The following is a 56336-nucleotide window of genomic DNA, read 5'->3' as shown; positions in this document are numbered from 1 at the left end:
CCTCTTCCTTCTTCCAAGCAGCCTGACCAAGAGCCAGGGGCACTGGAGGAAAAGAAATCCTGTAACACTCAGAACTGGTTGTCCCTGGGCTCCATCCCACCACTCCCCACCCCCAACCCCTGAGTCAAAATTTTGGTTTTGAGAGTTCCGGAGGACGGGAATGAAGATGGCGGCCTCCCGGTGTCCGGCCCGGAGGAGCCGAGAGCCCGGGGCCCCACTCCTCAGTGCGCCCTCAGAGAACAGTGTCCAATGACTCCCGTCACCCTGGCCTCCGGCCGCGCTCCGAGCTGACCGAGCCTGCGACCGGTTCAAGGCAACCCCGAGCTGAGAGTCACTCCTTGGCTCTGTCTCTGTAGCCGGCTTCCCCGCTCCAATACCGGTAATGAATTTGGGCATCCTGAATGGTTGGACTTCCCAAGGAAAGGAAATAATGAGAGTTATCGTTATGCCAGAAGGCAGTTTCATTTAACCGACGATGACCTCCTTCGCTATAAGTTCCTAAATAACTTTGACAGGGATATGAATAAATTGGAAGAAAGATGTGGTTGGCTTTCAGCTCCACAGGCCTATGTGAGTGAAAAGCATGAAGCCAATAAGATCATTCCTTTTGAGAGAGCAGGTCTTCTTTTTATTTTCAACTTTCATCCAAGCAAGAGCTACACTGATTACCGAGTTGGAACAACGCTACCAGGAAAATTCAAAATTGTGCTGGATACAGATGCAGCCGAATATGGAGGACATCAGAGATTGGACCACAATACTGATTTTTTTTCTGAAGATTTTAAACATAATGAGCGTCCCTGTTCTCTTTTGGTGTACATTCCAAGCCGAGTGGGCCTCGTCCTTCAGAATGTGGATATGCCCAACTGAGGAGACGGAGTTTCAGCTTCACCAGAAGCCAAGTGTGCTTTGTTTCCTTTTGCCTTGTCACAAGCTTGTAATGTGTAAACTGGCGAAACACCGCTCGCTGTCTAGACGAAACATCAGACGTCTGAAATGTAATATTGGTTTATGCAAATGAACGTCAGACTTTGGCTAGAGGGGGGTATGTTTTTGAAATTTCAAGGATCCTAGACTCTCTTTTTCCAGGCATCGGAGCAGCTAGGATTCTCAGATGAAGTATTCTGTGTGATGCCTTTAAACAGCTTTTCTTTCTAGGCCAATATTTGATCCTTAAAGTTCACATATGAATCATGTGTCATGTATGATTATTTCTGTTGAATGTATACAGTATTTTTTTAAGAAGAATATTGGGGTACTTTATTTGTTCTAAGTATATCTTGGTATAATATATAAAGCACCAAGGTTGTTACTATGTTTTTTTTAATTGTGTTTAGAAATACTGTAATAAGTATGTAGTAATGTAGTAATGATAAAAAATTAAGAGTTGGATCAGAGATAATATAAAACCATTATAAACTTGTCCATGCTTCATTTTGCCTAAGTTTTATCTTGTGATCTCTGCTTCATTTAGTGTCTTGGTGGATGCTGATATCTCCGTCTTTCTGAAGACTTGAATTGGGAATTGTAACATTTCAGAAAACTCTTTTATTGTTGATCAATAAAAAATTTAAAAAAAATGTAAAAACTGCAAAAAAAAAATTTTGGTTTTCTCTTGGAGAAGTTGTTTGCCTGAACACTTTATTTAAAATTCGGATTCTGGGGGCGCCTGGGTGGCTCAGTGGGTTAAGCCTCTGCCTTCGGCTCAGGTCATGATCTCAGGGTCCTGGGATCGAGTCCCACATCGGGCTCTCTGCTCGGCAAGAAGCCTGCTTCCCTCTCTCTCTCTCTCTCTGCCTTCCTCTCCGTCTACTTGTGATCTCTCTCTGTCAAATAAATAAATAAAATCTTTAAAAAAAAAAAATTCGGATTCTGGGAGTGCCTGGGTGGCTCAGTGGGTTAAGTGACCTACTTGTGATTTCAGCTCAGGTCCTGATCTTACGGTGGTGAGATCGGTGGTGAGATCGAGCCCCACATCAGGCTCTGCGCTCAGCTGGGAGTCCATCTGAGGCTCTTTCCCTCTGCCCTTCCCCCACCACCCCACCCTACCCCACCCTACCCCACCCACCCACTAGTGCCAGCTCTAGGTCTCTTAAATAAATACTTAAAAAAAAAAAAAAAAACGGATTCTGAAGCCTTCCTGATGGCTGGCTCTTCAGGATTCATTCCATTCCTAAATTAATTGAAGCTTTTAGAGCTCTCTTCCGAATTACTCTTAATATTTTCTGCAAAGGCAACAGAGAACCTGCTGAGGAGTGAGAGTGTTGATGCTGACTGTGGTTCCTCCTTAGGACATTGGCAAAATACCCTATTTCCCTGGGACTCAGTTTCTATAGTGGGGGGGGGGGGTGTATCGCCCGCATTATTTCATGTTACTCCTCTTTCTCCAAGTCACACCCTTTAAGACACTTTGGGGATTTTAAAGAGTGGGGAGAAAAGGAAGCTCCGTTAAGCGCAAGTCTTTTTTTGTTTGTTTGTTTAAGATTTTATTCATTTATTCATGAGAGACACAGAGAGAGGGAGGCAGAGGAAGAGGGAGAAGCAGGCTCCCCACAGAGGAGGAAGCCCCACGGAAGGGGGGGGTTCGATCCCAGAACCCTGGGATCCTAACCGAAGCCAAAGGCAGATGCTTAACGGACCCGGCAACCAGGCGCCCCTAAGCGCAAGTCTTAAACATGGTAAAGAAATAGACTGGAATTGGTGTCTGTCCCTCTGAATCCTTGGAGAAAACCCTAGTGGGGAGCAGGGCAGCTCACAGGAGGCAGGGTCTCCCTAAATTTGGCCATTAATAGGAAGAAACTAGAACACTGGACAGTGTCAAATCCAGAGTCCCAGAAGGTGGCCCCTCATGGGCACCATAAAAGGAGGTTAAACAAAGGGGGGTGGGTTATGATCAGCAGGACCTCAACTGCAAACCAGGCGATGCCAGTTACTCAGCCTGCGATCGCTCTGGCTCGCTCTTCCCCTTCCGTAACGTGTGTATGGTAATAAAGTCTGCTCTATCGCCCTCCAAAGATTTCACCATGAGGTGCCCATATAACAAGGGATGTGAATTTTCCCTATTTTATCACCAGCTGGCTAATGACTTTGTTTTGGTGTTTATGCAGCCCTCAGGCCTCTTGCCCTTTGCCCATCACTATTTTATCCTCAATTTTAAAAAAAAGAAAAAGCACCATCAATTCTAAGACATTTCACTTTATTTAAAAGAAGCCAATATACAGGATATAAAGGGCATGATATTTACAACAGTACAGTAAACAGGTTGGTTTCCGGTAGGATCAGTAGTCTTTCAATGAGTATAAACCCCCCCTTTCCCCTTGACACTAGACCCAACTGGCAGACAAACAGCAACAGTGGGGTGGGATGGGACTGCAGGATATAAAGTTTCCCTGGATGGAGCTAAAAATCAGGTAGATGCTAAAACGTCCACGAAGGGGTCTTGCTGGGGGTGGGGATGATGCCTTGCCTCATTTCTCTTGAGGGCCCGGCAGCGGCAATGGTGAGGGATTTGCCCAAGACTAACACACAGCCCAGGCCCAGTCCCGAACCTGGAAATCCTCCAGTCAAGGAAAATTCCCTTTCTGAGAGAATCAGCCTTTACCCATACCCACTCAGCTGCCTCCAGACTCCCCATATCAAGAGGATGCTCGGGGTCTCAAGATGGTGGAACCCAGGTCTGAGGAAGTCCCAGCACCCCGGTTCCTGCCCCAGACCCTGGAGGAACACATCAAGGACTGCAGCCCAGGCATCGGCTTGGAGTGGGCACAGCTGGGGCTGGGTGGTGGGCATCTCCCAGCCCTTCCATTCTTGCTCCAGTTCCCTGACCACCCGGGACCCACTAGGGTCCAGGACCCAAGGAAACCGAGCGCCACCTGAACCAACAGTCCCATAGTCACCCACGGTCCGCTGCTTCTCAACCTCTCCCAAATACAGCTGACCTGGCAATGGACCTTGGCACACCAGACCCATGTCACCGAACAGAGGCCACCCTCTGAGGCAGAGCTTGTCCCCTACCCGGTGCGCCCTCTCCCCTCCTCCCCACCCACCTCCATTCTGAATTCCCCGCTGCCCACCCACTCCCACAGGTGCCCCCCCACCCCAAGACTTTCAAGGACTGAGGACCTGGAGGGTGTGTCAAGGAACAGGGAAATGGGGTGAGGTGGGACATACATAGGCTCTGCTAAAGCTGCTCACAGGTGCAGGGGTGGAGGGTGGGGAGGCCGGGGAGACGGGAGGGGCACTGATCAAATTCAGACCAGCAGTGACATGCGTCTTGTTCAGGGGAGAACACCGGGCTACCAGAACTGCCTACCCTAGATTTAAAAACCCTTTCCTTTCATAAAAATAGATGAGAATCTCTTACTTTATAAATAGATTACATTTAGCTTAAGTTACACCTTATATTGCCCCCTCCCCCACACCCTCTCCCCCCTTCCAAGCCCAAGTGGTTTGCTTCTCTGAAGGTCAGAACTAAGTCCACGATGGACTGGCCCTTCAGAGACCTCAAGATATATTGCTACAAGAAAACAAAATGTGTTTACTTGCCAATGTTTTGTGGTTTTTTTCCCCCGTTTGGAGTCTCAGAGGAGTGTGTGTGTGTGTATGTGCGTGCGTGCGTGCGCGTGTGTCTTCCACAACCAGGGAGCCAAAAAGAAGCTACTCTCCCTGCCCCTCCCCAATCCTCTCTTTTTATAAAACCCCCAAAAATAGGAGAGTGACAGAGGGCAGCACAGGAGAGCCCATCTGAGGACAACCTTAAGATACCAATGTCAATATGACACTGGGCTTAGAAATAGAAATTTGTGTATTTACAGCTTTACAAAGGACGGAGCAGTTCGTCCCAACCGGACCGGGGGCTGCTCCAGCGAGCGTTGGGGTCTTTCTTGGCAAGCTGTGGGCTCATGGCAGGGGCACAAGCTAGGGCCCACTGGCAACAAACTCAAAAAAGAACTTGGTGGGGAGAGAGGCAGCCGGGCTGGTCAGCCACACCCTTGCCACCCCCAACACCCCGCATCCACCTGCCCCAGATCCTAGCTCCCCAGGGCAGAGCAGCTCTGGAAAACCAGCAGGAAAAAGCTGCACGGCCAGCATCCATGTCTGGCTGTCGCCATTTCCATACTCCCTGGCACCCTAGTCCCAGAGGCAAACGTCCTATATACATGAGCATAAATAACACCACTGGACACCGACAGCCATGGTCCCCTTAGGCACCCCCGAATACTTACACTCCTGCCTTATGTCTTAACACAACAGATAGCTCTGTCACCCTCCCCACCACCTTGAGGAGCAACCCAAGCCTGGCCTCCGCTCTGCTTCCCAAACCAGGTCATTCCATGACCCCTCTCAGCCCCAGACAGAGGAGGCCCGGGGATGCGGTGGAGGGGGCGGTGTCCTCCCAGAAACGGAAAATCTTTCCAGCAGCTGAGGTCCACGCCTGACTTTGGTTAAAATAAAACTAAAACTAAAACAACAACACTAATTACAATAATAATCAGGTATGTTTGAACCCTGTAACCTTTAGAACAAGGGTCAGTGAGGAGGAGGGACAGGGGCTGTCTCTCCTCTGAAACCACTGTCCCTCCACGTACCTACCCAGGGGCTATCTGGCTGGGAACGGAAGCTTCTGGGCCAGACTGCCACAGGGGACCAGCAGGCTCCCTCAACAACCACAAAAGAAAAAGAAAAAGAAAAGAAAAGAGAGAAAAACTCATAATAAAGGCCACCAAGTTCTGATAAATAAAAATTACATACGGTCACTAACACACATGCTCTCTCTCTCATATATATATATATAATATGAATATTATGTACAATGGTTTTAAGACCGCAAAACAGGTGGGGAAACGGAAGAGAGAGAAGGCCCTTACAGTCGCTGGTACCCTGAGGAAGAAAGACAGGGGGCTGCCACCCGATTTACAGCCAGAGGCCCTCCTCCGCCTCCACAGGAGAGAGGTAGGTGGGGAGTTCTGGGCCTCGGGCGCATTTTGCTTCTTGGACCTCCAGGGGGAGCTCCTGGGCCAAAAAAAAAAAAATTTGTTTTAATTTAAAAGAAACCAGAAACACAAAAATCAGCAATCACGTCCCCAGGAGTGTATACAAAAAGAATTTTTTTTTTTTTTTAAAGCAAAATCTGCTCAGCTGGCTCCACAGTGAGATTTGGCGGGTGGCCTCCACACGGGGCCTTCTGACCCAAGCATTGGGGAGATACTGGCTCAGGTTAACTCCCCACTGGTCAGTCGATCAAGTGAAGTATGGAAACAGGCTTGCATATGTCCATGAGCAGAACAAAGGATGGTTCTCACACTCCAGCTTCACTCCTGCCTCCTCCGATCTGCCAGCAGCCCTTGTTGCCTCTCTCCCCCTCCCTTTCCGGTGCCTGCCAGTAGCCGAACAGCCTGCGACTAGGGGACGGTAGAGAACCAAGCAAAATGGCGGCAGGCGGTGCCAACCCAGCCCCACTGCGGAGGGCTGGATACCAGGCCTCGCCCCCTCCAGGCTTTCTCACAGAGAAATTACAGATCTGTAGCCCCTTATCATTGGCTGGGAAGGGAGAGAAAAACATCAAGTCATCAGGGCAATAAAAGACCCCTCCCACCCCACAAAGGTCCCAAGAAAGCAAGCAGTCAGGTGGGCCGATGGCCTTGCAGCCTTCCTCCCCACCGGCCTCACAACCGACCTTGACAGAACCCCTACTCCCAAGTCAGTGCTCACCCTCAGAGGCTGCGAGAGAGATTGCCCTAGCCTCCGCCTCCCTGCCAGCTCCAGGGGAAAACCAGGAGTCTGGGCCATGGCCTACCTTCCACAATGATATAAGGCAAGCTGCTTTTTTTTTGTTTTGTTTTGTTTTGTTTTTGCATAGTAGTTTAAACACAGTGAGACTCCACTTTCCCGCACAGTGCCTTGTCCCTCCGCTGCGCCATTCGATCCAGAAAGAAAATAAAATTTTGTCTGCCCTCCCTCCTCCCATCTTTTCTCTCTTGTCAGTAAGTAAAAACACTGGGGAGACACCCCCCCCCCAGGCCTGGAAAGGTTGCAGAGGCAAACAGCTCCTTCCTAGGGATGGGGAAGTGGACCTCCCCTAGGCCAACTCAGGTCAGCACTGGGGCGGGAGGGGGGGCAGAGGAAGGGAGGGCAGAGCTCAGGGCCAATCAGAGAAGCAGGTGGGAGGGGAGAAATCCACATTATACCAGGCCAGCCCCCCCCCGCCCCGCCCCCGTCCCCACCTTAGAGTTTTGTATAAAAACACCTGCTAGGAAGAATTCTTTGGAGCTCAAAGTGGCTCAGCTTAAGGGAAAAGGCACAGTTAACACTGCATCGTCCGGACAGAAGTCTGCATTTGTAACGTGGAGAACAATAGAAATTGACAGCACCATTCCTTGGGTGGGTGGATGGAGGTGGGGCACTGGTTGGTGGTGGGGTAGAAGGAAGGAAGCAGCGGTCCCTCGGGGCCTCCAGAGAAGGGAGGGCAGAGGAAGTCTGTGTGGTGAGGACTGGAGCCCCACTCCAAGAAGCCTTCCTGGCCCCATGGGGAGAGGGGCAGAGGCGCCATCACCAAGACCAGCAGGCACAGGGGGCCTCCGTCATCAGCTGACCATGGGTTCCACATCCGCCTCCCGCTCAAACTCATCCTGGATCTCGTCTGTACTTCCTGAGTCACTGCTGGCCACGGAGCTGGGAGATGGTGAATTCCTGGAAGGCATAAGAGAACAGGGGTCATGCAGAGGGCAGTCTGGGGACCCCTGAAGCGATCCAAGGGGCAGGGAAAGATTGAGCCGCCCCTTGCATAAAATCTAATCATTGATGATTCCGCCCTAAGACCCCACCTTCACTCTGCTCTCCTTAGAATCTTCTAAGCTCACGGACTTGATTGTGGCCCTCAAGACCTCTCGGGTCCCCCTGCACGGCCTCTAAGTGCTCTGCGTGTGGATAGCTCCCTGGGAGCAGGAACCACGGATCGAGCTCTGGTCCTACTCTCCAACCACCTAACACAGGTCCAGGCACACAGTAGGTGCTCAGTAAACCCTAATTAACTCAGAGCTCAGCAGGAGGCCACACAGGGCAGCGGCTAGTAAGTAGTACTGGGTCCGGATCCTGGCCCTATCCTGGATGAGCAGGGGGCCAGGAGCAAGATGTTTAACCGGTTCCTCCATCTGAACACGGAGGTGACGACAGTGGATTCCAGGGACGACAATGAGCTAAAGGTATGACATCCTAAGCCCAGCCCCTTCCCCACTGAGCTGCCCCTCCCTCTTTTATAACCTGAACGACAGTCATAATAATAAGAATGAGTACAATGAACACATCTGTGCTTCCTGCCCAGCATTTCTCATGTACCATCTCATGTTATTACTGGCATATCTGTCTCCCCTAAAAGGCTGTGTGTTCCTTGAAGGCAAGAGCTCTGTCTTTGTTTTGGCATTCCCTGGCAAACACAAGGGGCCTGAGGCATGTCAGTGTCCTGGGAACAGACCCAGTGGCCCTTGGTGGGAGGACAGGAAAGGAAGGGAAATTGCTTCCCACGGACACCAGGAGCCCCATCAGCAGTGATGCTGGGGAGGGCCCTGCGTCCCTCCTCTACCCGGCGACTGGGCAGAAAGTGGGGCATGAGCCCCAAGAGGGCGGGGGATGCCGCTGTTCTGTTCATCACTGTCCCCGCGGCCTGGCACAGAGCAGGCCTTGGAAATGACAAGCTGCTGAGTCAGTGGGGGCAGGGCTGCTGTGGGAGGTGCCTGGGATCAGACGCCCAAGTCCTCCCTCACACAGCAGGTGGCTAATACTGGAAGCGAGAATGGATGGACGGATGGGCTGGGCAGACAAAATGGACCAGGCGATAAGACGCAGCCCCACAAGCCCCGCCAAGGATGCCGCCGCTGCACCCGCAGGGAGGAGGGGCCAGGCACCTGTCTGCAGAGCCCTTGATGAGCCGGCGGCAGGTCTCCATCTGCACGTCCAGCCCGCGCTTCATGCTGCACATCTCCATGTACTCGTGCAAGTGCCGGTTCATGTCGCTCTTGGCCGTGGCCAGCTCCAGCTGAAAGGCCACAAAGCAGCAGAAAGGTGAGGCCAAGTCCCCCCGCACTCAGGAACCCTCAGCCACTTCCTCCGCACATTCTCGGTGGTGACAGCTCCGAGGCCACCCCGGGACACCACGCCCTGCACTCTCCGCAGGCTGGACCCCAGCCTCAGAACTGCTTGCAGGGAACAGGAACAGCTCCCTAGTGACTCGAGGGGCAGCCTGCATGGGGTCCCCCAACTCCACTCCGCCCAGCCTCCTGCCCTGCTTTATACAGACTTGCTTAGGACAGTTCTCAGGTCTCCGTTATGTTTCTGACCCTTCTCCTCTACCAATGACAGAGCCCCCAGGGAAGGCTCGGCCTTCTCCCTCTCCAGCAGTCACTCTCACTGAAAGATGTGGTCAAGCACGGGCTCTACGGTGCAGATAGCTGGCCTACAGGGTGCTTCCCGGCAGGAGACCCTGGGCCAGCCAGGGTCTCGGTCAGTCTCCTCTCTTCTGCTGCTCTGTGTAACAGGGTACAGTACCCACTGGGCAGGCCGGAGACGCCCAACCACCCCTAGGCACGTACAGGGGCCTGTGAGTACTAGCGAGGCTTCCTGAGGGCCTAGAGTCCCTCAATGTCACTCAAACGTCTTCTCTCATTGTTTGGGATCACCCTCTCTGTTGCATAACATAAAAAACTCTCTGGGACAGACACGGATCACCACCCCCATGGGATCTATCTTATACCTGGGAAAACTGAGGCCCTAGGAGGAGTAGGAGCCACAGGGAAACGCAGGCCTCCAACTTGTGAACTTGTGCCCACGACCCCACCAGCCCCGCCCCCTGTCCCCCTCGACTGCAGTCAAGACCTCACGTCCCAGGAGCCTCACCAGGGGCTGAGAGCCCGAGCCCTCACCTCGATCTGGCCAATCGTTTCCTGGTACTCCTTGTCTCTCGTCTTGAAGAAGGATTCTGTCTCGTGGATCAAGTTGCCCAAATTTTCCTCTTGCTGGGGACACAGAACAAAGGGGACCAATGAGTTGGGTGGCGCAGGCTGCTGGAACGAGTGGGGACGGGGCGGGCTGGCCGGCGTCTGAGTAGCCGGGCTGGGGGCTCACCTCGCCTTGCAGGTCGATGCTTGGGTTGCAGTTGGTGAAGTCTTCCCAGAGCAGCAGTGTGTCTTCATTCTCCTCCCACGTCAGGCTGTCACAGTCATCGTCAAAGTCAAAGGTCTCCCGCCTGTGGGATCACAGCAGAGGGCACAGCTGACCAGGAGCCTGGCTGCAGAGGCCAGGACTGGGAAAGAAAGGGAGCCGCCCCGATGGGTATGCTCGTGCCGGGGGGCCGTCCCACACAGATAGGGGTGCCAGCCAAAGGGGACACGTGCCCTATCCAGGAGGGGTTGAGGGTGGGGGGGGGCTGGTGAGCTCTTTTAAAACACAAAAAAGCATTGCTATATTACTTATACCATTTAAAATGTCTCTTTGTAAAGATGCCAGTCTTTAATCAGCGAAGACTAAAGATATTCTCCCCCCAAATCCAATCTGGTGACAGTTTTCATTCGCATAACAGCTCATTTCTGGAGCTCCTACTTTCTAAGAGGCGATTTCTACAGTCTTCTCCACAACTCAGGTTGATAATAGGCCCATTTTACAGATGAGGAAATTGCAGCTCAGAAGAATAACCCACTCGTCCAATGTCACACTGCTAGCCTGTCACAGAAACTGGGGTGGAAAACCAGACATCTCCTACAGCCTTTTCTCCCCTGAGTAGCACACACCAAGCACCCATTATGTGCTGGGTGAGGGACCGGCCACCAAGCATATGTTACACTGCACTTTGTTCCCTCCTCCCAACATGCCTATGAGACAAGCATGATTCTTGGACCCATTTTACAGATGAGGAAACTGAAGGGTGCAGGGATTAGGTGGACTTCTGGACCAATACATGATGGAAACCGGGCCCAGATTCAAAGCCTGAGTAACTTCGGGGCTTCCCGATTCACTGGAACAGGAAGCAGGGTAACGGACCATACGGGCTTGCCTGGAATGGAGGGTTTTCTGCCCTTGTTCCCCCAGCTGAAGGGAAAACTTGATCGGATGGTATGGCTGATGTCTGTAGGGCTTACTTAAATCATTTGACCGATCGAATCAGCCACAGAGGAGAATGGGGGTCCCAGGGCTCTCTGCCGATGTCCCCCCACCCCAATGCTCCAGGCCACTGCTCCCTTCCTTCCCATGAAGGATCAGGCTTGGGGGCCACGGGGCAGGGCCCAAGAAGAATTTCTGGTTAAAAGCTGCCTAGAGGGGCGCCTGGGTGACTCAGTGGGTTAAGCCTCTGCCTTAGGCTTGAGTCATGATCTCAGGGTCCTGGGATCAAACCCCATACCGGGCGCTCTGCTCAGAGGGGAGCCTGCCTCCCCCCCCTCCCCTGCCTGCCTCTGCCTACTTGTGATCTCTCTCTCTATCTTTTAAAAAATAAAATAATAAAATAAAATAAAATAAAAGCTGCCTAGAGCACCTCCTGGATGCTGGTCCCCCACTGAAAAGCAGTTTCTGCCCGAGCCTGTAGGTGGCTCCGTGAGCCCGGGGACCAGAGCCGGGCCAGGGCTGCTGAGGAAGGCGCTGCTGGCCTGGATTCCCTCCAGATTAGCCCCTGGGGTCCACCGTCTCCGCAACACATACTCGACCGCTGACTTCACTTCCTTTCTAGCGTCTGGGATCTGAAGGAAACCCCAGCTGAGGAATGGGGAGCCAGAAAGGACAGGAAGACAGGCCAGAGAAAGGGGTTGCAAGATGGGGAGGGCGGGGCTGAGGAGCTGACCATGGTGCAGGGAGAGTAGTGAATTCCTCCCCTTCTCCTTGGTCTGAAGCCGAAGCAACAGATTTTGATCAAAACAAAACAGCCCTGACACGGGGCACTTATTCAAAGACTTCAGTGGAACTGGCCGGGGGCAGCCTCTGGCTTGGGTCTCAGCCTGGCCAGTAGCCGGTGGAGATGCTGGGGGTGGGGCCAGCACCCTGAGAGGAGGGGGGGCAGGGGTCAGCATGGCCTTGGCCAGCCCTTCAGGAGCTGAGGGGCAATCAGAGGATATATATAATATATATATTTATTATTATTATTATATTTTTTTAACCCAGGCCATGTCACAACCCAATAAATCCAATTGGATACTGAACCTAATTCAGGCCAGTCAACCCCAGGCACCCCGACTTTGCATCAGACCTCCTTTGTACAGCAGTAGCACAGCTGGTGGAGGCCCCAGACCCAGCTCTTGCGACTGTCCCTTTCAGCCCATCCCATTCCCAGGCAGCCTAACTATCCCTTGGGGATTTTCTGCAAATGGGGACCATTTCTTCAGTGAAGCCCTTTAATTCACCCGAATGAACCCATCCTGGGTGTGTGGGCTGGACAATCCTGCCTCAGGCTCAGGAATGCCCAATGCCCAGTACCACGTTTAAAAAACCTGGATCCCACCAAGGGCTCCCTTCCAAAGGCCCTGTCATCACCAAAAGATTGAGAATATGACATTTGGAGGGGATGTCAGAAGACAGAATCAGGAGTCCGGGAGTCTCTATCACACTCTAACAGCAAGCCCCCAAGACACAGTGTCAACTCAGTTCTGTTCCCAGGGAATGACAAGTACCAGGAAGTGTCATACAAACCCATCCCAGCCCGGGTCAGACTCCTGCCTCCCTAAGTCACCTGGCTCAGCGGCAAAGAGACCAGGCCAGGGAGGATGGTTGCCGATAGGGCCGAGGGGGATTCTCTTCTGAGCGCAAAGACAGCTAGCTGGGGACAGAGGACTCCACCGTGGGTCAGGGGCCCAGCTCTATTCCAACTCCTGGCATGCCCCTCTGAGCCTGACTTTCCCCATCAGAATGGGAAGGGGCTGGGCTGAGTGGCCTTTGGACTCTGTCATGCTAAGCCAGCCCCAGGGCTCTGCAGGAAGCCGAAGGGAGACCCAAGACCTGGCTTCTGAACCAAGCATGAGGCCAGAGGCAACTGCCTAAAAGACAGGAGCTCCTAGGGAGGGGTTCTGTGGGGTTTTGTGACGGCTCCTTAGAGCCCAGGGCTCAATCGTAGCTCTGCTGTTGGAAACCCAGAGTCCTTGGGCGGGGAAAGTATGAGTTCTCAGGGCCCAGGGGCCCAACCGCAAGGGGCTGTAGACAGGGAACAGGCAAGAGCAGTTGGAGGGGCAGGAGGAAATAAATGTAGGCCCCAGAGACCCTGTCCCAGCCCAACCCACCAAGTCCAGGCCCTCAGACAAGTCCACTAATGCCCGCAGGTGCACCCTCCTCTTCTCTCCCCCACCCCAAGTCAGGGGACCTTGTGGATTAGCGTCAAAGTGGGTCTGGATGGAAAATACAGACTAGACAGACCAAGGACGCTCAGTGCATGTCAGGAGCCAGCCTCAGTCCGCACGGTGGGCACTGGTGCGGGGATCAACTCAGCGATCCCACCTCGGGGACAACCAGTGGGAGTGTAAGGCTTGAGCCGACAGGACCCAGCACTACCATTAAGCCTCTTCTGAAAACGTGAAATCCCCCAATTATGACCGTTGAGGATAAATCCAAATTCTTTCGGAACCCCATGCTGGCCAGTCAAAGCACTGTCAGAGCAGGCCACCAGTTGGCACCCCTGCCCCCAGCAAGCTGGTGGAGTGGAGTGGAGCCCCGGGGGGCCAGGGCCTCAGAGATACTCACAGCTGGTTAAACATGCGTTTCATCTCATCTGTGATATTCATGGAGCCGACCTCGTCATCCGAGAACCGGTTCACCTCCCCGTCCTGCTCGGAGATATCGTCGTCCGAAGCCACCTTACGCTCTTTCTTTTTGGGGACCACCTGATGGGGGAAGGAAGAGATGGAGGTAAGTGGGAGGCTCTGCCGGGAGGGAGGGGAGGCTGGGAAGGGAGTCAGCGTCCCACAGGGATGGATGGAGTGTGGCTGGGGCAGCCACTGCTGGGAAAGATGTGGAGCTCCTCTAAGAAGCAGGTGGCGTTGGCAGGAAGCGTGAGGCGGGACACATGCAGGAGGAAGGACAGACAGCCTGGACCCTTCCCTCCCCCGGTGGGTGGGCTGGCTCAGCTCGGCCCTTCACCAGAGCGGCAGCCCCAGGATCTGGGGAGAGGAGTGGGCCTGACCGGGGCGCAGAGTCCCCAGGGGACGTCTCAGCGCCAGCCAGAGAGACAGGGAACCCCTCACAGAGGCCAGGAGGGCTCCACGCTTTCAGAGCCCTCCTGCTCACATGCAAAGGCAAAGGGCAGGCAGCCCGAGGGTCCCCAAGCTTCCTCCATTCCAAGCAGACAAGACACAAGCAAACCGAACAAAGCCTGGAATGGTCACCCCTGCTTCCCAGCAGAGGGGCGGCAAGAAGGCACAGAGGTGGACGAGCCCAGATCGCTCACGCTACACCCAAAGTCACACACTTAAAGCGACAACACGCTGGATTGCCCTGGGTTCAAGCAAAAGCCAAACCACAACCCAGAATTCAAGAAGCAGCTTTTGGAGAATGACACGTGCCCTTCGGGCTGCTGGACTAGCCCCCGGGCCCTCCCCAGAGGACAGCCCACCAGGACTACCTGCCCCACCGCCCTCTCTCAGGACACAGCCTTGCTCCTTGAGGGTTGGGGGTGCCCCGAGGGACTCTTCGGCGGGAACGCAAACCAGAGGCCACCAGATCCTCTTGGAAATTCTGAGTCTCATCTGCCCAGTGCTCCCACAGCCTAACCAGGGCTCTCGACCTTGGCGACAGCGCCCCGCGGGCCTGTGGACCAAGCCCTAGTGGGTCAGGAGACCTGAGTGCCAGCCCCAGCTGGGCCTGTCCCTTCCTGAGCCCATCACATCACAGGCTCCTCAGCCACAGGATGAAGCATTGAGCCTGACGAGCCTACTGAGTCGCCACATCCCTGACTCTGTGTCATCCTGGGAGGCCAGAGCGGGGGGTCAACGCTAGCTCTGGGGGCAGGGGAGTGGACGGAACTGGAGGGGAAGAGGGCCTGGCCATGCAGGGTGGAGGCCAGGCACTCTGGGAGGGGGCGGTGGCGGGGGTGCGGGGGGAGTGGCGGCCGGTGAGCAGGGTGACCCTATTCACCTGGAAGATCTTGGACACGTCTTCCGAGTTCCGCTGCTGTGCAACATCGCACAGCTTGGCCGTGATATCGATCCGGCGACAGATGTCCATGTCCACCTTCATGGCCTTTTCTTGGATCTTTGTGTCCAGGTCTGTCATGGGCTGCAGGGAGGACAGCAGGGGGGTTATGTGAGCGAGGGCTGGAGCGAGCATAGGGGAGGGCATGGGGCAGGGGCGTCGCTCCCAGGCTCCTGCTGGGCAGAGGGGTGCACAGCCCCGAGTCTGAGGGGGGACCTGGAGCTTCTTGGGGCAGGGAGGGCGGGGCCAGCGCTGCTCAGGTTGGGGGAGGGGGTGGAGAGGTCACAGGAGCTAAAGGCTTTGACTCCAAGTAGACAATGTGAGACCATGTTTGCCGGCCTCCCTAAGCGCTGGAAGGCGTTCTCTCAACAGACACAGTGCTAGTGTTTATTTTGTCAGAGCAAGGAAAAAAGAAAGACACCTCCCACTCTTGAAAGACTTCCCTTCTCTCCCACCCTGTGTGCCCTGCCTGTCCCCCCACACAGAGGGGGGCCACGGTGCCAAGGTGGCACGCTCTCCCCAGGATTCCTCCCATGGCTGACCGCGGGGCCTCACCGAAGACGAGGGGCTCCCTTAGGACCCCGGCGAGGGGAAGCCAGGTGGGCTCCCCCTGCAGCAACCCCCTGCCCCCCCCGCCAGAGGCTTCTGCCAGCCACTCCCAGCTCCACAGCCCCCAGGACCAGAAGCCACACCAGGCTGAGTCACCCATCATCGGGTTCCTTCTCCTTTCTGGCGGCCCTCCCTACATGCTGCCACTGCTTGAAGGTGGCCGGAAGCCCGGGTCCCCAGCAGGAAGGAGGCTTTGCCAACAGCCCTCCGCACCTACAGTCACTCAGAGAGGTTCCAGTCTTCAAAAGGATGCAGATGCTAGGGTTCCCCAACTTTACAAAGCAGCCCTACTGCAGACCGCAGGCCGGGGGAGCCCCTGCGGCTGACACAGACCAGACCCAGGGGCTTCCTTCAACCTGCCACTGGGCCCTCCATGGTGCCCAGACATCGAGGCCCAGGGCCACCACCTGCCCTCAGCGTGGCAAGCCGGGACCAGTTGGAGCAAACACACAGACCGTCAGAGGAGCCCGGGGGAGGGCGGGATGGGTTAAGCAGCAGATTGATTAATGCATCTCTACTCAGACCAAGGGAAGCGGAAGTGGGGGGGGTGCTGGTCTCCGATGCATCCGTCATCCTCACAGGGCAAACGCAGCCAGCCAGGACTCTAACTAGAAGCCGAGCTCTGGAGCCTCGGAGTGAATGAAGCATTTTGCATGATGGGTGTTGGGGGGAGGGGGTGTCATGACACCTGGGGCGGCGGCCGGTGGCACTTACGTCACTCATGAGCCCCTTAAACACCACTAGCTCGGCCTTGAGCCGCTCAATCTTCTCGTTCATCTCCTCCTGGATGGCTTCAGCCTCCTGTGCCGCCTAGGGAGGACAGAGATGGGGAAGGGTGGTTTAGGGGACCGGGCACCCTGAGGGCTGGGAAGGGCTGGACACCTGCCGTCCAAACAGGCCAGGCACACGCATGCCAGCAAAGGGGTGCTGAGGACCTTCCCCCAGCCCAGCTTCCTGCTGAGCCCAGTTCACTGGCAGGGTACCACTCAGCGTGAAACACTTCTCCAAGGAATATTTACCCTATGGAAAAATCCCCAGCAGATATTAAGGGAAAAAAAGAACCGGTTAATATAACAAGTGATTCCAGTAGGTTAAAATGTGAGGTGGGTCCATGTGAAATTGCCAATATTTGACCATCTCCCATCCCCAAAATGGCAACGCCGTGTGTGCCCACCTAACCAAAGACACGTGGAATACACGTGTGTTTGTACAGAAAAGACACGTCACCCGGCAATCTGTCAACTGGGTATGTGGGGAGGGGGGTAGAACTGGAAGGGAGTTTTATTCTTTTCTCTACATTTCTGAGTTTTCCAAATATTTGACCGTGAACATGTCATGTTTGTAAACAGAAAGACTTCTGTTACAAACAAAGGGAGGGCAGACATTCATCCTTTTCTGTCTGTGTATTGACATTACTTGATTCCATCTCTTAGAAGATCCGTGCCTTAAATATCGGAAAGCAATGGTTAGAAACGTTTTAAAGAACTTTTCTTGTCTCCTCATGGGGTCACTATTCAGAGGCCGAGAAAGTAAAGTTTGGGGCCCAGTGCACCCAGCATGTGGGTGTGAAGCAGAGCCCAGACCCAGAGCTCCCAAGCCAGAACCACAAGAGAATATTCGCACCGGGAGCCCACCCACTCCAAGGCATAAGGCCCCCAGTCAGTTTTTGCAAGCTGGGATCGGGCAGCTCAAGAGACCGTCCAGTCCTAAACTCAGGTGGGGAGGGGAGGGTGGGAAAGGGTCACAGGACCATCGCCCAACAAGCAGGGGTCAGTGCTGGGACTTAGACCCAGGCTTCCCTACTCCCGTCCCCGAGCTTTTCTACAACACTATGCCAGGCCCTTCCTAGGTCCGAAGCAGGGGACAAGGAAGAGGCCTTGTGGCCCCATTTAGGAGTGACTGAGAGAGCAGGGGCAGCACAGTGCAGGGGCTCAGCAGGGACTGGCCTCCGACTTCGCCCCTTGGAGACTGTGCCCCTGGGCCACATGGTTCCCACAAGCCTCTCGTGGCCAGGACCTCTGGGGGCTCTCACCTCCTGCAGCGTGTCCACCATGGTCTGCAAGTTCATGCGTTTGGCGAGCTCCTCCTCCCACCTGCAAGAGCCAAGAAGGACAGGTGGTCAGACGGTGGCCTCCCCGTGCCGGCCCAGCCCTCAGACACCATGCCCGCAGCCACCACGGGCCTGTCTTCAGGCTGGGCAAGCAAGGTGCTGCCATGAATCCCTCCCTGCCTGCCCTCCGGGAGCTCCCGGTCAACAGGAAGGGGACAGCCAGGTCAACACATAACCATAATTTCAGGCAGGGGTGACAACCACCAGGTTCCCAGCATGAGCACCGCACCCCGGGGAGACGAAGGCGGGAGGGACCACCATCTCCCCTTCACACAAACTATAAAGTGCCCTGCAAATGCCATTGCTCCTGCCATTGCTAAAGGATCCCGTACGGCAGTGGGCGCTCAGGAGCCGGGCTGTAGCCAGCGCCGCAACAAAGAAGCTTCTATTGTGCCAATGATCATCACGGTCCGCAGAAGTCTTTCTGTCCGGCAGCCATCCTCACCAGCAAAGAAATCCCCTACCCAGCTAAATATCCCTGTCTCACAGAGAAGGAAACTGAGGCTCAGAGAGGTTACGTGTCTTACCCAAAGACACTCAGCTGGCTAGCGCATGCGGCTGGAATCCAAACCTGGGTCTGTTTTATTACATTAAAACAAAAACAATAAATATAGCTCGCACTTAGTCAGCGCCCCTACCAGGCCCCGTTCCAGGGCTTTCTGTATATTGTCTCATTCCAGCACACGCTGGTTAAAGCCGGACAGGAAAGAATAAAGGGCAGGAGGCACACAGGGGCTCACAGGGGGACCCCCAACATGAACTGGAGGTAGAATGGGATGTTAATAATCATAATCACTGGGGGCGGTTGGGTGGCTCAGTCAGTTAAGTGTCTGAGTCTTGATTTCAGCTCAGGTCATGGTCTCAGGGTCATGAGATCGAGGCCCACATCGGGCTGTGTTCAGCCAGGAGTCTGCTTAAGGTTCTCTCTCTCCTTCTGTCCCTTTCCCCCATTGCCTCTCTCTCTCTCTCAAATAAATAAGGCTTAAAAAAAAAAAAATCATAATGAGGATCCCAGTACCAGCTCACCCTAACTGAGAGCTTACTTTGTACCAGGAACCATTCCACATGATATCATTCCCAATCTTCCTGACAACCCTCCATCACAACTATACGGCTAGCCCATTTCACAGATGCAGAAAGCCAGGCACGGGTCAGGGGCCCAAGGTCAGGGTGAGGACAGGTGGAGTCAGGACTCGAACCCAGGCTAGAGGCTCCAGACGAAGCACAGGCAACCCTGCCAAGCTCCCCAGAGACCCAGGATCCATCAGAGCCCCACCCCGCCCCGAGCTCCCCACCCAGCTCCCTTCCTTCCCCAGAGGGAGCCTGGGACAGGTTCCTTCCCTCCCTGCATCCTGGGACAGACAGATGAGCTCCACGCTTTCCTCACCCTCTGGCCACCTCCCTACATGGCCTCCAAGCAGGCAAGTCTGGAAGCCTTTTAGGATGCTGTCGGGGCCAGCTAAAAATAGGCCAGAAGGGAGGAAGGGATGAAGGGTGCGTTACGTCACTGGCTTTTAGAAACAAGAGAAAATGGATACTGTTTGCACACACAGAGGAAAATTCCTCCTCTCCCCCACATGCTCCCCTTCTTCCCATTCCCTCTCTACCAGCTCCCCCGGCATTGGCAGCCAGGCCTAGACCTGCCATGGGCTCCAGGGTCCAACACCTGGCAGGCACGGGGCCAGGGCACCTGCCAGGGATGAAGGACACAGAGGAAGCTGAGGAGGGGCAGTGAGAGAATGTGAGGGTAGAACCCAGGTGAGACCATCTCATGGAGCACCCCCACTGTACAAACAGGGAAACTGAGATCCAGAGTGTACAGGCAATTTTCCCGAGGTCACCAGGTACGTCCCAGGCCCACGGGAGAGAGGGGTCCCAGGTGGGGAGAGGTTCACAGGCCGCCCTCCACCTGTCTGGCAACACGGGGCTCCCGGGCCTTCTGTCAAGGGAGGCCAAGGCCGAGAACACGGGTCCGAGCTGAAACATCTCTCCGGGCCCTGCTGCTCTGAGGGGGGGAGGGGACTCAGCTCTAAGCCGCCGAGATGAGCAGGTGCAGGGAAGGGCTGCAACCTGCCTTCCGCAAACAGCAGGAGCCACAGAGAAGGGGGCGGTGAGGAGCAAAGGTGGGGCACCCAGGGGCCCCTCACCCCTGCACACCTGCTTCCCAGACAGGCTCCTGGAGATGCAGCCCGGCCCCTCTCACTTTTCCTTCAAGCAGGCTTCTAATGAGGTGCCTTGGGCTCCACAGACCCTTGGTACAGACAGGGAACATAAGGCGCAGAGAAGGAAAGCTACTTGCCCCGAGTCAACCCTGAGAGAAAACACGAACCAGGCCTTGGGATCTCCAGACAGCAGCAGGAGCACCCACCCCAGATGGGCCAGGCCGGTCTACGCCCCACGGCCCACACCCCCTAGCTCAGTGCCTCACACACATCGGTTCTCAAGAGAAGTATTATTAACCCACTCGAGTAGAGAATTTTCCCCAACTCCATCCTGCGGGTGTCAGAGCTGAGGTTCAGAGACATGAGGCAACTAGCCTCGGGTCACACAGCTAGCGAGCAGGGACAGGACGCACGTGCTCGCTGCCCGTGCTCTCAAGCAGCAGTGAGTCTCGGGCTGTCTGGGCACAGCAATCCCCTGGGGGTCGGGTCCGGGTTCGGCAGGCCCGGGGTGGGACAGACATGCCGCATTCCTGATGAGCTGCCCCTGACACACACCCCACATCTCACTGGTGTTTCTAAGCTGCCCCCTGACAGATGAGCTTTGCACCAGTGATTTCACGGGCCTTTGTATTTCCAAAGCCGGGCTGGGTGGGCAGCCGGCGGGCCTGCTCCCAAGAGACCTGGGACAGACCCCCGCGTGCCCGCAGCAGCTGGCTGGCGGGCCCAGTCCGCGGCCCACACTGCCGCGCCTCCTGGCCGAGGTGGAGAAAGCTGGCTCTGCCCGCACCGGCGTTGACGGTGCAGAACAGCGGTGCCCTTCAGCTGCTCCGGCTGACTGCGGCAGAGGGACAGCAGCGACAGACTGCTTCAGGGACCCCTGACGCCCCACGCTCGCTGCAGCCCAGCCCCGGAGGGAGCAGGCGGCTTAACTGAAAACTGGTCAACCAAGCTGTGGCCGCTTCGATTTCAACACCTGTCCCAGGGACGGCCCCCTCCCCCGCCCTGGGTCTGCCCGCGGGAATGCGGTTTCAGTAAGGACGGGTGTTTGGGGCAGAGGCGCCCACATAAGCAAAGATGGGCAGTACGGAGGCCAGGGAGCAGCCACTGCCATGGAGAAGGGGACACACCCACTGCAGGCCAGGGCTGGGTCCACATCGTGTCCTTTGCGGCTCTCCCACCCGGCCCCTGCTGAGCAAAGGTGCTCACACTGTCAGCTGTGAGGGTATGGGGAATCCCCTGCCCCGTTTTACAGGTGGGAAAATGAAGGCCCAGAGCATGGAGATAACTCCAGCCAGGGCCGAGGTGGCCAGAATCACTCAGAGCCACCCCTGCCTGCCCCGACCCACTGGCTCATGAAACTTCCAACTTCCCACATCCCAGGCTGCATGGCCATGGGACCTCATCTCACATGGCTTTCACCCAAAGAGCCAGCCATGATGTGGGGGACAGGGACAGACTGCCCTCCAATCTTTTCCACCTCCAGAAAGTGCTCAGGGCCCCACCCCAGCATGCGTCTGCTGTGCCCCAGCCACACCACGGGGGCCTGCTCTCACCCCCCGCAGCCTCTCCCTTCCCACTCTGCAGACACCCTCAGACAGCAGTCTCCAAGGCCAGCTCCTCCGAGGGCTCTCTGTCCACAGCCACGCACGGCGGCATCTGCAGCTGGCAGGCAGACGACAATGGAGGAGGAGGAGGGTAAGAAGGCAAACAGAGCAGTTAACACGAACCAAGCACACACCCCTGCCAGGCAGCCTTCCTAGGGGCGTCACAGGCAAAGCTCACTTAAACAAAACTCACAGTCACCTCTAGGCCCCATTATTATCTCCATGTTACTCATGAAGAAGCTGCAGGCCAAGACCATTACCCCAGATCACACAGCTAGGAAGGTGGGGTCATGTCTATGTGACCCCTTTACTCAGAGCACCTCCAAAAGTGAAGGCTGGAAGGGGCCAGAGTTCACCCCGTCTACAACTCTGAGGGTACAGTTAGGGAAACTGAGACCCAGGGTCAAACAGGGAGTAGATGGCTTTGTGCCCTCCATTCCCTTAGCCCCGGCCATAGTTCACAAGGAGGGAGGAGGAGGGATGTGAGAATGAACACAGACTCAGCCTCTCTGAGCACCTGCCTCCATCTCTCAGAGCCTGGGTCTCTCCACCTGCACATGGGACAGAATGTGGCCCCAGCACATACCAGGGCCACTCAAGAAAAACCCATCCAGTTCCCACACTCTCTGAAGGTCACGTGACCGGCCCTCAGCTCTGGCTGGACTGGACCTCAGGGCCCATCTCCCGGCCCCAGCCCAGGTTCCTGCCCCCCTGCAGCTCTCCTTGCCCCAATCCCTCCACTGGCCTGTGCTCAAAGCCTCCCACTGCCTTGGAATGAACAGGAAATCAAGATCCCAGCAAGGAAGGGGCTGATGCATGGCACCCCCGGAGCTCCCGGAGTACGGCCCAGTGTGACCCACTGCTCGGCAGCCGGATGGAGTAGCAGGCAAGGGCCACCCTGGTGAGGATCTCTGCACCAGGGCAGAGGGTAAGCAGGGGTTCAGACCTGGGAGTCCACAAATCGGGAACTTGGACGTGTGTGCAGCAGCACAGAGAGGCCCTCCAGCTCCCGTCACAGAAGTTTTAAGACCCTGTGCCCTGGCCAGATGGGGCATGAAGGAAACAGGAGTGAGAGGCCTGTTCTGGTGGGCGGAGAGGCTCCGAGGAGGGACGCCATCATACAAGTCCTCAGAGGAGTTGGGCCTAAGGCTGGGGGTCCAGCCCTTCTGCCAGGGCCGAGAACTGGCTATGGTTACCAGGGCTGCACCCACTGCCGTACTCCTGCTCCTAAAACCAGCCGGCGCTTGATAAGGAGCCCAACGGTTGTATGGATTTGTTGAATGAATGAATGAATGAATGAATCCAAACCACATCACTCCTCAGCCCTCCTGCTCACTTCTGTCTGGAACATTCTCTGCCTACACCACACGGATCTAGGGGCTCCCAGGAGCTGAGTTCCCAGCACTGGGCTTCTGCTCAGCTCTGTCCACTCCAGGGAGAGGAAGGCCAGGGGGAGGGGCCACCAGGGCAGGAAGGGGGCAGGGAGAAGGAAAAAGCTTCCCTCCCTCACTTCCCACCGCCCTAGGGGCTGAAGAGCGGAGGCAGGGACGTCAGGACAAAGAGGGCCAGGAGAGGAAATGACCCTACAAAGTGACTTGGAGGCTGAGGTCTGGGACCTCGGCACCTACCTTAGCAGAAGGAGAACACGTGTGAGGCCAGGGGCAGGGACAAGGGTAGCGGCACCCGCCCCACCCAGATGTGGTCTCCCCACATTCCAGAGGAGCCAGCACCAACCACAGGATGGACGAGAAGTCTAGCAGGCCACTGGCGGAGGTGGGGTGAAGTTTCACCACCAGCCTCCCCACCCCCACCTCCCCTCCCCCAGCCAGGGTCTCCCCCCACCATCAACTCCGATGACACACAGAGCCTCAGGAAAGGGGCTGACAAAGCCTGGCCTGCTGGGGGGTGGGGCGGAAAGCCAGGCTGAAGTCACTGGAAGAGGGACTGACTCACAGATTTTTCACTTCCTGTGCCATCAGAGAAAGGAGGTCTGGGGCCCCCCGGCTCCAGAGGAAAGTGGGTACAGCCCCAGAAAAACAGTTAAGGCTTCAGGGACAGCCCAGGGGGCTGCTGGGGAGAAAGTCCTGGAGATGTCTAGGCACCAAAGGACTCAGTTTGAATCCTTCCCCCCTCCACTTCCCAGCGGTGTGACCTCAGGCAAAACAATCACCCTCTCTGGGCCTCGGTTTCCTTATCTCGGACATGGGAAGCACTCCACCCCTTTGCAGGGTGGTTGTAAGGACGACATAAGGTGGGCAGTGGGGGCGAAAACACCCAGTCCCGCCCCCGGCGCAGAGCACACTAAATGTCTGGCAGCTCAGTGTGAACAACATGGAACGCCACAGCTGGCTCCAGCACCCAGACCTCAGAGAGCAGGGAGGGTGGCCCAGGAATGGTCCACACCTTTCCACGGAAGGTAAGTGGCAGGCACACCCTGGCTGACTCACTCAGGTGAGGCTAGGTTAGAGCCCACAGTGGAAAACTTCGTTCTGGGCCAAGCAGGAGTCTGGCCTCCGGTGGAGGGCCGGTGGCAGAGAACAATTTCCACCCAGAAGGACGGGGAGCTCACCCCCTTGCAGCACAGCTGGGTGCAGGCTGCCGTGACAGCCAGGGGCATGCCAGGGCCATCCTGCCCACCTGTCTCCCTGGGCTCCCCCTCGCTTCTGTGCAAGCCCCACTCAGATGGACCGTGTCCCACCCCTGGCCACACTGCAGAGCCGGGGTCCAGGCTAGCATGGGGGACAAGCCCATAGGCAGACCAGGGGGACCCTTTCTTTAAATCCAGCCTCCCCAAAGCCCACAGGCAGGAGATCAGAGTGGGCCAATGGAGTCCAACTTACAGATGAAGATCCGGAGCCCCCCACCCTCTTAGCTTCTGCTGAGCCCCCCCTGGAGAGCTTCAATGTCACACTGAGTCAGCTTCCCATGCCCCAGCACCCCCTTGTCTCATATCACAAACAATTCCCACTTGTGGCAGAAAAGAAACACAGATGAGCAGGAAAGGCAGTGGGGGTGGGCCAGGCTGAAAAGACAGCCCTCCCCCCAGGCCACTAACAGCTCTCCATCCTCAATTCCCCTCTCCATCCTGACTTCTTCCTCTCCTGTGGCTCCCTCCAGCAGAAGGAGGGCTAGGTGCTCCCCTCTGTGAGCAGAGAGCCCCTCCACTTCCCCGAGCCCCGTGCTCACAGGTACCTCCTAGCATGGCTCCTCTGAGGCTCACTGCCCTCCCCCTGCCTGTGCTCAGCCCCAGACCCCAGGGAAGGGACCCCGCACACATGTGCCCATCAGCATCCTGTCTGCCCAGCTGTACTCCGCCACTCGGAAGGAAACACAAATTAAATGCCAACTGATTGTCTCCACAGAGGAGGTATTAAATTAATGTGCACACTTACCCAGGGCAGCCAATTCCATTACGGCCAGGCAGTAATGGCCCAGAGAAGGCCCCCGCGTAGGCTGTGAGCTGCTGGTGGGCCATGGAGCAGCGACCATGCCGCGTGTGCACCCCTGCCCAGCATATGCACACACACGCACACGGCGGTCCCATCCAGGGAGCCCAGTGGACAGGGCTCGCCACGAGCAGCCTGGGTCTTCCAGAATCAAGGATGACGGGAATCTCTGCGGACCCCACTAAGAACGGCAGGCAAATTGCGGACGCCGGCTGCTACTCTGTGATTCCTGGGGGCCCGCTAACCACTACCTAGGAGCCTCAGGTGCCCCGTCTATGAAATGGGGGTGGCGGTCCCACCTTGTGGGTACATGCGCAGACTCAGTAAGTTCAAGGGAAGGGACAGAGGCATGCTTGACGGACGATGGCCATTCTTACAACTGTTGTCACCCTGCCCACGCCTGCAAGGAAACACAGGGTGGCACGGCCCAGGCTGTAGGAGCAGGGGCACTTCCCCACCCCACCCGACTCTGGGGATCTGGAAGCCCTGTAGTTCAGCTGCCCACAGTCCTGCCAGCAAGGCGGTGAAGGCAGGCCCTTTCCATGGACTGGGAGGCGAGCTGCATGGACTTGTCCACACTCTCCCTCCCTGTTCCCAGTGGCCAGGGGCACCCTATGAGGGGGGCAGCTGGCTGACTTCTGGGGCTCTGCCTGGGAGCCACCAGGCCTTGAGACAGCTGGGAGGGAGAGGCTGGCAAGTCCTTGACTGGACCCCATTCCCCAGGCCCACATGTCCTCAGGCAACACAGCAGCCAGCGTTGCGCAGGAAGCCTTGAATCAGATCCTGTCTCTGTCCCTAACCTGCTGAGTGACCTTGGGCGAGTCCCTTCCCTCCTGAAGCATCACTTTCCCACTCTTAAAGCACTCTTAAATGGTGTTCAGATGGATAAATTTGAAGGGCCCAATCGGCTAGGCCAGGAAACGTTTCCTGTGGTCCCCGAGCAAAAACGCCATGCTGACCACAAAGCGATCTGATAAACCAGGAAATCTCAAGCCAGCTGGGGTATCAGTCTTTGAGCTCAAACCAGTGTATACCAACGTATGTAGCAGAGAGAAGGGCAGGGGCTGGAAGGTCCTGGGATAAAACCCCAGCCGCACATCCTGGGACAAGCGACCAGCCTTCTCTGGGCATTGGCAATACCACCCAGGTAGGGCTGGTCTCGTAGGGCTTTTTGCAACTGTTCAGTGGACTCGTGTATGACAAGAACCTAGAACAGTGCCTGGCACACACTGTCCCATGAGCATCCACTCGGTGTCCTCGACCTCCTGACCTCCCAATGACAGACGGTCAGGGAGTTGCAGAGACTGACGGAGTGGTCCTGGACTGCACGGCAGGTGCTACACCGGAACCCAGAACTGGCTGACTCCGGAGCCACTGTGCTGCCATAATAATCATGATGTTGGTGATGATGACAAGCTAGAGGCCACCATCATCTGGCTGGGCAACCGGAGGCACCTGGGGGTAGCGGTGGCAGAGGGAAAGGACCCAGATGCTGGTACTGCCAAGTCCACTGCCAGCAAGAGACCCAGCCAGTGTCCTGCCTCTGCCCTCCACGCTCCCAGACCCTCCCCAAGAATGAACGGGCATGTGACCAGCCCTTTGTCTGTCCCAACAAAGGCCACCTGATGGCAAAAGAGACCAAGGCAGGAGACGTCTCACCAGCCTGAGCCCAGGTAGTCTTACAACATCACACTGTCAGGCACAAGGCATACTCTTGGGCTCAGAGAAGCACCCAGTTGCCCACCCATGCCAATCTGAAGTTCTGGCAGTCTCTACAAGTCACAAGTTCCAGTTACCCAGTGTCCATATTCGCCCAGATTCCTAGCGCCACTCCCACTTTGGTGGCATGTACTGAAACACCTAGAGACCGGGCAGCTCTGCGTGCCTGTAACCCTGAGCTGCGTGCCGGACAGCACCCTCCTTCCATCGCCGCTGTCTGAAATCCACACCCAAGGGGGCTCTACTGTGCCCCTCCATAAAAACCAGACCACTTCCAAGAAGGAAAATGACTCAAAAGGCATCTCCTGGAGAGGAGGAATCTGCATCCCAAATTGTAGGCCACTATTTCTAACCTCTTCCAGGCTTGCTACACCTTCATCACCTCCTCCAGGGAGCCCTTCCTGACTTTCCCAGGGTGAGTCACTAAGTCCATCAGGGGGCTCCAGTCCTTGTACATGCCTTCCTCATGGCATCCAGGGAGCTGTAAACGGCTACCTCCCTGCCTCTCCCATCACACTCACTCTGCTAGGAGAAGGGAAAGACTTACACTGACTGGAAAATGCTTATTATGTGCTGGTCTAGTCACTGTTCTCCCACCTGAGCTCCGTGAGCTAAGTGTTTGCGTGCCCACTTCACGGAGGAGCAAACAGAGGTCCAAGGGCAATGCCTGGCTCCAGGTCAAGCCCAGCCCATCTGACTTTCCAGGCTGAGCAGCCTCTCAGGGGTCCAGCTCCATGAACCTCTCTCCCCACCATACCCTCCAGCACACCCCAGGTCACCACCCAGGGTCTGATGCACAGATGTGGACTCATGGGGTCTTGGTCACTGACTTGGGAAAGAGTTGCTTACCTGAGGCACCTGCTTTGCCTGTTTACCTATTTCCAAGACCCCAGAACCCAGGTGGAGAAAAGCCTGAGCATTCCACTGCCAGCGGCCAAGTCTAATCTGCAGGCAGCCCCACCACCCACCCACCCCGACCACTGGCACGGGACCAGCAAAAGAACCACCAGATTTGGAGTCAGATTGAAATGGGTTCAAATCCCAAAATAACCAGCCACAGGCTTCCAGGCAAATGATTTCTTGCCCCTGAGCCTCCTTATTTGAACATTTCGACATGGGGATCATGAAGGACCCTCCTCGGGGCTGCTCCAGTCTGGGAAAGAGGTGATAGATACAGGCGCTGCTTCCCTGTCCTGTCCTGCTGCCACGAGCCAGCTCTGAGCTCTCCCTCGGTCTCAGTCTCTTCATCTGTAAAACGGTCTGTTTCCCATGACTCTGGGGCTCTACAGAAACCGCTGGGTGGGGGAGGGTTGCAGTTTATCATCAGGTCCCCAGATGCTTTGCTTCACCAGCCTGGGATGCTGGGAAGGGCAGGTGTGTGCTGCTGTATCGAGTCATTAAGCACTTAGTACAGAGCCCAGCTCCCAGTAAACGCTCAACTGATGGAAGCTATGATTAGCCATGGGATGGGGTCTTCCCGCCACGGAGAAGGGGTGGGTGGCAGTCCACTAACTGAACTGGCCATGGTCCCGGGGCACCAGACAGGTTACATGGAGGTCCAACTGAACCCCTGCTATCAATGCCTGGTAACACATAGAGCCATCGACCAAAGACACAAGAGGACTTGTCATCGCTCTGGCGTCCAACCCAGCACCACATCCCAGCAGCGACAGAAGGCCTGGCCGGTACCAGGACGCCCCAGGGGATGAATGCTGGGTGTCTCAGGGTGCCAGAGCCCCACAGCCTCACAGCGTCCGCTGCTACCCAGCTGTGTCTGGCTGTAGGCTTGCAGACCATCTTCCTCCCCCACAACAGTTTCAACAAACATTTCCCAAGTGCCTGCTCAGGGAGCCAAGTGCTGGCGTTGGGGGGCAGGGGACACAAAGAAGTGGATTCAGGGAATCCCCTCCCACTGAAGCAGAGAGGCCAGCTCCAGAGCTCTCTCTAGCTGGCATCTCTGGCTCCCTTACCCTCAGGTCCTCAATCCCTCGGCCCCCAAGGCAGGAAGGTCTGTGCACCAGCTGCCTCGTGACCCAGAAACGGGGACAGAAGGGGCCGTGGCTCCCAGGCTGTCAGGACCAGGCGGCATCTTTGCTCTGCCCACAAGTGGAGGGGACCTGCCCCTGCCCATCAAACCCAAGAATCTACCCCCACACTGGAGACAGAGGGAACCACGTGACTGGGAGATAGGGCTGGAAGGGAGACTGATCACTCTGTCCCCTGCTGTATCGTTTTTTTCTAAGTCATGGTAAAATGCAAATATAAAATTGGCCACCATAACCATTTGTAAGTGCCCAGTTCGGTGGCATTCAGTATACCGACTGTCCACCTCTGGAAGCTCTACACCTGTTAAACACTAACTCCCCACACCCCCGGGCACCCAGCTTTCTACTTTCTCTCTATGAAACGGACACTCCTAGGGACCTCACAGAAGTGGAACCATCCAGTATTGGTCCTTTTGTGATTGGCTTAATGCACTTAGCGTAAGGTCCGCGGGATTTACCCACGCTGGAGTGTGTATGAGAATTTCCTCTCCTGTGTCTTTTCCATTTTCAGTGATGCAATGCGTCCACTGGTCAAAAAAATCAAAGGCATTTAAACTTTAAAAACACAACACCTGCTTTCTCTCTCTCTGTTTGCTTTAGGTTGCATGTGTATTTCACAACGATTACACAGAAATAGAAAGAAATCAGGTAAATGAAACAAAACAATTAAAACCGCACCCAGTCTCCCTTCCCCGAGAGAATCACCTTCACAAAGGCGGAATGTCCTTCCTGGTGCCTTCTTATGAAAGCTCATCTTTCACAAGTGAAACCAGGATCAGACTGACGTGGCATTCAAGCATGGTTTTTCCACTTAATATACACCAAGCATCCTTCTGGGCGGGTCACAGGGCAGGTGGACGTGACCCCACTGACCTAACGGGTCCTGCACTGTCATTCCCAAGTCCTAACAATCTGAGCAACGTCGCGAAGAACATCTTGGTGTACATGTATCTATATATCTGTCCAGTTATCTGGGTGGAGTGAGTGGCTGGGTCAAGAGCGGCACTGAGAAAAGGCGTGTGTGCCCCTCTCAAGCGCTGTGTGTGACAAGGCTGAACTCATCCGGGGCTTGGCGATTGCTGGAGCCTGGACAGCTGCTTAGGGAGCCAAGGAAGAGGAGGGTCCCTGGGTCCCCATCCTAGTCCCTGCAACAGTACGGTTTTATGCCTCAGTTTCCCAGTTAATCAAAAGGCTGGTGGGGGGAGACCCCGCCATAAACACGGCCCTTCCTTACCCTCACTGGGGTGGCATTCTGCAACCCCCCAGGAGCAACACACTGGGCGATCAGGTTCATCTGAGGAATGGACTCAACCCCTCTCTTCCAAAAGGGTAGAGATTTTCCACCCAGTGTTTGATAAGCCCTGGAGCAAGTGGCCTTAGGCCAACATGGGGCAAGATAAAACAGCAACCCCCACGGCACCCCAGTGTGCCCCCAGTGTGCCAACCCGCCTCACACTAGCAACGCCTTTGCACATGCTGTACACGCTGCCTGGAAGGCTCTGTTCTACATGCCCCCTTTGTCATCTCTCTCCTCCTCATCTTATACCAATGTCAGGACCTAGCTTATATACCTCCTCCTCCAGGAAGCCTTCCCTGACTCTGGTCAAGGTCAAGTACCCTACCTCTGTACTCCAAATGCCCCAGTTGCTCGCTACTCAAGTAGTCTCCCTATTTAACTCTTGCAAGATCAGGCCAGTCTCTGGCTCCCAGCAGCAACTCTAGAGCCCAGCACAGAGCCTGGAACCGTAGGCATCAAAAAATGTTTTCTGGATAAAGGGTGCATTGAAGGTCAACTCCAGGGCCTTTCTTGGGACCCCCAGTCTGGAGTCAGCGCAGCACTGATTCACTGTGTGGCCTTGGGCATGACCTCCCTGCCTGCCCCTCCCCATCAGCCTCAGTTTCCCCAACCTCCGTAGTCCCAGCCAGCTCTGCTCCTCTCCTCCAACGATGCTCTTCTCCCATCTGGTCACCTGGGCCTACCTCCTGTGAGGCAGATGACAGGAAGGTGAGCTCACAGCTCTCCAGCCCCAGGACTTTGCCTTTCTGCTCGGGCCTGGCCAAGCCCCCAGAGATGCCCTCCCACCACATCCGTCCCCAGCATCAGGCACTCGGAGCAGCTCTCTGATGCTGGAGCTCCAGCTGTTGCTAACGTCCTGAAGCCAGCAGGGGTTCCAGGTACCCAGGCCGAAAAGCAGGAGGCCCAGGGGCTCTGAGCCCAGGAGGCCGGGGAGGCCCCACCCAGAGCTATGTTTACAGCTTGGAAGAAAAACAGCAACTCCCGATGCTATTTTGGAACCCTAATGTGCACTCTGGGTCTCCCGTTGTTTATTCCAAGTGACTGTGCCGCCCTGCAGGTAAGCGCGAGGCACTGTGGGTCTGCCGCTCCATGTAATCGCCCCATCAAAGCCACATCACTCACTGGGAGCGCTTGTGCGCCCCGAGCAGCCCTGAGCCAGCGGCTTCGGAGAACAAGTCACACTCAACATCCACGACCTGCACAAATAAGGGACTGAAGCCCAGGAGAGCCCGCCGGACAGGAGCTGGCACGCACCCCACCTTGGATTTAAACCAAGCCTCTGCAGCCTTGAGCAAGTCCCCTCCCCAGGCCTTGGTCTCCTCATCCATGAAATGGGGGAGAACGACCACCATCTGGGTTATAGGAGGACAGACAAGCATGTGTGCAAAAGACAAAACAACAACGACAAAAAACCCTCCAAACGTGGGACCCCAGGATGTCAGAAGGGGATGCTCTGAGGTCTAGCCATTAGTCCATGGGAAGTCTGAAGCTCAGGGCGTGAAATGACAAGCCCAAGGTCACACACCAGAGCAGAGCAGGAACCGGAACCCAGAGCCTGGAGGCTTCCTGCCTCGCTGCAGTAAGGGGAGGAGCAGTCGCCGGGGAGGAAGGAGGGAAGAGTGACACCGACCCAGGAAGCTAATTACACGCAGGGCTTGTGAAACTGAGGATGGGCTGGGACAGACACTACCTGTGCGTACAGCATCCTAATTGTCACAACTGGCCGGGGAGGCTGCAAGCATGGCCGGACAGGTGATTCGTCTGCCCTCGTCTGAGCCCAGAGAGGGATTAGTGACTAAACACAGCTCGAGGGCACAGACTCATCGCTTAATACCAGCCTCCTGTCGTCATGCAGGCCCAGCCAGGGGGGAGGACACTGGGACACTGCACACACATGCACACACACACACACGCACAGAGTGTCCCTCCTGCCCATGCAGGGGCAAGGGCACCCCTCTAGGAGGATAGAGAGGTCAGCTCCCCCAAGGAAAGAGGGGAAAGAAATGGAGCAGACACCCAGAGAACCCCCATGACAGTAAAGCCTCTGACAGAGAACTTATTAGAGGCCCTAGTGTCTGCTGATATGGAAACTGAGGCTCACAGAAAAGAGGTGGGTTGTCCAAGGCCACATAATCAAAGCAGCCCACGTCGTGAAGGGGTAGTTCATGATGGACACTAGGAACTCCTTCAGTCCTCGCAACGGGCTTAGGATGTGGGTGCTTATTCCTCTGCATGTTTTACAGATAAGAAAACTGAGGCCCAGGGAGGGGAAGTGACTTGTGCAAAGTCACAGAGTTCGAACCCAGGCAGTCTGGCTCCGGCACCCAAGCTCATGACACCAGGTTCACCTGCTTCTGCTGACCTGATGGTGTGGCAAATGCTGGGGGACAAAACGGTCTCTCCCATCCCAAAGCCTGGGCTCCTTCCTCTGTGCCAGCTGGCCTCATAACAGGAGGGAGAGGTCAGAAAGTATGTATCTCGGTCTCCCAGGGGTCAGAATGGACCCGGAGTTGCATCACCTCCAAACCCCAAGGGCAAAGTGCTGAGGCTTCCATGCTGACCTGCCAGGCCGGGCCCAGCTTGGCCCTGATCATGTAGGCCCGGAAGTTCCCACAGGCCTAGCTCAGCCTCCAGAGCCCGTCGATGGACAAGAAGTCCTTTAGAGACCAGAGATCCTCCAAAGGGGGTCAAAGGGGTCCCCCAAGCATTGCTCAGATCCTGCCAGGTGCCCCACCAAGGAGGAAGCAGAGGGTCACCAGCCCCAGTCCTGCCAGGGAACCAGCCCGGCTTCTCTTCTCAGCTCAAAGCCAACTGGGGCCTCTCTGCTCCCTGGACTTGGCCCCTCCCTCCCAGCCACATAACCCCTGGCCCAGACTGAGGAAGAAGCCAAAAAGGAGATGGTCCAAAACAGAGGGACAAGAAGGAGCAGGCTGGGGGAGGGGACGAGGCCCTTCACACAGGTCCCCTGCCCCTTATCTCAAAACTCCTGGACATCAGACAGACAGACTCAGCCACTTATAAGCTGGTGACCTAGTAAAGGGGGCTTTACCTCTCTGAGCCTCAGTTTCCTCATCTGTGAAATGGGCCAGCAACAATTCTTCCCTCTCGGCTCGTGGGAATGGTACAAGACGGTGAACACCAATCACCATCTTAGTGAGTAGGCCCCACTTCCAGCAGCTGGGAGGGTGGTTCCAGGCCCAGGGTCCGAGGCTTGGCTGGGACGTGCTATCCTTCCCCGCAGACAGCTCATCCTCTGGGCCCCCCCACCCGCACCCTGGGATGGGGGCGCTGTCTGGTATCCAGACACTCTAAGTGCGGATAGCAGATACTCAACTGGTATTTACTGGATGAATCAGCTTGGGAGCTGGAGCCATCGGGTAGAGCAGCGAGAGGGCCCGGGTGCGAGTCCTGCCTCTCCACCTGCACTGACACGCTGTGTGACCCTGGACCTGGCCCAGCACCTCTCTGGACCTAGCTGCACAAGGAAGCCCTGACCGCCCGGGGAGCTCGGGTTTTCCCTCCTCTTGCCTCTGGGAAACCCGTGGGCCAGCCACCCCTGGGGCAGCCTGCCCAGAGGTGGGCCCTTTCCCAGCAGGCCTGGCTTCCTAGGGACAGACGGCCACGTGCATGCCCACCCCTGCCAACCCACAAAGGCAGCAGGCGGCTTCCTCCGGGTGACTTTGCCTGGGGACAGATGGAACACCGTGTGGCGTCTGTCAAGCCAGATGGCCTGGTCGGCCTGAGGGGCCAGGACACCAGCTGGGTGTCCAGCCCCAGCAGGCAGAGCTGCTTAACCCCTTCTAGTCCCAGCCGTAGGAGTCAGTGTCCCCTTGGCAACTTAGTCACTATTGTACACTCGGGCCTCCCACCCTCCAGCCCTGGAGCTGAGCAGCCTCCCTGGGGCCAAAAGGGAGTCAGGGAGGCAGTGGGGTGAGAGGGAGCTATGGGACAGGTGGGAGTGGAGGAGGAGCCGCCTCGGGGCCCCAAAGGCAGTCCCGGACCGCCAGGAATGTGCCAACCCAAAGGGCAAGCAAGGGAGGGCACTGATTTCCTGGCCAGGGAGCCAAAGGGAGTTGTGCGGAGCCAGCCGCCCTGCTTCCAGGACACCCATGTGGGGCAGGGACTGCCAGGCCAGAAGGCCACCAGCCACCTTTACTGGGCCAGGAAAGCCACTCCCCAGCCCAAACCCCAGAATCAGGACTGCCTTGGCAAAGAGGAAACCCACCAGGCTGGCTGAATGGCCCTAAGTGTTACTCAGCCTCTCTGGGCCTCGGTTTCCCCATCAGGAAAGGGCCACTTCCAGCTCCAAGGGTTCCATGACTCCAGGAGAAGGCATGTGCCACCCTCCTGGGAACTGATGGGATCTCAAAGGGACCAGATTGTTCCTACCCCAAGAGCGTGCCCTAAGAAGTGTGCATGAGTAAGGAGGGATTTTAGGAGGGAAAAGTGTAAGCTTAGGGGCTCAGAGGGGAGTGGTGCTGTCTTCCCCAGGCAGTGGATGCCCACCCATTCCCCTACTCCATGAAAGGCCAAATGGGGATGCCACAAATGGGATTATGGCCAGAGACCAGGAAGCATTTTCCAATGGAGAGAGCCACAAGGCACGTCCAGGGGAAGATTCTGGAATGCCCTCCCCAAGCAGTAAGATCTCTAGGCAGGATTTGCAAAGGTCCCAACCTCAAGGAGAGGGAGGAACAGGTGCCTTCTGAAGATCCCAGGATAGCAAGCTGGTGTCCACAAGGAGAAGTAAAGCAGGGCGTCAGAGGCTCTGCACTCGGGGACCCAGCCAATCTGGTGTTCCAGACAGGCTGTCATCTCGGGGGGCAGCACAGCCACGCTCAGCTCCAGCCGGCAACCAGCACACTGACCCAACAGGCATCTTTGGGTGTCTTTCAAGACACAGGGTGCAAGGGACTCCAGCAAAGCCCAAGAACACATCAAAATAGGCGAGGAGACAGGGCTGGACAAGAGAGCTGCTGGCTGGGAGTGGAACCTCAGCCGGGCAGGGAGGCGAGAACACGGGGTCAGGGGGCCACAGGCCTGGTCGTGAGACCTAGCTTTTCCACCAAGTTGCTGTGCAACCTTGGGCAAGTCACTGCCCGTCTCTGAAATGTGTGCTGGGGGAAAAACAAAACATCTGTCAGGACTCTTGCAGCTCTGACTTCACAGTCATTTGGCAAACTGGGTAGGAACGAGAGTCTGCCTTCCTGGTCCATGCAGCGTCACGGCAGGGGTCCAAGCACAGGGCCTGAGCACAGGGGCCCCGCAAACAGATGGATGGATGGGTAGATGGATGGATGACCAAGTGGGGTAATTCCCAAAAAAGGAAGAGCAGAAGGTCCTAGGCGTCCCCTAGGATGATTCCTCACACTTGCCCACAAGACCTCCTTGGATCATTTTCCCACAAGGACCTATCCTCCAGCCACCAATCCCCTTCTCTGTCTTACACGTACACGCACGTACTTGAATTCACAACACACGCTCCAAGCACAGTGGCCCAGCTCTGAGTCCCAAGGACAGAAGTTCTAGACCCCCAAAGCCATGAGACTCATCTGCTCCAGCCACCCCCCAGGGCATCTTGGCTCTCTGAAGTGCACTCCCGGAGCTGGGTTTGAAATAAGATGCAACAGCGTTGGACCCCAGTGGTGATCCTTGAAGCCCAAGGGAGGCCCAAGTTCCCGTGTCCGCTCTGCCGCTTTCTAGCTATTACAAGCAGCAGGGCCACTCCAGCTGCCAAGACTCTGCGCCCTCATCTGTACAATGGGCACGACCACAGCCACCCTTCAAGAGTGCTGTGATCTCAAGAGAAGGCGTCCGTGAAGTTTTGAACCACACTGGGTACAAGAGATGCTCCTGGGAAACCACGCGAGAAGCACTCTGGGATAATGAGATCCCGGCTTCGTTCTTGGAGGCACCGAGGATGAACCACGCCTCCTAGCGCTTCTCTGTCTGGGCCCTGCAATCCCTTCCGTCTCCTTTCCCACCTTGGGGTGTGATGTGCCTGGGCTCAAACCAGGCAGAAGCTACAAAGCAGCCTTTGTCTCAGAACAAACTCTATACCAGTGGCCCTGACGTCACCTCTGGAACAACAATGCTAACATGGCCTTCGACGTCACCTCTCTGCCAAGGTCTGAGAGCACAGGCTTCACCCACAAGGCCCCACAGAGGCCATCTGTGGGCTGGATCAGAACCCAGAAGCCATCCTCCCACGGCATTACAGAGTTCCAGAAGGAAGAACACCTGCCCCCTCCCCTACTGCTGAGAGGCCGGGGAGGCCTCAAGTCCCTGTCTCCCAGCTCCTCCATCTCAGCCCCGGGGCACGGGGCTGGGGGGGGGGGGGGGGACGTGCAGCCCATTGCCCAGCCTGGAAGACTGAGCCTGTGAAAGTGGCGGGAAATAGTCCGGAAGAACCTGCTAGACTCAGATTCAAATTCCAGCTCCGCCCTTGCTTCATGGTGAGATCTCAGGCCAGGGATGTGACCTCCTGAGGCTGCCTCCACATCCACACAAGGAGTCCGGGACGGAGAGGGCCCCTCCTCTGGGTGGCAGGAAGAGGGACACACTCTCCCATCCAACAAGGCCCCTGGAAGCCACAGGCTCCAGGCAACACACTCTGCTGGGCAGCTTTGAATGCTAGGTCCTGCCCTACCAGTGACCTTGTGCTGACAATCTGCTGGGGAAGAGAGGGGATGTGACCTCCTCCTTGCTGGTCAGCTTTGCTGGGGAAAGGAAGTGCCCTGAACACAAAGGGCCAGGCTGTAGCCAGAAGGGGGAGGGAGGAGGCAGTTCTTAACTTATGGGGTCTGGGGCAGAAGGGACAGAGCAATTACAGCCAGGGGGTCAGAACCTGGCATGCACTATTTTGCTGAACCTTCATTACGACCTTGTGAGTTCAGGATTATCATCCCCATTTTACAGATGAGAGACCCGAGGCTCAGGGTGGTCTCAATTCAGAGTCAGGGCTCCCACCCAAGTGATAGCCTGTGGATTTATTACACCTTAAGGCAGCCTAGGAGTCGGGAGTCCCCTGAACTTGCCACCAGGCAAATCCTGGCTCGATCCAGGCTGAACTAGGGCCTCAGTTTGGCCCCAGTTATCCCAGCTTGGATAAGCCGTGATGGTTTGAGTGTCAGTATTTTCTTTGAAGACAAGTGTAAAACCAGTCGCAACAGAATATTAAGACTCTCTGTACAGATCAGCGCAAACACAAAAAGTACTACTTACTGACCACATCCCCAGAACGTAGAGCTCCATGGGGCTGTGGGACCCGGCTTTCCGGTTCACACAACTCCAGCTCAGAAGGCAAAGTTCTCCCACTTTTCCACTTCAGGGCCCACCCCGGAGGAAGGAGAATGGGAACGACCCTCCTGGGGCGAGGCTTACTGACAGCCCTTGGCGGGGGGGGGGGGGGGGGGGGGGTGTCTCGTCATCCCATTTATACAAGAGGAAACTGAGGCACAGAGAAATGATACAGTGGAGCACATGGTGGCAGACAGGGGCAGTCAGGCAGTCAGTCAACTCCCCAAGACCACCAGGCTGAGGCCAGGGAAGTGCCTTCTGTTCTAAGGAGACAAGCCCACACTGCTCTCTGATGTCTCCTCCACACGCCCACCTGCTCACCTGCCCCGGGACCTGCATGCTGGCTCAGGGGCGGGGCTCAGCCTCCGTGGACGCCACCTCACAGGCTCTGAGGCTTCTTCACCCGGAGAGCCTCAGTCTCCAAAAGTTTTCAAAAGCCCTCCTTAAATGCCTATCCGACCCGGGAAGGATCCCTTAGCTCAGGGTTTCAAAGGAAACCCGACTCTGCTGTGTGACCTCAAGAGAGCCGCTCTCCTTCTCTGGGCCTCAGTTTTCTTATCTGAAAATGGTCACAGGTACGTGCGTGGGGGTGGAGAGAAAACTATAAAACACTGAGGGATGGACTCTCAGAAGGTCTTTTTCCAAAGACAAAGGCACATCTATTCATCAGCCTGGAAGCAGGGGGGCAGATGGACAGACTGACCTTGGAGAACGGCTCACACCATCTGGGCCCGCTGGTGGGTAAGATGAAGTCACAGGTCTGAGGGAGCCCGGACAGGCAGGGTGGGCAGGCCTGGGAGGCACAGCGAGCAGCCTAGCCCCCCGGCCCCCATGTCTCTGCCTGTATCTAATCCCAGGCTTGTCTTTGAAGGGGGCTGGGAGCTGGAGGCTGAGGTCTCCCATGACCAATGTTGACCTCCAAGATGCAACAGCTATCTCTTTCAGCAGAGAGCCTCTCCTGCCCCCCGCCCCACTATGATATACGAGGGGTAGTACAAAGGGACTAGGGTGGCCGAAGGCAGGGTCCTGACCCCAAGGGCTCCAAGTCTGCAGGGTGCAGGCCGAGGCTCCCAGACACGCGCCCGCACACACACGGGCTCACAAAGCTCCAGCATCAGACAAAGAGCCCTCCCACAGAGGCCTGGCATCGGGTGGCTCAGGGACAGGAGCAGGATGCCCCTCACAGCCCTCCCCTGCCTCACACAGGGGATGGGGAGGTGAGAACCAGCCATAGTAAATGAAGGCCAAAGCGAGAAAGAAGGGAAAGGGGGAGAGGAGAGAGGATGAGAGGCAGCAAAATGGAACAAAGAGCACCGGGAAGGGCAGGTGGAGGAAGGGAAGACAAGAAGGGGAAGAAGAATGGGAAGGCAGGCGAGGTCCTGCCTGAGCAGCAGGGTCTGGACTGCGCACTGGCATGGCAACCTCACTTCCAGGCCTTCGCACAAGCTGTTCTGTCCACCTGGAGCCCCCTTCCCTTCTCTTCCACTCTTGCTAGACCTCCAAAACCCAATTCAGGTGACATCTCCTCCAGAAAGGCTTCCTTGACTGGCCCAAAGCTGGCTCACAGCACCTTTCACAATCCCTGGGTTTCAAGCACTGCAGGGTCCCACCCAGAGCTTCAGGGCTGTGGTCTGACTTTGCAACCAGCTTTCCCCAAAGCTATTCCCGTCAGTCTCCCCCATCACCGCCCAGCATGGCCTTCTGCCCATTACCGCAGCAGGCCAGGGGCGCAAAGGAGGCACGGTCGGGCCCTGGGAAGATGTGCCGACCCTGCCCCGAGAGGAGCCTGTCTGCCGGGGAATTTCACAAGGTCCACTTAGACCAGCGGCTCTTCCCCTCCCCCAAGACAGCAAACGGCGGCAGCAAGCCAAGTACCGTCTTAAATAACCCAAGTAATAAAAATGGCCAGTTAAGAGGGCGGAAGGCAGTGTCTCCACTGCGGGGGCGTCTCCCCATCAAGCAGCAGATGAGCGGGGGGCTGTGTGAACGGGCACATCCCGAAATCAGAGCACGCAGGCCGGAGTGCACTGAGCCAGCATCTAAGAGAGAGCTCAGAGACAGCCCTCACCCAGTACAGCCATGGGGTGGGGGAGGGGGGCTCCTGCCCAAGCCAGGGTCCAAAGGCCATTCAATCCAACCCCGTACCCCTGTTCCTCTCCCCAGAACCCCTAGTCTCGTTTAATAACCACAATGGGAGCTGCCAGCACCACCGTCCCATTCACTCTTCCTGCTGCCCACGCCCCTTTCTCAGAGACGTAAATGACTCTCTAAGTTCACGGAAGCTGAGAAACAGCAGAAACACTCTTCAACTTCCTCCCTTCCGCGCTTCCAACTTGCACACGAATGCTCTGCTCTAAGCCGGCGAGTTCTGCAGGTTTCTGTCCAACATCCCAGCACACAGCTAGTCCCGGGATCCAGGGGCCACAGGAAGGTAAAGGCAAGAGGAGGACGGGAAAGGCTTCAAGGAGCCCCAGGCTGCAAGGGAAGCTGGGGAGGAGGCAGCCGCGTGCGTAGGCAGGACCCAGGCTTCTAATCCTTTCGACCCCAAGGGCAACCACTTGATAGTTTATAAAGTGCTTCCTCAGACATCGCTTCATTTAATCTTGCAAATAGCTCCGTGAGGTCAGAGGTACTATCCCCATTTCACAGAAGTGAAAACTGAGGCTCAGAGCGCAGACGCTGTGTGCAGTGGGTGTGCCCCTTGCTGGGTTACAGCATAAAAGGCTCAATCCGGGGCCTGACTTCCTGGATGAAACCTTCGCTTCCCACCTGCTAGCTGCCTCTGGGATCAGTTCTGTCCATGTCTCTCTGGCTCCGTTTCATTCTTTAAAACGGGCTAACGACAGCACCCAACCCACAGGTTATTATGAGGTTAAGTGAATCAAACGTCCCTAAACGGCTTTCAGTGCGGCCTGACAAAGAGCAAATGCTAATTAAATATTTGTTTCATTAATTAATTAATATTTATTGCGCCCTTATTGTGCACAGGTACCATCTGAGCCGGTACCTGTCACATCTGCCTGTGTCCCCAGACTCGGGGCTCCTGAGGGCAGGGCCTACGTCTGCTCTACCCCAGTGCGCAGCACGGGACCCGGCTCGCAGCGCCTGCCCAGCCACTGCTGGGAGAACAGAGCCTCCGCTTCTCAGCCGTCCACACCCAGCAGGCTCAGCTTCCCCAACGAGAGGCACAGAATGACTGTAACAAGTTCACAAGTTCCCTGTGCTAACACAAGCTTCGCGGAACCAACCAAAAGCACAAATTCGCCAGACCCAACCCCAGGGCAGAGGCCAGTTACCCTCCAGTCACCAGAAGGGTCGTTGCTCTCTCTCCTGCTCATAGCAGTTCATGAGAACCCCTGGCTGCTGCCTTGGGCAGGATTAGGTGCTGGGCATGATCAAAGGAGCCTTAACTTAGAATCTGAGACCTTCATCCAGCCCTGGCTTTGCTGGGTGACTTGGAGCAAGTTACTTTCCTGCTCTGAGCTTCGGTTTTCATCTGCACAGCTGGCACAAGGTTTGAATTCCATCATGTGAAAAGTGCCAGACAGGTAATAATCTGTGCTCCCCAGCCTCCCCTCCCCCATCCCTCCCCCCTGCCAGGCCCACCAGCTATGGTGTGCCGGCCTCTCTGGCTGATCAGGAGCTCCCCGCAACCCACAGTCCAGTTCCCACCAGGATCACCTCCAGGGAGCAGGGGGGGTGGGGTGGGGGGGGCTGGACCACCCTCTCTGGTGGCCCAGGAGGCTCACCTGCCTGCCGTTGCCAGTGACTCACTGGTTTCTCAAGAAATAATTACTGTCAAGTGACAGCAGGAAGTCTTCCCAGTGTAGCAGCCGCCCCCTGTTCTGCCACCTGTGGTGGCAATATTGTGACAGGCGCCGGGGAGACCCCATGCCTCAGCCTGCCTCCTCACCCTGGACCAACCTGCAGCAGCCCTCAGGTGGCATGGAACCTGGCCAGCCTGTCCCCGCTAGGAAGAACACTGAACTTGGGGTCTAGAGACCCACCATGCACTTGCCGCCAAGATCCAGGGCCGAGGTCTTCTGCCTCTCAGAACCTCTCCCCTTGGCTCAGTCGGTTGAGCTTCCAACTCTCGGTTTCCGCTCCGGTCATGATCTCAGGATCCAGAGATCGAGCCCCGTGTCAGGCCCTATGCTGAGCGTGGAATCTGCTTGTCCCTCTCCCTCTGCTCCTCCTCTCTCTCTCTAATAAACAAAAAATCTTTAAAAAGGAGAAAAAAGAACCTCTCACCTGTAAAATGGGCATAATTCCCACCCCTTGGGGTTGTCTGTTAATTAAATCTCATTAAAGAAGTCATCATAGAGCCCGGAGCATAGTAGTTACTCAATCAGTGGCTGCTATTAAGTCATTATGATTTATTTTTAAACCTTTTTCGAAAGGCTTTCACACATTACTTCAGGTGATTTTTATAGCAACCCTGGGAAGCAGAACTCATAAGGAAACGCAGCCCCATTTTACAGAATGACAAACTGAGGTACAAAAGATTGTATGGTGCGTGGATTCCAGACCACTCCGATGAAGTTATAGAGAGAACAGGAGTCCCAGGGCACAGGCCGATCTTCCCATCACGCCCATTCCCAGGGGACAACCAGAAGCTCAGATCCTACCTAGGACCACGGCCTAGACTCCACAGGGTTCTAGCTGCCCCTTGCCACCAGCCACAGGCTCAGCCAGGCCAGAACCCCCCCGAGGGGACCAGAGGCGTTTGCCAGGTTTACTGCTGGGTGACAACTACCATCTCTTGTACCAGGAACTAGGGTAAGTAACCACATCTTGCCCAGCAAGCTAAAGGTCCCGACCCCACTGGAGGCGAGAAGGTATTGCTCTGGCGGTCAGGCAGCAGCGCCAGAAATCTTCACCAGCTGCCCCGCCTCTGGCCCCGAATCCTCTAAGCACCTCACAGCCAGCGGTGCCCAGAGGCTACATGACACCCCGATGCCACTGGCAAAGGCACGGCCCACCCTCCCTCCAGCTTCCAGCCTGGTTCCTGACTTCTGCCCACTTCACAAAGCCAGTTCCCCCTGACCCCTTAGGGTACCTGCATCACAGCGCATCTGCCCTGTGAAATCTCTTTTAGAACTTCCCCATTTATAAGGTACCATAGCTGCACGACCCCATTTACCCTGCCCGAGACACTGGGATACAAATGAGGAAACGCAGACCCAGAGAGGCAAAGCGGCTAATGCAGTCTGGCTCAGCTTTTAATGCCCATGCCAGGAACCCAGGTGATGGGTGTTATTCAAATTTGTTAAAACTGATGTGTGGGGGGGACTAAAGCTCGGGTCTCCTGACTCCAAATGTCCATCACCTGCGTCGTGTGGTTCCCAGCCGCCCTGGGGACCTAGCGGCACGCGCAGTTGCCAGACACAGCGCCCTCCCTCACTGCGAAATGCTAGCTCAGCATGGACCCTGGCCAGGCCCGGGCTGGGCTCTGCCAGTACAGCGACCCGGAGCTGGCCCCCACAAGCTTACAGTCGGTGGCGGAGCAGACATCCCAGGCCCCTGAGATTCACAGTGTGCGCTGCCGTGACAGGAGAGGCAGTGGGCGCTCAGGGACGCCTGATGCTGGGTGGATCCTGGTGCTGGGCAGAGGGGATGATAGCATTTCTTCCCTGCCCCAGGCCTTCAGCCCTCCGTGACATGGGAAATCAACAGAACACCAGCCTGGCTTAGCCTCCCCCATGTGATCAAAAGCCAGAACTCCCAATGCAAAGTCCACAGCCCGCGGTATCACTGACACACGGAGCAGTTTAAATCAATTCCCCTGGAAGTTGACGCATCTCCTTGCAGCAAAGAGCATGTTCAAATTCTGGATCTACCCTTCTGTGTCCTTCAAATACCGACACGTGTGGGGAGGCAGGCCACAGGCCTAGAGTGGCTGAGACCCTGTGAGCCCGGGTGTGCGTGTGCACGTGTGTGTGCGCGCGCCCGCGTGTGATGGGGGGGGGGGCAGGGGCCCCGCATCCGGTGGCCAAAGCCAAAGCCCCGCCTCACATTCCTCAGGGAAGGAATCTTCAGCGTCAGCTGTCTCCCAGCTTCCTGCTTCCCTTTCTTTTCTGGGACCTCATTCCCCAGCCTCTGACTTGAGGCTCGGAAAATCCCTCCCAAATATGTCCCCAAAGAGAATGCCAGCACAGCCAAGAGACTCTGGGACACTGAGGAGCTGGATGGAGGGGGTTTGTGTGTTTCTTTCAACGGAGGTTGGAAGAAAGGGCGGGGGGCGGGGGTGGCCAGAGATTTCCGGAGGCACAAATCAACCGCTAAGAGTAGGAAGAACACCCTCCTTAGACGCTGGACAAAGAAGTAGCCCTTTTTCCCTCCGCCCCCAACACCATGTCTGGCGCCTTCCACGGCACAGAGAGAGCAGCGACGTGTCCTGAAATGGATGTGTGGGGTAGTCCAGCATGGTGCCAGGAAATCCCTATAAAATGAAGGCAACAAACATGGTGGGGGGCCAGAGAGGGGACCCACCCGAGCCTACCAAGCCCCAGGTGCCTTAGCACAGGACCTCCTTCGTTCCTCCCCGACTCCTAGGGGAACAATGCCATTCCCCCTCTATTACAGAAAGTGGTGGCTCCAGCGGCTCAGAGAGGTTAAGCAATTGCCCGCAGTCACACAGGGTAGCAGAGCCGGGACGTGAACCCTTTCTCCCCCATCCCCAGCTGCCTCCCAGAAAAATCAGAAACAAAAGAATCCGTATCGGTGACAAGCTTCAGGGATAACAGAAGTGGCAGGAAATGAAGCCTTGCGACCAGCTTTCCGGGGCAATCTTCTGGCTCTGGGGCACTCAGGGGCCAGCACACACCTGCTCAAGGGCCTCCCAGGGCGTGATGAGGAAAGGCAGGGGACACTCCAGCTGGCTCACCCACCAGCCCTTTTGGAGCCTTTCATTCAGGCTGCCAGCCCAACCCCTTCCAGCTCATGATCAGAAATAGCTGGGACAAAAGTCCCTCCTATCCCTGAAAGTTGCTTTTTAAAAAAAATGCTTAAAGGCAGACACACAAAAAGGTAGAGGGAACTCTACCAAACCCCAGCCGAGGCCAGCTGACGTGAGCATCACCTCAGAGTCGTGGGGAGAGATTCCAACAGCAGGCAAGGTCTTCCCAACCTGGCTTTGTGGGTCAGCTCCCTCCGGGCCTCAGTTTCCCCATCTCAAAAATGAAAGTAGGGGCGCCTGGGTGGCTCAGTGGGTTAAGCCGCTGCCTTCGGCTCAGGTCATGATCCCAGGTTCTGGGTTCGAGCCCCACATCGGGCTTTCTGCTCAGCAGGGAGCCTGCTTCCTCCTCTCTCTCTGCCTGCCTCTCTGCTTACTTGTGATTTCTCTCTGTCAAATAAATAAATAAAATCTTAAAAAAAAAAAAATGAAATTAACTCAGCTGAATCAGCAATTTCTCTCTCTCTCTTTTTTTTTCTTCTAAGCTATAGAACTCTGTTTTCCAATGGAAGCTTCCCCAGAAAACCAATCTGGCAGGCATGGAAATAGAGCTGCTATGGTTGATGGGGGCCAGATCCCAGGTGCTCAGCACCCCCCACTCACTGTCCCCAGAATTGCCCCCAATGCACCCAGCTCTGGATCCCATGGCTCTAAAGGGCCCGTCTGGGAACCATCAGGCTAAATGATCACTGTGGTCTCTCCTGGCTCTCAAGCAAAGCTCCGATCACCCAACCACCGGGGAGAAACAAAGCAAGCCCTTCATGCTGACTTGAGTCAGGGGCACAGACACTTGGCAACCTGCAGAGGGAGGGAGAGAAACCCAGACAGTTCCAAACCACGCTGGGCCTGGGGCAGGAGAGGGGGAGGACTGCCAGTCTGTGAGACAGGAAGAACAGCCCTGACCCGGACCCCTTTGAGTCACAGACCAAAGTATAGGGCGAGTTGGGAGGGGTCACCAAAAGGAACCCCCTCCCATAAAGGTGGAGGACCTAAGGCTCAGAGAGGGTAGCAGCTGGCCTGAGGTCACACAGCACCTAGTAGCAGAGCCTGACCTGGAGTCAGGGTCTCCGAGAAGCAATGCAGAGAAATCCCCCCTAGTTTAAAGTTCAGACAGACTCGGCAGGAATCTCCAAGGGAAAGCCCCCAAGCTTGCAAACTCGGAGCAGGACATTTTGGTGGCACTCGGTGGTGACAGGGCAGAGATGTTTGTTTTGGTTTCCAAATCAATGCATGACAACCTTGTCCACGGTACAGTTTGGGCAACCACAGTTCCCTCATGGTAAAGAGCTCAGAGCTGGTTGGCCAGAGGGGAAACCCAAGCCGTAGCAAACAGGGCCCAGGGCCCAGGCACCCCAGGCCAGGAGCTCTGGTTTAGGTAGGTGTTTCCAAAGCATGGTTCCCATACCACTTAAGGCCCCTGAGACGATGTGAGGTGGTACAAATGACTCTTTGCATTTAAATTCTACAGACTGCAGAGGTGAACCGATAAACTATGATTTGTCTGCACAGTGGAAAATTGTTCACGAGTCTAAAGGAATGTACTATTGAAACACACTATGACGTGGTTGAACCTACAAAACATTATCTAGGTACAAGAAGCCAGACACAGAAGACTGTACGATACGACGACACTGACATGGAGTGTCCAGAAAAGGCAAATCTACAGAAACCGAAAGCACATGAGTGTTGCCTGGGCTGGGGTGGGAAGGGGGATTCACTGCAAATGGGTATGAAGGCTCTTTTTAGGATGATGCAATTTTTCTACAACTGGTGGGTTGTGGTGATGGTTGCACAACTCTGCATTTACTTAAAAAAAAAAAATCACTGAATTGTGTGCTTAAGAGGATTTTATGATATGCAAATTACACCTCAAGAAAGCTGGTGAAGAATGTTTTTCTTAAGTCAAAATAGGGATGGTGGTGGTACATGGTTCTGGCCGCAGATCCCAGAGGAGGAACCTAAATGCATCCAGCTTGGAGAACACAGAGCTACACGCACCAGGCACATGTACTCTGAGGAAGCAAGTGGGGGTGTCTGAGGCTGTGACTTCCTCCAGGTAGACGGGAGGAAACCCTAGAACCTTTCCTTTCCAGGCACAGGTCCCTTCCACTGGTCACTGCCTGGGGCTCCGTGCTGGACAGCCTCAAAGCATCTAATGCCTTCGGTGGCCCAAGCAAACACCGTGGTCCCATCCCTTAGACAGTGACTTCTCTCATGGCCAACGGACTGGGAGCTCAAAGTCAAGATTATATTTTGTCAATGCTGGAAAGACCTTTTGAGATCATCTAGTCTGGCGATTTTTAAATTTTTTCTTTTAAGGTGTTGAGATGCCTGACCTCCTCCCGAGAGCAAATTCTCATGAGAAACCCAAATACAGAAAGAAGTAAAAACAGAATGTTACGGGTATACATTCATACTAGAAGCTCACATACAGAACAGTTAGTTACCTATTCTGAGTCCCATCAGTGAAGCTGATGAGGCTATTTTGGTTCATTAACATTTAGAACTGGGACCACAGATGACAGTACCATATTCTATTTAATCCTATCTCCAACTTTGGCTGCAGAGTTTCACGAAAATCCTGACTCACACAGATAAGTAGCTACAAATGGGAACGGTTTTTAGCGGTTTGCTCTGCAATCTCAGAGTACTCTTCAGACAAACAGAGAAAGGCAGGCGGATGGCTTTAACTTGAGGCCAACTACTAACAAGTTAACAATTAACCATGAGTTGACATGAAGAACTTAAAAGTGAGCACATTTTTTATAACCATATTAACACTGTAATATAATTTAAAATATTAAGTCTTGGGGCATCTGGGTGGCTCAGTGGGTTAAAGCCTCTGCCTTCAGCTCAGGTCATGATCTCAGGGTCCTGGGATCGAGCCCTACATCGGGCTCTCTGCTCAGCAGGGAGCCTGCTTCCCCCTCCTTCTCTGCCTGCCGCTCTGCCTACTTGTGATCTCTGTCAAATAAATAAATAAAATCGTTAAAAAAAAATTAAGTCTTACATAACAGTCCAGGAAACCCAAAACCATCTCCAAGGCAGCCTGGGGCTTCCAGGAGCATGGTGCTAGGCCACTCACCCCTCACTACACAGAAAGGGGAAACTGAGTCCCGAAGAAGGGAGTATACTTGCTTTGGACAAATCCAACTTGAGCCCTGAATCAACTCCGGAAAAGAGGCACCTCCCCAGCTCACCAAAAAAAATGGAGGAAGAGAAGGCGCTCACACAGCCCCGGGGGACGGGAGGACAGGCACCCACACTCCACCTGCCCCAGCAGTGCCCATCTCATTCCAGGCCAGCGCCAGAAGCTGACATCACACCCCACACCCTGGATGCAACTTGAATAGAACGTTGCTCAACGCCAACCTATCTCCCTCTGAGATTGGGCACGGTTTTTCCATCTCCTTAGTAGCCAAGTCCAAAAAGCACACACAATAAAACAAACACAGCACAAGCCTGAGGCATGACGACACAATCAACAGTGGGACACAGAAGGGCCCATCCCTCTGTGTTTCACCATCGAGAACAGTGCCTGCTCCCCTACCCCACCCCAAGGAAGCTGCCCACAGAGGCAGAGGTAGCCTCCCCCTGGCCGTGGCGGGGTATGAATCCATTCTCAAGTCCTCAAGAGAAGACGGGCCCGGGAGAGGGGCTCCTCCCCAGCGCAGTGAAAGACCTCCCCACGGAAAGCCAGGCCCTACATGAGAGACCTGAGACTCCCAGGACCTCTGGTCCATGCTGGCCTAACAAAGCCTACCGTCTTTAATAACATTAACTGATTACTTTATCCCTTCCAAAAAGCATCACCAACCTCCTCTCCCCTTCTGCAACTGGGGGTCGATTTTATTATTCCTATCTGTCTAATGAGCAAATAGGTTTCCAAATGGTCCCACTATCTCTCTGGCAGGTGCTGGAGGAGACCCATGCCCCTCAACAGACCTCTGGGCTCAATGTTAGCACCAGGACTCAAGTTGTGGAAGGAAAGAGCCTTCTCACAACACCCTCCAAGCCCTAGAGTTTGGAGCCAAAGCTCCCAGTGTAGAGTTGCCCATGCTAGGACAGCACAGGGCCCTGCCCCCACCCAGGCCTGTGAGGCTACAGAGAGACCCCTCTCCTCTTATTGGAAAGCTGAGCCATCAGTCCTGTCAGCCAGACTGTGCGCAGGAAGCAATGTCAGTTTCCCAGCTGGGGAAACGGGACCCAGAGGGCGGTCCTGCAGGCAGTCTACCCCGCACACTAGCCAGAGATGGTGGTCTGGGTCCAAACAACGTCCAGTCTTCCGCCCAAGGTTCTCTCCTTCTGCACGCCTTTAGGGCTGCATCTGTTGGCCCTCAAAGCCATGACAGTAGGGGGTGGGGAGAAGAGGGGTGAATAGAGGGGTTTTTCAAAGCTTGTGGCCAGTCCAATGGCAATCTGGTTATCCAGACCCAACAAACAGACTTTGCAGAGCTGGAGTAACATGGCAGACTCTGACCCCAGTGGATTTCCCCCATTTTCAAACACATGATCTCATTTAATTTAAGGGACCAAAAAAAAAAAAAAAAAAAAAAGCCAGCGGGTTGGTTAAGAGTTTTTTTCTTTTCACCCATGGAGGGAGGGGAGCCCGTCTCCCACATCCTTGGGGAAATACCTACAGCGGGAGACAGACTAGCCAAAAGTCGTTCAATTCACTAGTTCAAATCCTGGTTTTGCCACTATCAGCAAAGCCCCTTTTGGCAAGCCCCTTGCGTCGCTGTGCCTCAGTTTCCTCATCTACAAAATGGGGATAAGAATGCCTTACGCTCTGCGTTGGTGTGAGGATTAAATGAGGTCACATAAAACACCAGTGGTCATTATGCCACCTAGAAAACAACCGGCCCCGACCAATGACTGCACCGACGTGTCCCCTACGGTAGTCAGCACCCGCCCCCATCCTTGGAACTAGTAAGTGAGTTTTCCATGCGTGTGTAGGGCCCTATACAAACACAGCTTCCACCCAACTGCTAGGACCAGCTGGCCGCCCCCAGCCCCTCCCGAACGCACGCATTCCGCCGCCTCCTGGACCTGGACGCCCCCTCCCCGGGAGCTGCGGGGTGGGGGGAAGGGCAGGTCCCCACTCACCTCCGCTTGTACTCGTCGCGCTCGCGCTTCACCTTGGCCAGCACGTTGTAGAGCGCGCGTATCTCAGGCGTGATGGTGTCGATCTGCACGCCCACGCCGTCGGGGTGCACCCACGACACGCCGGGGCCCTGCACCGTCTCCACGCCGCCGCCGCCCGTGCGCCGCACCTGCGTGTAGCTCCAGATGGTCCCAGGCAGGCGGCCGTAGTGCTGCGGGTGCGAGCCGCCGCCGGGGGGCAGGCCGCCCAGGGCAACGGTGTTGGCGTTGGCGCCCGCCGCCGCGCCGCTGCCGTGCCCCGCGCCGGGCGCTGGCGGCCGCAGCAGCTCGGGCCCGGTCTGCACGGCCTGCTCTCGAGAGAAGGTCTTGTAACGCAGCCGCCGCTCGCGCTCGCTCTGCTGCTGCTCCAGCTGCTTCTCCAGCAGCCGGTTGCGCCGCTCCAGCTCGTGCACCTTGGCCAGAAAGCAGCGGAAGCGCACGTTGAGCCCCTTCAAGAGGTGGATGTTGGAGCCCAGGTCGTCCCGCAGCGCCGCCGTCACCGGCGACGGCCCCGGCCCGGCCCCGCGCCGCCGCCGCCCCCGCCGGGGCAGCTCCCGCCGCCGCCGGGGGGGCAGCCGAAGGCCAAGGCCATCTCCCCAAACAAGAGCGAGTTCACCATGCGCCGGCTGCGCGGCTCAGGGCCCCGGGCCCGCGGCTCCAGGTGCGGCTCCAGCTCCGGGCAGGGCTCCCGGCGCTGCCGGGCCAGGGCGGGCGCGGGCTCCAGCGCGGCCGGCCGGGCGGTTCCAGATGCGCGCCAGATGCGGCCTCCGCAGCTACGGCGGGCCGGACCGCCCCCCGGATGTGGGCGCCGAGGCGAGGGACGGGACTTGAGCCGCGGTGGAGGCCGCGAAGGCTGCGTGAGGTGGCGAGGGTCGTGGGTCCCAGCTCCCCGGCTGTCAGAGACGCTGTGGTGGGGCCGCGGCAGCGGCACGCAGAGGACTCTCGGCCGGCACTGCCCCTCTGCGGCGGGCCCCGCCCACTGCAGACACAGGCCCCGCCCCCGACCTTGCCCCGCCCATCCCACCTCCCTCTGCGGTGCTCCCGGAGCCCGAGGCCCCGCCCCTTAGGCCCGCAGCGCCGGGCCCCGCCCACGAGCCCGTGGCTCAGCCCACTCCCGCTCTCCGCCGCTTTTCTGGGCGGGGTAGAGCGGCTGTCTGCAGCTCTGGCTCCGCCCAGCTCCCGCCTGGACCACGCCCTCTCCCGCGCCGGGTCCTGCCGCCAGGCTCTACTCGGATTCTTTGCCTGGAGACGCGGACCGCAGAGCTGCACCAGGTCCGCGGTTAGCTGGAACCGCCGCAGAGCCAGCCCGGCCCCTTAAAGGAGCCGGCAGCCTGAGTAGCGCACGTTTCCCCGTTAGGGCGCCCCTTCCCCCCACGTCCTCTAACCAGGAGGCTCCTCTTCTCTCCCTTTCCCACCCCTATCCCCCCGGCCCTAAATTCCCAAGGCGTGTCCTGGAAGGGCTGGGGGACCATAGCGTCCGAAAGTGCATCCGCACCCCACCCCCACCCCAACCTGGGGCGGCCTAGATCGACCTTCCCAGGATAAGGCAGCGCTTCCGCCGGCAAGTCCCCAACGTGGTGAACCCGGGCAGGCTCCTCCACCGCTTGCCCCCACCGATCGGTGCGAGCCTGTAGTCCCGAGATCGGCTCCGGCACTGCCGATCCCGCTGGTCTCCCTGCCCACCGCGGCAGCGGCGCCGAGTAGGGGGTGGGGGAGGGGAAGGCTGAGCGAAGACCCTCCAGGAATATGACACCAGGGCAGCTGCGGCTCCCGGCCCTGAATGACCACCTCCCCATCACTGCACACTCACACGCTGAGATGCAGGGGACCCCACAGCTGGGGTACATTTCATCCAACCACTTAGGGGGCAGCATGTGGGCGGAACGAGCCTGGGGGGCGGAGCAAACCCAAGAATTCAATCATTCATTCCTTCATTCAATCTTTTCGGATCTACCACCCTAAAGACCAAGTTCTCCAGGAACTCGAATCAAGTTGCAAATATCTATCATTGTTTTCTTAATGATCGTAATAGCTCCCGTTACTGAGCAATTCCTATATGTCAGGTGCCATACATTTTTTATCCCCATTTTACAGAGCAGGTCAGTGAGACCAGAGGAGCAACAGGCCATCCCAAAGCGCATGCTCTAACCCTCAATCCCACACTACCGGCCTCCTGTGCATTTTCCCAATTGATCCTCTCCATAAACCTCAGAGGGGAGGTGACCCACACCTTTGAAAGCCTGTGGCTTGCACTGTGCATACTTAATCAGACATGCGGCATGTTCCGGATTCTTCCAGCTGCATTTTTTGAATTGCAATTTAATTTTGTCTTATTAACTTTTGTGTTTTGCCTCGTGTGTACGCTTAAGGGCAGGTACCCTGTCTTACAGGGACAATGGTTTGGTGTTCTCAGTGACAAAAGAGACACAAAAGGAGACTTGGGCTTGCTCTGGGATGAGGTTGTGGCTGTTGTGTTCATCTCCTGCTTTTGATTTAGTCACAAGAGCAAATCCTTCCCTTGTTTCCTTCCCTCAACCACAGCTCCACGCTCCCTGACAAAATGGGCTCACCTTTACAACACTCAGCACCGAAACTCACCTGTCTCAAAACCTTCCTCTGCTTTGCCCAACCCAGTGTGGTCACTGTTCTCCACTCTGTTCCCTCGGCTCTTGGTGATTTTGTTTATCTGACCGAAAGAATCAAACCCCCTTTGCCTTAAAGCAAGAATTCCGGACTCCCTGCTCCAAGAAGTTCGAGGATGGAATTTATGACACTGAGATGGACAAAAGTTATATCTTTATTTTCACTTATCTCTAAATGATATTTAGCATCGCCTTTGATCATGAGTGCAGGCAACCAGTAAAAGACCTTGCAATTTTGTCACTAATAGAAATCAAAGATATTTTCCTATCCATAACTACGGAGACTGTAGATATCTCAAAATACCATTTAAGCCCCCACAACTCTGAAATTAAGATCATATTAGACTCACCACTAAATCTTATTATTTAATGTGTTAGTAAGAAGCACCCATATCACAAAATTTTTTAAATATTTCGATAGATGTATTTCAGTAAAAATTGTTTCTATTGCAATCCTAACGCCTTTTTTTTTTTTTAATTATTCTGCAAAGAGGTCCACAGGCTTCACCAGACGCCTAAGGGGCCTGTGGGACAGAAAGGGTTAAGAAGCCACACACCTGGGGAGTGGCTCCCCTTCAGGCTGGTTCCAGGGAGGATAAGTCCTACTCAGCACTATTGCCAGGAGTTGGTGTGGGGAGGAGGGGGGGCAGGGAGCATCCAGCCCTATCCTGGACATTGGAGAGATTCAGACATTCCATGATCATTCATTACTTGAGGGCTTGCTTCAGCACAGACCCTGCGCTAATAGAAGACAAGTGTTTAAGGAGTCCTGGGAGAGCTAACGAAGACAACCGAAAAGATGCTCCTGAAGCGAGGGGTTGGGGGCCGGGCGGGGTGGGGACAAGAAGGGACACCTGGCCTGGAAGAGGTGACCGGGCAGAGACCAGAAGATCTAAAGGAAATGGAGGAAGTAGTACCCAGGCTGAAAGGAATTTCCATCGGAGCCATAGAAATATGATATATACAAACAAAATGGCTAGAAAATAGTGCTGTGGTCACATAGCAAAAGTGAGCTGTTGTGTATCTTGCTCTTTGTGGGTAAGATAAGAGGGGAGGCTAACCTAATGTCCCTCTTCTAATCCGGTAACCAACCATCTTCATTTGCTCTGGACCAAGGGTTCCCCCTTGATGTGGGGTTTTCAATGCTAAAACCAGAAAGTTGCAGACCCACCAAGACAAGCCCATGGAGCTCTGGAGACTTCTGAGGCCAGTCCAGAGAGGGGTAGGAGCTAGCCCCAGGTCACCTGGAAAATTGGTGGCAAAGCTTGGTCTCGAATTTTGGTCCCACTACCCAGCCAATGTTCGGTCCTACCCCAAGCTGCTCAGTGAGGTCCATGTTTCCATCCCCTGGACACCCACACCTCCATCTGTCATCCAAAGGGAGCACAGGTGGGTCCTCACTGGATGGGGGGGATCACTCACACAGACAAAGGAATATCCCCAGGAGGAATGCCAGCCTCCCTCCACCTGCTGAACAAGGATGGGTTTTTTCATCAGTGAAAAGGGCATAACTTCACCCATGAGTCCATTTTTATAGCCTCTGCCTGCCGTCACGGCCATGCTGCCTGCTCTGGCAAAGGGCTGGGGACACATGGTAGGCTCTTGATAAATGGTTGCTGAATGAATGACTAAAAGAATTAGTGAATGGACAAACAACCTCATTCTCCCCACCCCACTCCCCTGCCATTTCACCTGGTAACCACCCTCAGCCCGCAGGTGCCAAACTCATGCATAACACCTCTGCCCTCCCAGAATCTTCCAGGTCCGGGGTGGAGGGCTTCCTTTAGGCTCCATTAGCACCACGCCTACTTGCCCCATGACAGCCCCAGGTACCCACTCTTGTCATTGCCGGTGTTTTCATCCGCATCTTTACCCCATCCCCATCCCAACCTTCCAACACTTGCTAGACCGACTTACATAATTCACTCGTTTCAGTGGATTTCAGTAAATTGACCAGGTGGTGCCACCATCACTATAAATCCGTTTTTGGGATATTTCATCTCTCCCAATAACATCCCTAGTGCCCATTTACTGTTATCCCCTGTTTCTACGCCCTGTCCCCAGGCCCCTTGGGCGTCTGTCTCTATGGATTGGCCTTTTCCAGTCATTTCACATAAATGGAGTCCTACAATACGTGGTCTTTTGTGTCTTACTTCTAACACTGAGCATCACGTTTTCGCCATGTTGTAGCATTCGTGGATGATCACTCCTCGTTATTGACAACCTCTTTTTGGACTTTGATGGTCTGGATCCTTCATTACCTCATTTACCCTTCTGTACTTCAGTTCCTCCACTGGACATAGGACCAAGTGAGAATATCTCCCTCGAAGAGTGCTTGTCAAAATTAAATGAGCTAATACATGTGACATGGGCAGGGAGTCAATGCTCAATAAATATCAGCTCTTAGGGGCACCTGGGTGGCTCAGTGGGTTAAAGCTTCTGCCTCCGGCTCAGGTCTTGATCCCAGGGTCCTGGGATCGAGCGCTGCATCGGGCTCTCTGCTCTGCAGGGAGCCTGCTTCCCATCCCCTCTCTCTGCCTACCTCTCTGCCTACTTGCGAGCTCTGTCTGTCAAATAAATAAATAAACACTTAAAAAAAAATCAGCTATTAGCACCATTAATTTTTTTTCCCATTCTTTTGCTTATGCGCCTACAGAAAGCCCACAGATATATAAAGAGGTAGGGGGAAAGAGCATCTCCCACCATCCCATACCCAGGGACCCTCTCTGGCATCTCAGGTCAGTGCTGCTGCCAGGGAGAAGAAACTGCTCCCTCTTCCCTGTGTCCTCCTCCCCTGACACCCCCCTCCCCCGCAGCTGCAGCTTCTAGAACATTCCCATCCTGTTTCTTCCTGGTAAAAGGAAAGAGCAGTAAAATGTGATGGCACAGACGAAAGGGAGTGGCTGCGAGCTCTGTGTGATGCTGCAGGTGAAAATTCTTTCTCAAGGCAAATTCTTGAGATGTCCTGTCTCTCCTCCCAGAAAACAATAATGACAACAGCCGCCAAAAAAAAAAAAAGAAGAAGAAGAAGAAGAAGTAGAAGAAGTCTTGGCAGAAGGGTGACTTTGGCTGTGCCCACAGCTGCAGCACATTGCCAGGCCTCATCCCTCCTGGGCACCTCCGGGCTTATAAGCGGCTTAAGCTGCATGTTGTCTCAACAATTATTCTGGGTGGGTTTGCCTTCCTCGAAAAGGGCGTGGGTTTCATCTCCGTCAGGCGCCAGGGTGTCCCACTGGCTGCCCAGACGGCGCTGATCTTGGTCAGCAGCCTTGGGGGAGCCCCAGTTGCTTCCAGAACCTTCTCCAGGCCTGTCTCATGAAGGCCAGCCTGGGCGGCACTGTATCATCTCGCTGTATGGCAGTGGGGGGAGGAGGAGGGGATCCAGAGCCAGGCTCCATCCATTAACCGTGTGACTGTGGACAAGTCACTCAGCTGCTCTCTGCCTCGGTTTCCCCCTCTGTAAAATGGGAGGGTGGTCGTTGGTGAGGTTACTGTGGGCATTAAGCAAGTCCATATGTGTGAAGAGCTGAAAGCGGTGTCTGGCACGTGTAAGTGTGAGCTATCATGAGCCAACATTCCTTGAACCCCCACCAGGCGCCATTCTAGGTGTTGATCTGAGTTCCTTGTAACATGAAATCAAGGCAAGCGTTGTGGAGGCCTGACTGTCACCACGCTGCATCACCAAGGGGGAGCCGTGATTTTGGGTGGCCCTTGCTTTCAGGCTCTACTGACTGACTCCCACGTGACAGACATCTGTCGAGCATCTCCTTTATCCTATTACCAAAACTCCATGTGTTAAAGACTCTTTTTACAGATGGGGAAAATGAGACTTTACTGGGGGCTGGGGCATGAAGGAGCTACCCAAGAAGACAATTCATGTGTGTTGCGCTTTGAACCCAGCTTTGAACTCCAAGACCTGCCCATGCCACTCTGGCTAGAGCTCTCTCCTCAACAACTCAAAGGAGGAACGCGCCAGTGTAGACCAGAACGGTGAGCTGTTGTGGGGATTTCGGTCAATCTCTTCCTCAGTGGAAACCTTCCAATGAGCAGAAAGAGGTATAGCAAATGGAGGTCCAGGGGCATCATCAGATCAGCACAGAGCAAGATGAGAAGCAACACCAAGCTCTCCTGCCTCCGGGCCTTTGCATATGCTGGT

General features: G+C 55.7%; 1 protein-coding gene across 1 annotated transcript; it reads right to left on the bottom strand.

The window, feature by feature from the left end:
* Window positions 1-3179: 3179 nt before the first annotated feature.
* On the bottom strand, window positions 3180-50484 carry IFFO2 (intermediate filament family orphan 2). The gene is given in 10 exon segments (XM_047726989.1): window positions 3180-7689; window positions 8901-9031; window positions 9915-10007; window positions 10117-10237; window positions 13705-13844; window positions 15094-15234; window positions 16474-16569; window positions 17792-17852; window positions 49503-50064; window positions 50067-50484. Coding segments are annotated over 10 exon segments (1542 nt in total). The 5' UTR covers window positions 50158-50484; the 3' UTR covers window positions 3180-7583.
* Between the last annotated feature and the right edge of the window lie 5852 nt (window positions 50485-56336).

This window comes from Lutra lutra, chromosome 4 (genome assembly GCF_902655055.1).
Source record: "Lutra lutra chromosome 4, mLutLut1.2, whole genome shotgun sequence".
NCBI lineage: Eukaryota > Metazoa > Chordata > Mammalia > Carnivora > Mustelidae > Lutra > Lutra lutra.
The sequence above is the reverse complement of the archived record's forward strand: the minus strand, read 5'-3'. Positions and strand labels throughout refer to the sequence as shown.